Below are 69,478 nucleotides of genomic sequence, written 5' to 3'. Positions count from 1 at the left end.
ACGGGGTATGGATCTGGGAGGGGGGGGGGCAGAGTCAGTCCCGATTGGGTGCAAGGAGAACTCAGCCATGATGGTTTCTCTCCACCATCAAGGCTTTTCTGGAGAATTTCAAGATGACCTTATGGATCGGACTGATGGAGCAGAGAAGTGAAAGGACGTGGCGCTGGGTGGATGGAACACCATTAACTGAAAGGTGCTGCGCTCCTTCTGGAATGAAATTCATGTTCCCAACAAATGAATTCTAGCTGGTCTTATACAATTAAAAATGTATTCTTTTTTTTTTTTTTTTTTACTCTTTTAGCTACTGGAGCCTGGGTGAGCCCAACAATTACGAGGGCAGACAAGAACAATGTGTAGAACAAATTGACAGAGAGGACAAGAAAGGATGGAACGATTTAGTCTGTGAATTCAGCAATTTCTATATGTGCGAAAAGAGGATATTTCCATAAAACATAAATGATCAGTATAAGTGGGTCTGCGTGTTCTCATGAACCCGTTTTTATCGGCAGTTTATGCCTTCTGACGGATCCATTAGAACCCTTCTTGTCCTGGTGTCTTTGTCCCACATGTCATTCATCACAGGTGATTTCTCTCTGTCTCCTTTGAGGGTTTTATTACATATATTGTTTTCTTGTTTTCCCACCGGCCCATCAACTGCCTTGAAACCAGAAATGATAAATATGGTGGTGATGGATTACTTTTTTCTTGTGAGCCGTGCCCTTTATACTGCACTGCAATATTGTGTTCCTGGTACAATCTGTAATCTTTCAATAGTTAAAGCAAATAAACACAGTGAACCAGCGTTTACACTGATTTCAGTCAACAGCATTGGAACCGCACAGAACTATCCATTTGTTGTTTCTGGGGTTCGCTGGAACCCCAAATGCTCAGGACCCCTCAGGAATTGCAGATATCTTCACGTCCTGTTCGGCTTCACGTCCTATTCTCCCGATGTTGCTATTTTTCGCGCCCGCCACAGCTGTCGCTCCAGCCCTCTTCTGCCTCTTGTCCACCCCCCTTTGGCCTTTGACCTCAGACAGTCCAGTCCAAACAGGGTGCAGATGTTCCTGAACTGTGCCAGCCACTTGGATGTGGCATCGAACAAACTGCTGTTATGTGCTGGATTGTGTCAGGGGCCTCTTTGCTCCTTGAGATCCTGGCGTGGAGCTGGTTGTCCAGGCTTCTGACACTCTTGTGCTCTCTGTCCCCGTGGTGCAATGATCAGGGCCTCTGGGATGTCTGCCGGTCCAGCCTTTTTCAGCCATTGCTTCCCATGCACGGCGAGGAGCTTTCTTTACTTTCCACCAGTGGACTCTACACCTCTTTTGGCCAGCTTATGATACCTGCAGAAGATAATTCTGTTAGGATGGGGAGGTTAGATTTGTTTTTATTCCCCTGCCCTGTCTTTTTTGTCTTTTCCCTCATCTGTGCAGGCTGGGGGTGGCAGGCAGGTTTCTCCGACCCCTCTGGAGTTCCTCACCTGCTGCTTGTCAGCTCATCAGGAGCGGCTGTATTTATCTCCAGCTCGTCCTCTCATGCGCTGCCAGTTCGTCTCTTAAACGCTGAGTGGTAATTGGGGTACCGGCTAGTGTGCTCGTTCTTATTGAGAGAAGCAAACGTTTGGATTCCCTGTTTCCATTTGTTTTTGCTTCCAGCCTCAGCTGCCACGCTCAGCCTCGTTTCCTGGATCCAGCCTGCTCTCGTTTGGGCTACATCTGCAAGTTTTGCTTGTATTTTGAATAAACCTTTTTGGAAAAGGACTTTTCTGGTTGTGGGCTGCATTGTGGGTTCAGTGTCCCGTCCAGCTTCTGCCTTAACAAACTCATCTTTATTTTCTGTTGCTATTCAACTTTTCTAGGCATTTTACATGAACCTTAGTGTCAGTCATTTACTTTAGCGGGCTTGGGAGTGCATCAAGGTCAGTGGTCTTAACCACTGAGGTTCTCAATAAGAAGGTCAAGAACCTTTGACTTGATCATTGAACCCGCATGTTTCCTCAATTATTAGTCCTGAACTGTTGCTTCATTGAGAACATGATGACCAAAAAAGCCTTCAGTTCACATCAATTCAGTAAGTTTCAGATCACATTTTTTATCTGGAGGGGTTAACTGTGTTAAATTGCAAAGGTAACATTGTTACAAACTGCTTCCAGAACTTCCAGAAGGTTCACCAGGTGCTGTATGATTGAGAGACAGTAGAAGCAGAAATAAGGAAAAAGTCAGCACCAAATTCTCTCGGCGGTTTAATAAATCAACCGCGGAAGGGGGGCAATTATTCTTCAAGCATTACAATAGTATAACATCAAAAGATAATTGGATATGTTCACCTTCCTAATTGCCAGTCAAAACCTCTTTCTTGACATCATAATATGCGTTAAACTGGAGCTGCTGTGATCCTCAAACTAGGTCGTAGCTACCTGGCGTAGATATGGAGAGATTTAAAAATAAAAGGGCCAAAGAAGAGCCCAGCCGCTCTGCTGTGTGAAAATGCACACATCAGTTTTTTTTGCAGAGCTTTGCAGGTTTTGTTGGATTTTACTTATTAAGCATTAGTGCAAAAACAAAACTTAAATAAGGAAGGAGGGGAGGAGAGAGATGCTCCAGCTAGATCATAAGGGAGGATACAAACGGAAAACTTCACTTTCAACAAGACCGTCATCTCATCCATACGTTTGAATATGGCGATGGTTTTCTATGTTAAGGATGAAAAAATTTCCACAACAAAGGAAGACTCCTGTGACTCTCTGATCAAATTTGGTGCAGACAGTAAAGTCATCAATGTAGCAGGTAATGACATTATTATTATTATTTACAGAACCTGAGCGAGGAGTAATTTTGAGGGATGGCGTTTTGGTATGAATGTGGTTATTCACTGCTTTACCTTCAGGTGATGGAAAAGTAAAGAAATCTTCTTCCAGATGTGCTGTGTTGTTTTTCTGCCTGCTCTTCCTCCTCCTCCTCCTCCTTTTTATTGGACTTTTGATTCGGTTTTGAAACTCTGAGTTCTATCTGTGAGTATGGGCATTTAAACCAGCCACAGAATCTTGAAGCCGATTCTAATCCTCACTGTTGATGTTTTTAAACAGTTAACAGCGGCAAAGCTAACAGAGAAGTGGAGATGACCCTGTTACAGACCAGCTACAACATGACTAAAGAGAGAGACCAGATACAGACCAGTTATACACATGCCATCGCAGAGAAATACCAGTTAAGGGATAACCTGACGAAGCAGACGGGGAAGTTACAGACTAGTTACAACAATTTGATGAAGGAAAAGGAGCAGCTGCAGACCAGTTACAACAACCTCATTACAGAGAGAGACCAGTTACAAAGAGGAACAACAAACTGACTAAAGACAATGACCACCTGCAGACCAGTTACAACCACCTTAACACCAGCCAGAACTGGTTAGAAAACCTGACTAAACAAAGAGACCAGTTGCAGACTGGTTACAACAATGTCACCAAAGAACTGGACCAACTGCAATCAAGTTACATAAGGCTGGTTAAAGAAAAGGATCAAATACAGACCAGTTATGATAACCTGGTTAAAGAAAAGGATCAAATACAGACCAGTTATGATAACCTGGTTAAAGAAAAGGATCAAATACAGACCAGTTATGATAACCTGGCTGAAGAAAAGGATCAAATACAGACCGGTCACAACAGCCTGAAGCAGGAGAGAGACCAGTTACAGACCAGTCACAATGACCTCATCAGGGAAAGACACCAGTTAGAAGGTAACCTGACGAGACAGATCTACCAGTTACAGACCGGTCACAATGACCTCATCAGGGAAAGACACCAGTTAGAAGGTAACCTGACGAGACAGATCTACCAGTTACAGACTAGTTATGATAAACTGGTTAAGGAAAATGATCAAATACAGACCAGTTATGATAACCTGGCTGAAGAAAAGGATCAAATACAGACCGGTCACAAGAGCCTGAAGCAGGAGAGAGACCAGTTACAGACCAGTCACAATGACCTCATCAGGGAAAGACACCAGTTAGAAGGTAACCTGACGAGACAGATCTACCAGTTACAGACCGGTCACAATGACCTCATCAGGGAAAGACACCAGTTAGAAGGTAACCTGACGAGACAGATCTACCAGTTACAGACCAGTTATGATAAACTGGTTAAAGAAAAGGATCAAATACAGACCAGTAATGATAACCTGGTTAAAGAAAAGGATCAAATACAGACTAATTACATTCAACGTACCCAAGAGAAGGACCAGCTGCAACAGCGAGTGAAAGAGCTGAGCACAGCCGCACAGGAAGTCCAGAAAAAGCTTCAGGGTAAATGAGTTCTGATGGATTTTACCTTCATCGCATGATTTCCTCTAAAATACGCTGCAGAAGTGCATTTTAAATAGTTTAAATAATTTGTTTGTTGTTGGTTTTTTTTTTAGATTCAATTGCCAGTTTGGAAAGATGACTGAGGAGAGAGCTAACCTGAAGAGATCTCTGAATAATCCTGGTATGATTCTGGTGCCTTGATCATTCTGGAAAACAAGGGTCATCGACCCAGTCCGACAAGGCTTCGAATCCAGCCAGGTTTTCCCTCCTGCCCAGTTTTTACCGAGGGCACTGGAACCTCAGGTCAAAGCAGGTGTCTACCTGGGTGGACAGAAACCTGGCTGGATGAGAGCCCTTGTAGAACTGGGCCGAAGACCCCTGATGCGGAAGAAACAGTTTATGCATTTGCGTTTCGTTTTTTCTGTTTCCTGCCCCGCTGGAAAAGGATGGGTGTATTTCAGCGGAAGTCTCTACCAAGTTTCCTCCACCAAGAAAACCTGGGATCAGAGCAGAAGCGACTGTCGTCAGAAAGGTGCAGACCTGCTGATCATCAACAGCGAAGAAGAGCAGGTATCACAGTTCACAAGAGCAGGACCAAATATTCACCAGAGAGTTTAATTTAATCACCTTTTTGATGGTTTGTGTTGGAAACAAGGCTTTTGCCAACCGGTTCCAGAAGTACATGTGGATCGGCTTGACCGACGTGACCAACGAGGGGTCGTGGAAATGGGTGGACGGGACGGCGATGTCTACAAGGTTACTGTCTTTGATAAGAGGACTAACTTTGGTTGTTTTCTGACACAAGTCTTCTTTTTCTCCAGTTACTGGAGTTCAAAGGAGCCGAACGGCGGGAGGAAGGCGAAACTGTGTTGATATAAAGAACTTCAATGCAGAAAAGAGCTGGAACGATGAATCCTGCTCCCTTTCCCTCTTGTGGATCTGTGAAAAGAAGCTTTTTCAGTGACCGACATGTAAACAAATCAGCAATTAAATCTTTTGGTCGCCTCTGAAACCATGGTAACGGTATTGGTGATGCATTGATAATCAGCTAAAAGACCTTGAAAAACAGGACATTCTGCTTCTGAAATATTTGGTTTGTGAAAGTGTATTTTCACTGTGTGTCGGTGCATTTTGAAGCAGGAAAACTGGTGCCTGTGATGCACGAATGAACCAGTCGCATCAGCAGCTTTGGGTCTGTTTATTTACTCACTGGTAGTTACTAAAATGGCAGCAGCTTTGTGTCAATGATGTGATCTATTATGCTTGTTATTACAACTCTGGGCCAGTTTGGCAATGAACAAAATAAATAATATTGTGCTTCATAAGCTTTTAATAACTGATCAACACGTCTCTGCTCTCCCCTCTTTAGTCGACATTATTCAATTTAAAGTGGTAAAAGCCAGTTGAGCTCAGTTTTTTTCTTCCAGCATTTTATGTTTATACAACATCACGTTTAGTGATAGCAGAAGTGACAGTTCCTCTTATTTAAAACCAGACAAGTGTTAAAGATGAATGCTGTGTAAGTGTTTCAAGACATCTGCAGCAGGACCATCAGAACAGATGGACATGATTGATGACTTTGACCTCTATGCGAACGTAGAGAGACCAGCAGGTCACCCAGACAGGATGGAGCGTTGTCGTCAGTGTTGTGGACATGTGTACAAGGATTCCAATCAGGAGGTAAAGACCCCACAAGCCTCGTTTTCAGGTAACCAACACAGAGAAAGATGTGTTGTTGATGATTGTCGCAGTTAAAATACAAGAATTGCTAAAAGAGAAACTAGTTCTGAGTCTTAACATCATGTTTGTAAAACAAAAGGACAGAAATCTTGGAAAATTTGGCTTCAGGATGAAATTTAATCCCAGGAAATATTCTAATCGTTGTGTTGGCTTGTGCAGATAAAGGTTAAAACACATCCTAGATATAGCAGAAGAGACACCTAAATGAATGAAAGCACGAAAACGTTAATGACATTTGGACTGATGCAGAAAATGAAACTTTTTATAATGTATTTTTTGCATTTCAGTTGCTGAAAATGATCAACGTTCGGACAAAAGGCCGCGCCGAGCTGCTGCACTTCTGGCCCTGATCTGCCTTCTCTTGGTGGTTGGCCTCACAACTATGGGTTTCCTGTGTAAATTATTATACTTTCTCCACAAACGTCTGGTTGTTTACTTCGCCAACGATTATCTTTTCATTTTGATGTCAGCGATGGCAGCAAATGGAGTAATGTTTCATCGGGAATGTGTCACAGATACAAAGCACAGCTCAGAAAAGCAACTGGCTCGACTGGTCACCATCTACACCAACATGACGAGTCAGCTACTGACCCAAAACAGGGAGGTCCAACAGCGCTTCAACAACCTCAGCAAAGACACCGACGAATTACAAAAAATGTTACGAGGTAACTGAAGAAAGGTCATTTTTCAGAGATTCTGATAAGTGCCAAAGACTCAAAAAAAAAACAACCTGAAAACTTCTCCATATGTGTACTTTGCTAATTAATCTCTACACCCTCAATTTTCAACGATGAAGGTTTATTCTGAAGTTTCTCCTCCACAGAGTTCTCATTTCTCACAGATGAGACTCTGACTTATTGAAACATATTTATATGATTTTTCCATGTGTGTTTCCTGCCCCGCTGGAAAAGAATGGGTGTATTTCAATGGAAGTCTCTACCAAGTTTCCTCCACCAAGAAAACCTGGAATCAGAGCAGAAGCGACTGTCGTCAGAAAGGTGCAGACCTGCTGATCATCAACAGCAAAGAAGAGCAGGTATCACAGTTCACAAGAGCAGGACCAAATATTCACCAGAGAGTTTAATTTAATCACCTTTTTGATGGTTTGTGTTGGAAACAAGGCTTTTGCCAACCGGTTCCAGAAGTAACATGTGGATCGGCTTGACCGACGTGACCAACGAGGGGTCGTGGAAATGGGTGGACGGGACGGCGATGTCTACAAGGTTACTGTCTTTGATAAGAGGACTAACTTTGGTTGTTTTTCTGACACAAGTCTTCTTTTTCTCCAGTTACTGGAGTTCAAAGGAGCCGAACGGCGGGAAAGGCGAAAACTGTGGTGATATAAAGAACTTCAATGCAGAAAAGAGCTGGACGATGAATCCTGCTCTCTTTCCCTCTTGTGGATCTGTGAAAAGAAGCTTTATCAGTGACCGACATGTAATCAAATCAGCAATTAAATCTTTTGTCGCCTCTGAAACCATGGTAACGGTGTTGGTGATGCATTGATAATCAGCTAAAGACCTTGAAAACAGGACATTCTGCTTTCTGGTTTATATATAATATTTGGTTTGTGAAAGTGTATTTTCACTGTGTGTCGGTGCATTTTGAAGCAGGAAAACTGGTGCCTGTGATGCACGAATGAACCAGTCGCATCAGCAGCTTTGGGTCTGTTTATTTACTCACTGGTAGTTACTAAAATAGCAGCAGCTTTGTGTCAATGACGTGATCTATTACGCTTGTTATTACAGCTCTGGACCAGTTGGCAATGAACAAATAAAAAATAGTGTGCTTCATAAGCTTTTAATAACTGATCAAAACGTCTCTGCTCTCCCTCTTTAGTCGACATTATTCAATTTAAAGTGGTAAAAGACAGCAGTTGAATTCAGGTTTTTTTTTTTAGCATCACAAGTGCCAGAACACGTTCAGAGCATATGTGAACTTCTCCGTGACCCCGAAAACAGGAAACAAGTGGTTAAGAAAATAGATTGCAACGATAGATATGAAGGTATGAAAATATAACTAGCAGAAGTGACGGTTCCTCTTATTTACAGCCACACGCCCGTGAAAAATGCATTTTGTGTAAGTGTTTCAGGACATCTGCAGCTGGACGGATACAAGAAAATACAAATTTCTCCAGCTTCTCATGTTCTTTCTTCCTGAGGTTGCTATCACTTGGGATAGCTTGGAAAGCCAATTGTGCGGGTGAGCATCAGATGCGGCATATATCAAGGAGATGTCCTGTGCCCCCCTGCTGTTCTGCATCGGCTTAAACCCCCTCAGCCAGATCATCACAAAGAGTGGCTTTGGGTTCTGAAGTGGAACAACCATCAGCCACCTCCTCTACATGGATGACACCAAGCTGTGTGCCAAGAACGAACGTGACATTGACCCTGATTCACCTCACTGGGATCTATAGCAAAGACATCGGGATGTCATTAGGACTAGATAAATGTGGACATCTAGAAGAGGAAAGTTGATCACAACTGATGGGATTAAACTACCTGAAGGGAACGTCACAGATGTGCAGGAAAGCTATAAATACCTGGGGATCCCCCAGGTAACTGGTAACCATGAGGAGGAAGTTAGGAGGTCAGCCACAGCTAAATACCTGCAGAGGTTAAGACAGGTGCTGAAAAGTCAGCTGAATGGTAAGCACAAGATCCAGGCCATTAACACTTACGCCCTGCCATTAACACTTACGCCCTGCTGGCATAACACCCTGGCCACTGGAAGAGATACAAGCCACTGACATCAAAACAAGGAAGCTCCTTACCATGCATGGAGGGTTTCATCCTAAGTCCAGTGTCCTGAGGCTGTACACAAAGAGAAAGGAAGGGGGCTGAGGACTAGTAAGTGTCCGAACTACTGTCCAGGAGGAAACAACAAGCCTCCGAGAGTACATCAAGAAGATGGCCCCCACTGACCCACTGCTGAGTGAATGCCTCAGGCAACAAAAGCCCACCAAGGAGGAGGAACCCGAGGGGCTATCATGGAAGGATAAGCCAATGAATGTACCACCGACAAATTGAGGAAGTGGCTGATATTGAGGAAAACCTACCAGTGCCTAGAAAAGGCCGGACTGAAAGACAGCACAGAGGCACTACTCATGGCTGCACAAGAACAGGCCCTGAGCACCAGAGCAAGAGAGGCCAGGGTCTACCATACCAGACAAGACCCCAGGTGTAGGCTGTGTGGAGACGCCCCTGAGACAGTCCAGCACATCACAGCAGGGTGCAAGATGCTAGCAGGCAAGGCATACATGGAGCGGCATAACCAGGTGGCTGGCCTAGTGTACAGCAGGAGTCAGCAACACAGTGCCCGTGGGCACCAAGTCGCCCGCAATGACCACATGAGTCGCCCGCAAGCCTGTTCTAAAAATAGCAAAACTCACAAGTGAGGTGTGTCTAAGAATTTTTAAAAAAATCACACCTGCATTTACATAGATTTTAAAATGACAATGTCTTAAAATAAATAAAAATATAAATAAAGTGACGTGAACTCTGACGTAGTTCAAAGGTCAGTATTGTGCGCATGAAAGAACCTTTGCTCTTGTGGAGAATAAACTAGCGGGCAGTGAAGATGGTGAGTGGAGGGCAATTTTCTACCCCAAAAACATGGCAAAAAGAAGACAGTAATTTATCATTTTCAAAGTGAATGGGAGGAAGAGTAATTTTTTACTACTGTGAAAGGAAGGTGTGTATGTTGCGTCTGTGGGGCGACTGTGATGACAGTGAAGCAGCACAATGTGGAGAGACGCTTCACTACGCGTCATGAAAGCTACAATGCTAATTGCTAACTACCCACCGGGGAAGCATTCTACAGTCAAGAGAAGGCCCAGGAGCTAAAAAATGTTGTTTATAAAATGTAACAGATTTTGAGCAGGAATTGCAGTAGATTTGTTCAGTTAAGATTTATTCAATATGAAGGTTAATTTTTTTTTAAATGTTGCATAACTTTTAAAAACATGGGTTCAACATAGTTTATGAATTGTTAAAATGGTTTAGTTTCTTATGGTTGAAAGGGTTCTGGTGAAAACTCGACATTTTTTTTTCTGATCAATGTGGAAGTGATCATCTGAACAATTGCTGAGATTAATAATAATAGCGTTGAATATTGATCTTTTCTGTTACCCATTCTAAGTTATTGATACACACGATCCATTTATTTTAGAGGAGTGTGTCAAGCGGTAGCTCTTGGTTTCAAAAAGGTTGGTGACCCCTGGTGTACTGGAGCATCTGCACTGAGTATGGACTGGAGATCCCGGGGTCCAGGTGTGAGACACCCCCGAAAGTGCTGGAGGACAAGCAGGCCAAGATCCTGTCTAAGTTGTATTTGTATGCAGATCTGTCCTGAGACGTACCGGTATATGAATCATCAGGTTTTAAAAAACATCCATTGCATTGTATTACTTCACGCTAGCCCGAATATAAGACGACCCTGATTATAAGACGACCCCCTCTTTTTCAAGACTCAAGTTTGAAAAACGACTTTTTGAACACCAAATTAATTTTTATACAGAAATAATTACAGTACATCTGAAACAAATGATTATATCTTCGACCCACTTTTCTCCAGATTGTCGCTACATTTCTATATTTTCTGTTATCTCTTCTCTTATTTTCTCTCGCTATTTTTTATTTTTCTTCTTCGTGCTACCGCTATTTTTAGTTTTCTTCTTCGTGACAGGGGTTCGCTTTGGCCTGAGACGTTAAGTTCAGCATTCGTTTTAAAGATATCTGGCGCCATCTAGCGTTGTGAATGGGTATAATGTCTAGACCGCGAATGTAAGACGACCCCCACTTTTTCAGTCTTATTTCAACGCAAAAAACACCGTCTTATATTCGGGCCAATACGGGTAACCACCGCAGGTTTTCAATAGCAAAGTGAAAGTCTTTTTTTGTGTGATTTGATGCTGCAACCCTTCTCCCACTCGAGAAATCAGTGTTTTTGATGAGGTCACACAAGATGTGGTTGTCTAGACCGGCGTTTCAATTATGTCAAATAAAAACTACATTGTTGCAAAGGGCTACAGTGATTTATATTTTTCACTTCTGCTTCATGAGAAACAGTTCACCACTAACAAATACTTCACCTCACACATTGTTACGCTGTAACATTTAAAATGAAAATATCTGTAAAAAAAAATGGAAATGGAATCATGAAACAATTGGATGCTTGTTTCAGGACTATGATACAACACTGATACATTTGGCGATTTTTCAGATTCAAAAGAACTTTGATCTTCCAATGATCAAAAGCCACTGGGCACGCATCCTAAAACATCCTACAATGCTATTTAATCTCGTATTAATACTGCCTATGTGTACGCGAACTTTATCGGAATCCACGATTTTACCTCGCAGACAGTACCACCAAGTAACCAGCAGGGGAGGCAAACAAACAAAAGAGAGATTCACGCAGCAAAGAAGAAGTGTTGCATCCAATCAGACAAGACGTCCATTTTAAACCAGAGTTAGCAGCGCTGATGGGAATTTCCCATCTTTTTGGTGAGCCGTATTTTTGGACTCTTCCCTGTCTCACCGTTCGCCCCATTACCAGTATATTGACTGCATGTTTGCAGTTATATTACCTCGAAATGCGTTGATTATTGAACTGGAGTCGTGTTGTATATTATGTGGAATGTTAGCTAATTCTTAAAAAGGCAATTAGTTCTGCATAGAGCTAGCCTCGGGTACAACGCTTCAAAGGCTCGGCTGGTTGACGATCTTGCCGGATCGCCACAGGCGGAGAGTTCCTGGTCAGTCAGTGAAAACCACAACACCGTCACCGACCCGGAGCTATTCATGAACACTTGGGAGCTTTTGGCTTCATGAGGTCTGTCTGTCGTGGATTTTGAGCACACGGCCGTCGCATTTTCCCAACTGTTTCATGGGAACCCAGGAGGGGGAGAGAGGTAAGTTGGGATTCGGTGGTCCGGTGCATTCAAGGCTAACGACACGTATGGTTAATTGACGCTAACGTTAGCTTCCTGCTTTCGGCTACTTCCCCGTTGTCATTTATGGTCAAAGTTTGGACTTGTCTATTTAACCGTTAACATCTAAAACACGATTAAGTCATCAGTCTCCAGTTTTTGTCATTTAGAGACGTACTTTCTTCCTAAATTAGCACCATGCCTGAGTATTTTCATACTACCGATGAAAGTTTCGGGGAAAAAGCTGGAGGGGATTTATGGCATTTAAACTAGTCTGTACCATTGCCTGTAGTTTGTAGTAACATTAAGCCATTACTACCATGTAGTTTACGACCAAAACTTGCTGTTAATTATTGACGCCGTTCTTTGGTTCCACTGTTTATGGTCGCTGTTCGGTTGAGAGGAAAAATGACTCCCGCAGTGACCGGAAGGACTCCCTTGACTTTTTTGTTTTCTGCAGACTGGATCGATTGTGGCAAATAATCTGCTCCGCCAGTGTCACACAAACCCCAGGGTGAGGAAGCTGACGGACTGTGATGCCAGATGTGTTCATTGCTCTTTACGAGAACATTCTGGGGGAAAAGGTTCCAGGTAAACAGCCTGAAGAGCTTGTTTTAGTCACGTGATGCAGTAATATGTTAGAGTATTTTTGTCATAACAAGCATTTGTGAGGCTTTTCCTGCTTAATCCCGGATACATTGGGATTATATACCATGTGTGTATTCTTGACCAGTTTCTCAACTCCCATCCACACCACCAAGGGTCAAAGGTTAATGATATGGGGTTCTGGAGTTGACAGAACTTGTGGTGTTGCTGTAGTTAGCAATGGCAGGCATGAGCTGTTTAATATGAACGGCGTTGTGATTGCAAGCAATTAGAGCTGAAGTGTTTAAATGTGTGCCATGTGTTTGGATCAGTGGTTTCTTGAATGGTTTTATGTGTTCTGTTTATCCGTAGTGGTGTGTTTGTTTGTGCTTAGATTATATCGCAGCGGCAGGAAGTCAGGAGGATGATATCCATAACGTTCAGTCAGTGATTGATTCACTGTCCCTGGATTACCTTCAGATCAGCCTCTCGCACATTACAGGTACCGTGATCTACTTAAGAAATAAGGACTTTACTTGGCATACATGTGTTTCTGAGTGAAAAGTGAATATTTTGTCTTCTATTTTGTTTGAGTGGTAAATATAACAGATGTCTGCATGGTTACAGGTGAAAATGTCATCCGGGGGGATAAGGATTCAATCAAGAACCTCCTGGAAATCTTTGATGGCCTCCTCGAATATCTTAAAGAGGAAATGATCGAAGAGTCACAGAATGGTGGGAGCCATCACTCTCCCTTCCTGTTTTTTTCTGTTTTTTTTTGTTACAATTTCTGATTATTCTATGAAGGTTTCTGCCAACTGCTGCTTCCATAATATTGAGAAAGGATTTTTAACAACAAGATACGATCAGAGATGACCGATTATTCTGCTCGTTGTGGGTTAGCAGTGGTGAAAGGGCAAATTTCACAACTTTAAACATTCAGTGTATTTCCTCTTTACTATCTTTGTTGAGGTTAGATGTTCTCTCTCCTTTTTTTGGGCCTTTCCACTGAACAGTCAGCACTTTTGGCAGAACTGAGAATGTCTTTGTTTGAATGAGGCCCTCTGTCAGCCTACTGCCATGCTCCAATTAGTAGTTGATAATTGTTGGTCCGATGTTGTTTCTATGAGCTTTTAAAACTTGCTTTTTTGATTGTAAGGCGTGTTTGTTCTTGGCTCTGCCATTGATTGGAGCTGCAATGATGATTTGTTGATGTGTTCTTTTAGCTGCTCTTCACATCTTTATCTTTTCAGATGGAATCGCAGCACTGAGGAACAGTACCGTCACAGAGGAGCCCGAACAATCCTCGTCTTCCATCGGAGAGTAAGAACTTCACCTTTTCAGCAGTGTATTTTATGTCCTAGAACACTAAAGAGGTCCTTGCTAATATAGGAATTGCGTTATAAATGATAATGATTGAATTACATTACAGTATCACTTCTTTTTCGTCTATGTGTCAGCTGTTTGACGGCTTGTGTGACGCCTTTTAGACGCCCTGCATTTGGCATTTCCTTAAGTGCACTTTCGGATGGTACATCCTGTTGAAGCAACGCCCAGCGTGGCTCAGTTAGCAGTGTAAATATTAGGATGTTAAACAATGTCGCCCGGCAGATCCATGTGTTTGGTGACTACTGCGGGAATCCACTAAATGCTATGTTGATCACACCATTTCTGTTTAAACTGCCCAAATTTCAGCTTAAAAAAGATGAAGGTTTTAAGATTCGTGCTCTAAAGGCCACCTGTTTAGATGTAAATTGAAGGTGGGTGGAGATGTCACAGTCAGGATATCCTTGGGGAGTGCGTTCCAGAAACGGGGGGTCCTATGGGTGGGACATACGGGCAGGAGGAGTAGTAACCACGAGTGAGGCAGAGCATCGCCTGTGCGTACCAGAGGGTGTGCAGTTATCTGGGATTTCTGTGGCTTTAGGGGGAGCACAGAGGTGGAAGTATTTGGTCCACAAGTATTTTAAAGAAGTTCTTATGAATTTAATATCTTGTTATCGATCAGGTCTCTTGTACACGCCAGTAAACTCTCCCTCCATTCATCCGATGCTGAGGAGCAGAGATCGGATGGTGAATTCTTGGGTTTGGCGGTCTCGGCACGCACATTTACAGCCAAACAGGAAGGTAAAGCAGTAAACACGGCACAGCGTTAGTTTCAAACAATTTGAAAGCAGTTTTTTCTCCTCTAAAACAATAGATTTATGACCTGTAATGCGGTAATAGGGGTGGGGGGGGGAGTATTTTACTAGAGTTGAACTGTGCGTCAATGCAGCGTGCAGTACCATATCATCCCGCTAGGCGGAGCCCGAGGGACTATCAGTCAGGCGCCGTCTCACCGAGTAAGACAGACCTGCAGCATCATATGCTCACGACACCACCTGCTGGCCCCATATTATGTAAAACTTGCAGCTGCTTTTTACATGCAACACGCTGCATTTGTGTCAGTCTGAACTGTTGGGAGTGACTATATTGGAAAAAATATGACCACATAGTTTAACATCATTACATGTGGTGTCGCAGACAAAGTGTGATTGTTTTGGGGGATGCAACCTATGCGTGTGAACAGCTATTTTGATTTTGAACATTCTATTTTGATATTTTATTCATATCACTTGGTCGCCGTTATTTTATTTAGAATTCTGTATATTGCTGTTGCGAGACTACCTCATCGATGACATCACGCGCCTGGTGTTTGTTAAGATACAGTCAGCAACGATGCTGGTGATGCCAGAATAAGGACTCCCAGCACAGCAGCGGACGTGAAGATGACTGGTGAGATACAGTTCAAAACACTTTAAAGTTAGGCTGAAACTTCTGATGAAACCAACAGCGTTTTCTCGTGTAGGATTAATTTCATTCTTTTACTTTCTTCTTCCGCTGGTGTTTTCTTTCTTGTTGCTGTTGCGCGGTGCACATTGAGACACATGTTCCGTAAAAATGTCACCACTTTGCTTATTTTTTGCTCGAACTCAGGTAGAAGCAACCTCCATCGGGTGATTGGCGTGAGCTTTGGGCTCCTGTGTGTGCTCCAAGCTGCTCTCAACATCTGCCTGCGCCTCATCATTTGTGAGTCTTTCTAGTTTTTTTGTTTTTTTTCCACCCCAAGTTTATTATCTTGACAAAAAATCTTATGCTTGTTTTTTGCTGTTACAAAGCACGAAAATTTTCTTAGGAAGAAAATCTTGATGATTTCCTATTAAAACCATAAATTCTGAAGATCTAAACAATGTTTCCAGCTCAGCCGGAGCCATTGTCCGTTGAATATAATTATAATTCCTCTGCAAAGTCTAATAAAAGTATTTGTGCTTTTTCAGACAGTGAAGCACCAAATGGGACAGCTGAAGAGAGAAATAAGTTTGATAAACTTGGTAAGTTTTAAAGTCAGAGAAGCCTCAGACGTCCAGAATCGGTGTGGCCACCGGTTCTGACCGCTCAGGTCTGATCGCCATTTCCATTCCATCGACTCAGCCGACGCTTGATTGTTTCTAAGTGTTAAGCACAAATATGGTGTGAGGGTGTCTCATGACAGGAACTTTCAAATGCCCGATGACCATTGCGCAACACTCATAGTTGAGTAAAGGCCAGTTTCATGAAGAGAGACGGGAAGGCTGGCAGGAGAGAAAATAAGGCTGACAAATAAACACCAGAAAGCACTTGGTTATCCGCTCTAGCAAGGATACAGGACTGGCCTTTACAAATGAGGGACGGGGGCGCAGAATATGGGTGGGTGGTGGGGGGTGGGTGGTGGGGGGGCAAACAGAGTGATTTCATCAGGACGTTTCATCTTGTTCGCTTAGCTTCCTCTCTCTGAACTGTCGCTCTGCTTCTCTGACCTGTTCCCTGTTTCCTCTCCCTATATTTGTGGACGTTCATCACGACAGATCCCTATTTCCATCAAGGATGGTTCCATTTCCAAAAAAGCTTGTATTACATATCCTCTGTGAAGAACACGTGGCACCTCAGCAGAGAGTACTGCCTGCAGGAGGGGGCAGATCTGGCCATCATCAACAGCAGAGCGGAACAGGTGGGTGACGGGGTATGGATCTGGGAGGGGGGGGGGCAGAGTCAGTCCCGATTGGGTGCAAGGAGAACTCAGCCATGATGGTTCTCTCCACCATCAAGGCTTTTCTGGAGAATTTCAAGATGACCTTATGGATCGGACTGATGGAGCAGAGAAGTGAAAGGACGTGGCGCTGGGTGGATGGAACACCATTAACTGAAGGTGCTGCGCTCCTTCTGGAATGAAATTCATGTTCCCAACAAATGAATTCTAGCTGGTCTTATACAATTAAAAATGTATTCTTTTTTTTTTTTTTTTTTTACTCTTTTAGCTACTGGAGCCTGGGTGAGCCCAACAATTACGAGGGCAGACAAGAACAATGTGTAGAACAAATTGACAGAGAGGACAAGAAAGGATGGAACGATTTAGTCTGTGAATTCAGCAATTTCTATATGTGCGAAAAGAGGATATTTCCATAAAACATAATGATCAGTATAAGTGGGTCTGCGTGTTCTCATGAACCCGTTTTTATCGGGCAGTTTATGCCTTCTGACGGATCCATAGAACCCTTCTTGTCCTGGTGTCTTTGTCCCACATGTCATTCATCACAGGTGATTTCTCTCTGTCTTCCTTTGAGGGTTTTATTACATATATTGTTTTCTTGTTTTCCCACCGGCCCATCAACTGCCTTGAAACCAGAAATGATAAATATGGTGGGTGATGGATTACTTTTTCTTGTGAGCCGTGCCCTTTATACTGCACTTGCAATATTGTGTTCCTGGTACAATCTGTAATCTTTCAATAGTTAAAGCAAATAAACAACAGTGAACCAGCGTTTACACTGATTTCAGTCAACAGCATTGGAACCGCACAGAACTATCCATTTGTTGTTTCTGGGGTTCGCTGTGAACCCCAAATGCTCAGGACCCCTCAGGAATTGCAGATATCTTCACGTCCTGTTCGGCTTCACGTCCTATTCCTCCCGATGTTGCTATTTTTCGCGCCCGCCACAGCTGTCGCTCCAGCCCTCTTCTGCCTCTTGTCCACCCCCCTTTGGCCTTGACCTCAGACAGTCCAGTCCCAAACAGGGTGCAGATGTTCCTGAACTGTGCCAGCCACTTGGATGTGGCATCGAACAAACTGCTGTTATGTGCTGGATTGTGTCAGGGGCCTCTTTGCTCCTTGAGATCCTGGCGTGGAGCTGGTTGTCCAGGCTTCTGACACTCTTGTGCTCTCTGTCCCCGTGGTGCAATGATCAGGGCCTCTGGGATGTCTGCCGGTCCAGCCTTTTTCAGCCATTGCTTCCCATGCACGGCGAGGAGCTTTCTTTACTTTCCACCAGTGGACTCTACACCTCTTTTGGCCAGCTATGATACCTGCAGAAGATAATTCTGTTAGGATGGGGAGGTTAGATTTGTTTTTATTCCCCCTGCCCTGTCCTTTTTTGTCTTTTCCCCTCATCTGTGCAGGCTGGGGGTGGCAGGCAGGTTTCTCCGACCCCTCTGGAGTTCCTCACCTGCTGCTTGTCAGCTCATCAGGAGCGGCTGTATTTATCTCCAGCTCGTCCTCTCATGCGCTGCCAGTTCGTCTCTTAAACGCTGAGTGGTAATGGGGTACCGGCTAGTGTGCTCGTTCTTATTGAGAGAAGCAACGTTTGGATTCCCTGTTTCCATTTGTTTTTGCTTCCAGCCTCAGCTGCCACGCTCAGCCTCGTTTCCTGGATCCAGCCTGCTCTCGTTTGGGCTACATCTGCAAGTTTTGCTTGTATTTTGAATAAACCTTTTTGGGAAAAGGACTTTTCTGGTTGTGGGCTGCATTGTGGGTTCAGTGTCCCGTCCAGCTTCTGCCTTAACAAACTCATCTTTATTTTCTGTTGCTATTCAACTTTTCTAGGCATTTTACATGAACCTTAGTGTCAGTCATTTACTTTAGCGGGCTTTGGGAGTGCATCAAGGTCAGTGGTCTTAACCACTGAGGTTCTCAATAAGAAGGTCAAGAACCTTTGACTTGATCATTGAACCCGCATGTTTCCTCAATTATTAGTCCTGAACTGTTGCTTCATTGAGAACATGATGACCAAAAAAGCCTTCAGTTCACATCAATTCAGTAAGTTTCAGATCACATTTTTTATCTGGAGGGGTTAACTGTGTTAAATTGCAAAGGTAACATTGTTACAAACTGCTTCCAGAACTACCAGAAGGTTCACCAGGTGCTGTATGATTGAGAGACGGTAGAAGCAGAAATAAGGAAAAAGTCAGCACCAAATTCTCTCGGCGGTTTAATAAATCACCGCGGAAGGGGGGCAATTATTCTTCAAGCATTACAATAGTATAACATCAAAAGATAATTGGATATGTTCACCTTCCTAATTGCCAGTCAAAACCTCTTTCTTGACATCATAATATGCGTTAAACTGGAGCTGCTGTGATCCTCAAACTAGGTCGTAGCTACCTGGCGTAGATATGGAGAGATTTAAAAATAAAAGGGCCAAAGAAGAGCCCAGCCGCTCTGCTGTGTGAAAATGCACACATCAGTTTTTTTTTGCAGAGCTTTGCAGGTTTTGTTGGATTTTACTTATTAAGCATTAGTGCAAAAACAAAACTTAAATAAGGAAGGAGGGGAGGAGAGAGATGCTCCAGCTAGATCATAAGGGAGGATACAAACGGAAACTTCACTTTCAACAAGACCGTCATCTCATCCATACGTTTGAAATATGGCGATGGTTTTCTATGTTAAGGATGAAAAAATTTCCACAACAAGGAAGACTCCTGTGACTCTCTGATCAAATTTGGTGCAGACAGTAAGTCATCAATGTAGCAGGTAATGACATTATTATTATTATTTACAGAACCTGAGCGAGGAGTAATTTTGAGGGATGGCGTTTTTGGTATGAATGTGGTTATTCACTGCTTTACCTTCAGGTGATGGAAAAGTAAAGAAATCTTCTTCCAGATGTGCTGTGTTGTTTTTCTGCCTTGCTCTTCCTCCTCCTCCTCCTCCTTTTTATTGGACTTTTGATTCGGTTTGAAACTCTGAGTTCTATCTGTTGAGTATGGGCATTTAAAACCAGCCACAGAATCTTGAAGCCGATTCTAATCCTCACTGTTGATGTTTTAAACAGTTAACAGCGGCAAAGCTAACAGAGAGTGGAGATGACCCTGTTACAGACCAGCTACAACATGACTAAAGAGAGAGACCAGATACAGACCAGTTATACACATGCCATCGCAGAGAAATACCAGTTAAGGGATAACCTGACGAAGCAGACGGGGAAGTTACAGACTAGTTACAACAATTTGATGAAGGAAAGGAGCAGCTGCAGACCAGTTACAACAACCTCATTACAGAGAGAGACCAGTTACAAAAGAGGAACAACAAACTGACTAAAGACAATGACCACCTGCAGACCAGTTACAACCACCTTAACACCAGCCAGAACTGGTTAGAAAACCTGACTAAACAAAGAGACCAGTTGCAGACTGGTTACAACAATGTCACCAAAGAACTGGGACCAACTGCAATCAAGTTACATAAGGCTGGTTTAAAGAAAAGGATCAAATACAGACCAGTTATGATAACCTGGTTAAAGAAAAGGATCCAATACAGACCAGTTATGATAACCTGGTTAAAGAAAAGGATCAAATACAGACCAGTTATGATAACCTGGCTGAAGAAAAGGATCAAATACAGACCGGTCACAACAGCCTGAAGCAGGAGAGAGACCAGTTACAGACCAGTCACAATGACCTCATCAGGGAAAGACACCAGTTAGAAGGTAACCTGACGAGACAGATCTACCAGTTACAGACCGGTCACAATGACCTCATCAGGGAAAGACACCAGTTTAGAAGGTAACCTGACGAGACAGAATCTACCAGTTACAGACTAGTTATGATAAACTGGTTAAGGAAAATGATCAAATAAGACCAGTTATGATAACCTGGCTGAAGAAAAGGATCAAATACAGACCGGTCACAAGAGCCTGAAGCAGGAGAGAGACCAGTTACAGACCAGTCACAATGACCTCATCAGGGAAAGACACCAGTTAGAAGGTAACCTGACGAGACAGATCTACCAGTTACAGACCGGTCACCAATGACCTCATCAGGGAAAGACACCAGTTAGAAGGTAACCTGACGAGACAGATCTACCAGTTACAGACCAGTTATGATAAACTGGTTAAGAAAAGGATCAAATACAGACCAGTAATGATAACCTGGTTAAAGAAAAGGATCAAATACAGACTAATTACATTCAACGTACCCAAGAGAAGGACCAGCTGCAACAGCGAGTGAAAGAGCTGAGCACAGCCGCACAGGAAGTCCAGAAAAAGCTTCAGGGTAAATGAGTTCTGATGGATTTTACCTTCATCGCATGATTTCCTCTAAAATACGCTGCAGAAGTGCATTTTAAATAGTTTAAATAATTTGTTTGTTGTTGGTTTTTTTTAGATTCATTGCCAGTTTGGAAAGATTGACTGAGGAGAGAGCTAACCTGAAGAGATCTCCTGAATAATCCTGGTATGATTCTGTGTGCCTTGATCATTCTGGAAAACAAGGTCATCGACCCAGTCCGACAAGGCTTCGAATCCAGCCAGGTTTTCCCTCCTGCCCAGTTTTTACCGAGGGCACTGGAACCTCAGGTCAAAGCAGGTGTCCTACCTGGGTTGACAGAAAACCTGGCTGGATGAGAGCCCTTGTAGAACTGGGCCGAAGACCCCTGATGCGGAAGAACAGTTTATGCATTTGCGTTTCGTTTTTTTCTGTTTCCTGCCCCGCTGGAAAAGGATGGGTGTATTTCAGCGGAAGTCTCACCAAGTTTCCTCCACCAAGAAAACCTGGGATCAGAGCAGAAGCGACTGTCGTCAGAAAGGTGCAGACCTGCTGATCATCAACAGCGAAGAAGAGCAGTATCACAGTTCACAAGAGCAGGACCAAATATTCACCAGAGAGTTTAATTTAATCACCTTTTTGATGGTTTGTGTTGGAAACAGGCTTTTGCCAACCGGTTCCAGAAGTACATGTGGATCGGCTTGACCGACGTGACCAACGAGGGGTCGTGGAAATGGGTGGACGGGACGGCGATGTCTACAAGGTTACTGTCTTTGATAAGAGGACTAACTTTGGTTGTTTTCTGACACAAGTCTTCTTTTTCTCCAGTTACTGGAGTTCAAAGGAGCCGAACGGCGGGAAAGACGAAAACTGTGTTGATATAAAGAACTTCAATGCAGAAAAGAGCTGGAACGATGAATCCTGCTCCCTTTCCCTCTTGTGGATCTGTGAAAAGAAGCTTTTTCAGTGACCGACATGTAAACAAATCAGCAATTAAATCTTTTGTCGCCTCTGAAACCATGGTAACGTTATTGGTGATGCATTGATATAATCAGCTAAAAGACCTTGAAAACAGGACATTCTGCTTCTGAAATATTTGGTTGTGAAAGTGTATTTTCACTGTGTGTCGCGTTGCATTTTGAAGCAGGAAAACTGGTGCCTGTGATGCACGAATGAACCAGTCGCATCAGCAGCTTTGGGTCTGTTTATTTACTCACTGGTAGTTACTAAAATGGCAGCAGCTTTGTGTCAATGATGTGATCTATTATGCTTTGTTATTACAACTCTGGGCCAGTTTGCAATGAACAAAATAAATAATATTGTGCTTCATAAGCTTTTAATAAACTGATCAACACGTCTCTGCTCTCCCTCTTTAGTCGACATTATTCAATTTAAAGTGTAAAAGCCAGTTGAGCTCAGTTTTTTTCTCTTCCAGCATTTCTATGTTTATACAACCCTCACGTTTAGTGATAGCTAGCATAGTGACAGTTCCTCTTATTTAAACAGACAAGTGTTAAAGATGCATGCTGTGTAAGTGTTTCAAGACATCTGCAGCAGGACATCAGAACAATGGACTTGCGCAGTATCATGGACGTTGATGATGTTGTGAATCTTCTCCTGGTGGTAGCCGAGATGTGTTGATGAGGAAGGAATCTTCGCAGACACCGACTTGGTTATCAAAGATGTTTATTGGAGAGAACAGTCAGGTATCAATCGGACGCTGCAGCTTGCCCGAGGGAGGTTTCGCAGTCCCGTTGGTGAAGAACTCCGAGGTGTCTGCATCGACACCTCCTTCTTATACGGTCAAGTAAACACATTCTTTTCTGATGACCTCACGATATACAGTATGGCCAACCCAATGGTATAGCGTTCAGTTATTACCAAAAAAGGGAATAGTGAAGCCCTGATCTGCCTTCTCTTGGTGGTTGGCCTCACAACTATGGGTTTCCTGTGTAAATTACTATATTTTCTCCACAAACGTCTGGTTGTTCACTTCGCCAACGATTATCTTGTCATTTTGATGTCAGTGATGGCAGCAAATGGAGCAATGTTTAATGGGGAATGTGTCACAGATACAAAGCACAGCTCAGAAAAGCAACTGGCTCGACTGGTCACCATTTACAACATGGATCCTGGGCTTTCCTTGGCTCCGCAATCACAACCCGCATGTCGACTGGACCACAGCCACTATTCCCAGCTGGAGCGGCTTCTGCCACCAGGTCTGCCTTCGGGATACATCAATGCCGCGCCAGACTACGCTCCCCAGCACCTGCCTGGACCTGGCCAGAGTCCCTGCTGAGTACCACGACCTCAGGGAGGTGTTCAGTAAGACCCGAGCTACCTCGCTGCCCCCCCACTGCCCTTACGACTGCGGTATTGATCTGAAGCCTGGCACGTCACCTCCTAAGGGGCGCCTCTACTCTCTGTCTGGTCCAGAGCGGGAGGCCATGGAGAGCTACGGTATATTAATGACTCCCTGGCTGCAGGAATCATGCGCCCTTCTTCATCCCCTGCAGGGGCAGGATTCTTCTTTGTGGACAAGAAGGACAAGACCCTGCGCCCTTGCATCGATTATCGGGGTCTCAACGACATCACAGTCAAGAACCGGTACCCCCTACCACTCATTTCCTCTGCCTCTGGAGTCCAACAAGCTGGCTCCCAAGTTCATTGGACCGTTCCCCATCAAAAGAGTCCTCAATCCGGTGGCAGTCAGGCTCAAGCTTCCCCGGTCCATGAGGGTTCACCCAACCTTCCATGTGTCCAAGGTCAAGCCTGTCCGAGAGAGCCCTCTGATGCCTGCTGCTCCTCCACCGCCTCCTCCTCGCTTCATTGATGGGGGACTCACCTATGCTGTGCGCCGCATCATCCGCTCCCGTGTTCGTGGCAGGGGCCTTCAGTATCTCGTTGACTGGGAGGGGCATGGCCCAGAAGAGAGATCTTGGGCTCCTGCTCGTCACATTTTGGACCGACAGCTCCTCCGTGACTTTCATCGGCAGAATCCAGATCAGCCCTCTCACAGCATGGTGGGGGGCTTTCCTTGCCGAGGGGTGCGTGCTGTCGGCCCTACTGCTGCTGCTCCAGCTCCTGAGCCAGAGGAGGATTCCCAGTCGCAGACAGGAGATCTGCAGGTGACCTTGTCCTCCTCTCAGGAATTCTAACCCGCCTTCCAGTTTCCCCCTCCTCCCACCCTGGCTCATGGGACTTTTTGGGGACGTCGGGATCCCTTGAGGGGGGAGGTTCTGTCACACCCTGCTCCAGCCCATGGACTCAGTTCTTTTCCACTCCCCTGCTCACACCACACCCTCTGATCACACACCTGCTCCCAGTCACTGATCACACACCTGCTCACAGTCACTGATCACACACCTGCCCTCACTCACTGATCACACACCTGCCCTCACTCATCAATCAGCTCACCTACCAGTATATATTCTCCAGCCTCACACTCACTCAGTGCCAGATTGTCTCTGCTATGCATGACCTTCCAGCGTTTACCTGCCTGTCTTCGCGGAATCGACCCTGCCTGTTTACGACCTGCCTGTTCTGCCTGCCACCCCGGTAAATTAACTCTGTCTTCTGTTTTGACCAAGAGCTCAGCCAGTACATGTGGACTCGTTTGACCGGACGTTGACCAACGACCGGGGTCGTTGGAAATGGTGCCCGTGGACGGGCCCCGGCGAGTGTCTACAAGGTTACTGTCTTTGATAAGAGGACATACTTTGGTTGTTTTCTGACACAAGTCTTCTTTTCTCCAGTTACTGGAGTTCAAAGGAGGCCCGAACGGCGGGAAAGGCGAAAACTGTGGTGATATAAAGAACTTCAATGCAGAAAAGAGCTGGAACGATGAATCCTGCTCTCTTTCCCTCTTGTGGATCTGTGAAAAGAGCTTTATCAGTGACCGACATGTAATCAAAATCAGCATTAAATCTTTTGTCGCCTCTGAAAACATGGTAACGGTGTTGGTGATGCATTGATAATCAGCTAAAGACCTGAAAACAGGACTTCTGCTTCTGGTTTATATATACTATTTGGTTTGTGAAAGTTGTATTTTCACTGTGTGTCGTGCATTTGAAGCAGGAAAACTGGTGCCTGTGATGCACGAATGAACCAGTCGCATCAGCAGCTTTGGGTCTGTTTTTTACTCACTGGTAGTTACTAAAATAGCAGCAGCTTTGTGTCAATGACGTGATCTATTACGCTTGTTATTACAGCTCTGGACCAGTTTGGCAATGAACAACAGTTTTAGCATCACAAGTGCCAGAACACGTTCAGAGCATATGTGAACTTTCTCCGTGACCCCGAAAACAGGAAACAAGTGGTTAAGAAAATAGATTGCAACGATAGATATGAAGGTATGAAAATATAACTAGCAGAAGTGACGGTTCCTCTTATTTACAGCCACATGCCTGTGAAAAATGCATTTTGTGTAAGTGTTTCAGGACATCTGCAGCTGGACGGATACAAGAAAATACAAATTTCTCCAGCTTCTCATGTTCTTTCTTCCTGAGGTTGCTATCACTTGGGATAGCTTGGAAAGCCAATTGTGCGGGTGAGCATCAGATGCGGCATATATCAAGGAGATGTCCTGTGCCCCCCTGCTGTTCTGCATCGGCTAAACCCCCTCAGCCAGATCATCACAAAGAGTGGCTTTGGGTTCTGAAGTGGAACAACCATCAGCCACCTCCTCTACATGGATGACACCAAGCTGTGTGCCAAGAACGAACGTGACATTGACCCTGATTCACCTCACTGGGATCTATAGCAAAGACATCGGATGTCATTAGGACTAGATAAATGTGGACATCTAGAAGAGGAAAGTTGATCACAACTGATGGGATTAAACTACCTGAAGGGAACGTCACAGATGTGCAGGAAAGCTATAAATACCTGGGGATCCCCCAGGTAACTGGTAACCATGAGGAGGAAGTTAGGAGGTTAGCCACAGCTAAATACCTGCAGAGGTTAAGACAGGTGCTGAAAAGTCAGCTGAATGGTAAGCACAAGATCCAGGCCATTAACACTTACGCCCTGCCATTAACACTTACGCCCTGCTGGCATAACACCCTGGCCACTGGAAGAGATACAAGCCACTGACATCAAAACAAGGAAGCTCCTTACCATGCATGGAGGGTTTCATCCTAAGTCCAGTGTCCTGAGGCTGTACACAAAGAGAAAGGAAGGGGGCTGAGGACTAGTAAGTGTCCGAACTACTGTCCAGGAGGAAACAACAAGCCTCCGAGAGTACATCAAGAAGATGGCCCCCACTGACCCACTGCTGAGTGAATGCCTCAGCAACAAAAAGCCCACCAAGGAGGAGGAACCCGAGGGGCTATCATGGAAGGATAAGCCAATGAATGTACCACCGACAAATTGAGGAAGTGGCTGATATTGAGAAAACCTACCAGTGCCTAGAAAAGGCCGACTGAAAGACAGCACAGAGGCACTACTCATGGCTGCACAAGAACAGGCCCTGAGCACCAGAGCAAGAGAGGCCAGGGTCTACCATACCAGACAAGACCCCAGGTGTAGGCTGTGTGGAGACGCCCCTGAGACAGTCCAGCACATCACAGCAGGGTGCAAGATGCTAGCAGGCAAGGCATACATGGAGCGGCATAACCAGGTGGCTGGCCTAGTGTACAGCAGGAGTCAGCAACACAGTGCCCGTGGGCACCAAGTCGCCCGCAATGACCACATGAGTCGCCCGCAAGCCTGTTCTAAAAATAGCAAAACTCACAAGTGAGGGTGTCTAAGAATTTTTAAAAAAAATCACACCTGCATTTACATAGATTTTAAAATGACAATGTCTTAAAAATAAATAAAAATATAAATAAAGTGACGTGAACTCTGACCTAGTTCAAAGGTCAGTATTGTGCGCATGAAAGAACCTTTGCTCTTGTGGAGAATAAACTAGCGGGCAGTGAAGATGGTGAGTGGAGGGCAATTTTCTACCCCAAAAACATGGCAAAAAGAAGACAGTAAATTTATCATTTTCAAAGTGAATGGGAGGAAGAGTAATTTTTTACTACTGTGAAAGGAAGGTGTGTATGTTGCGTCTGTGGGGCGACTGTGATGACAGTGAAGCAGCACAATGTGGAGAGACGCTTCACTACGCGTCATGAAAGCTACAACGCTAATGCTAACTGCCCACCGGGAAGCATTCTACAGTCAGAGAAGGCCCAGGAGCTAAAAAATGTGTTTATAAAATGTAACAGATTTTGAGCAGAATTGCAGTAGATTTGTTCAGTTAAGATTTATTCAATATGAAGTTAATTTTTTTTTTAAATGTTGCATAACTTTTAAAAACATGGTTCAACATAGTTTATGAATTGTTAAAATGGTTTAGTTTCTTATGGTTGAAAGGGTCTGGTGAAAACTCGACATTTTTTTTCTGATCAAATGTGGAAGTGATCATCTGAACAATTGCTGAGATTAATAATAATAGCGTTGAATATTGATCTTTTCTGTTACCCATTCTAAGTTATTGATACACACGATCCATTTATTTTAGAGGAGTGTGTCAAGCGGTAGCTCTTGGTTTCAAAAAGGTTGGTGACCCCTGGTGTACTGGAGCATCTGCACTGAGTATGGACTGGAGATCCCGGGGTCCAGGTGTGAGACACCCCCGAAAGTGCTGGAGGACAAGCAGGCCAAGATCCTGTCTAAGTTGTATTTGTATGCAGATCTGTCCTGAGACGTACCGGTATATGAATCATCAGGTTTTAAAAAAAATCCATTGCATTGTATTACTTCACGCTAGCCCGAATATAAGACGACCCTGATTATAAGACGACCCCCTCTTTTTCAAGACTCAAGTTTGAAAAACGACTTTTTGAACACCAAATTTAATTTTTATACAGAAAATAATTACAGTACATCTGAAACAAATGATTATATCTTCGACCCACTTTTCTCCAGATTGTCGCTACATTTCTATATTTTCTGTTATCTCTTCTCTTATTTTCTTCTCGCTATTTTTATTTTTCTTCTTCGTGCTACCGCTATTTTTAGTTTTCTTCTTCGTGACAGGGGTTCGCTTTGGCCTGAGACGTTAAGTTCAGCATTCGTTTAAAGATATCTGGCGCCATCTAGCGTTGTGAATGGGTATAATGTCTAGACCGCGAATGTAAGACGACCCCCACTTTTTCAGTCTTATTTCAACGCAAAAAACACCGTCTTATATTCGGGCCAATACGGGTAACCACCGCAGGTTTTCAATAGCAAAGTGAAAGTCTTTTTTGTGTGATTTGATGCTGCAACCCTTCTCCCACTCGAGAAATCAGTTGTTTTTGATGAGTCACACAAGATGTGGTTGTCTAGACCGGCGTTTCAATTATGTCAAATAAAACTACATTGTTGCAAAGGGCTACAGTGATTTATATTTTCACTTCTGCTTCATGAGAAACAGTTCACCACTAACAAATACTTCACCTCACACATTGTTACGCTGTAACATTTAAAATGAAAATATCTGTAAAAAAAAAAATGGAAATGGAATCATGAAACAATTGGATGCTTGTTTCAGGACTATGATACAACACTGATACATTTGGCGATTTTTTCAGATTCAAAAGAACTTTGATCTTCCCATGATCAAAAGCCACTGGGCCACGCATCCTAAAACATCCTACAATGCTATTTAATCTCGTATTAATACTGCGTAATGTGTACGCGAACTTTATCGGGATCCACGATTTTACCTCGCAGACAGTACCACCAAGTAACCAGCAGTGGAGGCAAACAAACAAAGAGAGATTCACGCAGCAAAGAAGAAGTGTTGCATCCAATCAGACAAGACGTCCATTTTACTAAACCAGAGTTAGCAGCGCTGATGGGAATTTCCCATCTTTTGGTGAGCCGTATTTTTGGACTCTTCCCTGTCTCACCGTTCGCCCCCATTACCAGTATATTGACTGCATGTTTGCAGTTATATTACCTCGAAATGCGTTGATTGATTGAACTGGAGTCGTGTTGTAGATATGTGGAATGTTAGCTAATTCTTAAAAAGGCAATTAGTTCTGGCATAGAGCTAGCCTCGGGTAACAACGCTTCAAAGGCTCGGCTGGTTGACGATCTTGCCGGATCGCCACAGGCGGAGAGTTCTGGTCAGTCAGGTGAAAACCACAACACCGTCACCGACCCGGAGCTATTCATGAACACTTGGGAGCTTTGGCTTCATGAGGTCTGTCCCTGTCGTGGATTTTGAGCACACGGCCGTCGCATTTTCCCAACTGTTTCATGGGAAACCCAGGAGGGGAGAGGAGGTAAGTTGGGATTTCGGTGGTCCGGTGCATTCAAGGGCTAACGGACACGTAGGGTTAATTGACGCTAACGTTAGCTTCCTGCTTTCGGCTACTTCCCCGTTGTCATTTAGGGTCAAAGTTGGACTTGTCTTATTTAACCGTTACATCTAAAAACACGATTAAGTCATCAGTCTCCAGTTTTTGTCATTTAGAGACGTACTTTCTTCCTAAATTAGCACCATGCCTGAGTATTTTCATACTACCGATGAAAGTTCGGGGAAAAAGCTGGAGGGGGATTTATGGCATTTAAACTAGTCTGTACCATTGCCTGTAGTTTGTAGTAACATTAAGCCATTACTACCATGTAGTTTACGACCAAAACTTGCTGTTAATTATTGACGCCGTTCTTTTGGTTCCACTGTTTATGGTCGCTGTTCGGTGAGAGGAAAAATGACTCCCGCAGTGACCGGAAGGACTCCCTTGACTTTTTTGTTTTCTGCAGACTGGATCGATGTGGCAAATATCTGCTCCGCCAGTGTCACACAAACCCCAGGGTGAGGAAGATGACGGACTGTGATGCAGATGTGTTCATTGCTCTTTACGAGAACATTCTGGGGGAAAAGGTTCCAGGTAAACAGCCTGAAGAGCTTGTTTTAGTCACGTGATGCAGTAATATGTAGAGTATTTTTGTCATAACAAGCATTTGTGAGGCTTTCCTGCTTAAATCCCGGATACATTGGGATTATATACCATGTGTGTATTCTTGACCAGTTTCTCAACTCCCATCCACACCACCAAGGGTCAAAGGTTAATGATATGGGGTTCTGGAGTTGACAGAACTTGTGGTGTTGCTGTAGTTAGCAATGCAGGCATGAGCTGTTTAATATGAACGGCGTTGTGATTGCAAGCAATTAGAGCTGAAGTGTTTAAATGTGTGCCATGTGTTTTGGATCAGTGGTTTCTTGAATGGTTTTATGTGTTCTGTTTATCCGTAGTGGTGTGTTTGTTTGTGCTTAGATTATATCGCAGCGGCAGGAAGTCAGGAGGATGATATCCATAACGTTCAGTCAGTGATTGATTCACTGTCCCTGGATTACCTTCAGATCAGCCTCTCGCACATTACAGGTACCGTGATCTACTTAAGAAATAAGGACTTTACTTGGCATACATGTGTTTCTGAGTGAAAAGTGAATATTTTGTCTTCTATTTTTGTTGAGTGGTAAATATAACAGATGTCTGCATGGTTACAGGTGAAAATGTCATCCGGGGGGATAAGGATTCAATCAAGAAACCTCCTGGAAATCTTTGATGGCCTCCTCGAATATCTTAAAGAGGAAATGATCGAAGAGTCACAGAATGGTGGGGAGCCATCACTCTCCTTCCTGTTTTTTCTGTTTTTTTTGTTACAATTTCTGATTATTCTATGAAGGTTTCTGCCAACTGCTGCTTCCATAATATTGAGAAAGGATTTTTAACAACAAGATACGATCAGAGATGACCGATTATTCTGCTCGTTGTGGGTTAGCAGTGGTGAAAGGGCAAATTCACAACTTTAAACATTCAGTGTATTTCCTCTTTACTATCTTTGTTGAGGTTAGATGTTCTCTCTCCTTTTTTTGGGCCTTTCCACTGAACAGTCAGCACTTTTGGCAGAACTGAGAATGTCTTTGTTTGAATGAGGCCCTCTGTCAGCCTACTGCCATGCTCCAATTAGTAGTTGATAATTGTTGGTCCGATGTGTTTCTATGAGCTTTTAAAACTTGCTTTTTGATTGTAAGGCGTGGTTTGTTTCTTGGCTCTGCCATTGATTGGAGCTGCAATGATGATTTGTTGATGTGTTCTTTTAGCTGCTCTTCACATCTTTATCTTTTCAGATGGAATCGCAGCACTGAGGAACAGTACCGTCACAGAGGAGCCCGAACAATTCCTCGTCTTCCATCGGAGAGTAAGAACTTCACCTTTTCAGCAGTGTATTTTATGTCCTAGAACACTAAAGAGGTCCTTGCTAATATAGGAATTGCGTTATAAAATGATAATGATTGAATTACATTACAGTATCACTTCTTTTTCGTCTATGTGTCAGCTGTTTGACGGCTTGTGTGACGCCTTTTAGACGCCCTGCATTTGGCATTTTCCTTAAGTGCACTTTCGGATGGTACATCCTGTTGAAGCAACGCCCAGCGTGGCTCAGTTAGCAGTGTAAATATTAGGATGTTAAACAATGTCGCCCGGCAGATCCATGTGTTTGGTGACTACTGCGGAATCCACTAAATGCTATGTTGATCACACCATTTCTGTTTAAACGGCCCAAATTGTCAGCTTAAAAAAGATGAAGGTTTAAGATTCGTGCTCTAAAGGCCACCTGTTTAGATGTAAATTGAAGGTGGGTGGAGATGTCACAGTCAGGATATCCTTGGGGAGTGCGTTCCAGAAACGGGGTCCTATGGTGGACATACGGGCAGGAGGAGTAACCACGAGTGAGGCAGAGCATCGCCTGTGCGTACCAGAGGGTGTGCAGTTTATCTGGGATTTTCTGTGGCTTTAGGGGGAGCACAGAGGTGGAAGTATTTGGTCCACAAGTATTTTAAAGAAGTTCTTATGAATTTAATATCTGTTATCGATCAGGGTCTCTTGTACACGCCAGTAAAAAACTCTCCCTCCATTCATCGATGCTGAGGAGCAGAGATCGGATGGTGAATTCTTGGGTTTGGCGGTCTCGGCACGCACATTTACAGCCAAACAGGAAGGTAAAGCAGTAAAACACGGCACAGCGTTAGTTTCAAACAATTTGAAAGCAGTTTTTCTCCTCTAAAACAATAGATTTATGACCTGTAATGCTGTAATAGGGGTGGGGGGGGAGTATTTTACTAGAGTTGAACTGTGCGTCAATGCAGCGTGCAGTACCATATCATCCCGCTAGGCGGAGCCCGAGGACTATCAGTCAGGCGCGTCTCACCGAGTAAGACAGACCTGCAGCATCATATGCTCACGACCCCACCTGCTGGCCATATTATGTAAAACTTGCAGCTGCTTTTTACATGCAACACGCTGCATTTTGTGTCAGTCTGAACTGTTGGGAGTGACTATATTGGAAAAAAATATGACCACATAGTTTTAACATCATTACATGTGGTGTCGCAGACAAAGTGTGATTGTTTTGGGGATGCAACCTATGCGTGTGAACAGCTATTTGATTTTGAAACATTCTATTTTGATATTTTATTCATATCACTTGGTCGCCGTTATTTTATTTAGAATTCTGTATATTGCTGTTGCGAGACTACCTCATCGATGACATCACAGCGCCCTGGTGTTAAGATACAGTCAGCAACCGATGCTGGTGATGCCAGAATAAGGACTCCCAGCACAGCAGCGGACGTGAAGATGACTGGTGAGATACAGTTCAAAACACTTTTAAAGTTAGTGACTGAAACTTCTGATGAACCAACAGCGTTTTCTCGTGTAGGATTAATTTCATTCTTTACTTTCTTCTTCCGCGGTGTTTTTCTTCTTGTTGCTGTTGCGCGGTGCACATTGAGACACATGTTCCGTAAAAATGTCACCACTTTGCTTATTTTTTTGCTCGAACTCAGGTAGAAACCTCCATCGGGTGATTGGCGTGAGCTTTGGGCTCCTGTGTGTGCTCCAAGCTGCTCTCAACATCTGCCTGCCGCCTCATCATTTGTGAGTCTTTCTAGTTTTTTGTTTTTTTTCCACCCCAAGTTTATTATCTTGACAAAAAATCTTATGCTTGTTTTTTGCTGTTACAAAGCACGAAAATTTTCTTAGGAAGAAAATCTTGATGATTTCCTATTAAAAACCATAAATTCTGAAGATCTAAACAATGTTTCCAGCTCAGCCGGAGCCATTGTCCGTTGAATATAATTATAATTCCTCTGCAAAGTCTAATAAAAGTATTTGTGCTTTTTCAGACAGTGAAGCACCAAATGGGACAGCTGAAGAGAGAAATAAGTTTGATAAACTTGGTAAGTTTAAAGTCAGAGAAGCCTCAGACGTCCAGAATCGGTGTGGCCACCGGTCTGGACCGCTCAGGTCTGATCGCCATTTCCATTCCATCGACTCAGCCGACGCTTGATTGTTTCTAAGTGTTAAGCACAAATATGGTGTGAGGGTGTCTCATGACAGGAACTTTCAAATGCCCGATGACCATTTGCGCAAACACTCATAGTTGAGTAAAGGGCCAGTTTTCATGAAGAGAGACGGGAAGGCTGGCAGGAGAGAAAATAAGGCTGACAAATTAAACACCAGAAAGCACTTGGTATCCGCTCTAGCAAGGATACAGGACTGGCCTTTACAAATGAGGGACGGGGGCGTAGAATATGGGGTGGGTGGTGGGTGGTGGGTGGTGGGGGGGCAAACAGAGTGATTTCATCAGGACGTTTCATCTTGTTCGCTTAGCTTCCTCTCTCTGAACTGTCGCTCTGCTTCTCTGACCTGTCCCTGTTTCCTCTCCCTATATTTTTGTGACGTTCATCACGACAGATCCCTATTTCCAACAAGGATGGTTCCATTCCAAAAAAGCTTGTATTACATATCCTCTGTGAAGAACACGTGGCACCCTCAGCAGAGAGTACTGCCTGCAGGAGGGGGCAGATCTGGCCATCATCAACAGCAGAGCGGAACAGGTGGGTGACGGGTATGGATCTGGGAGGGGGGGGGGCAGAGTCAGTCCCGATTGGGTGCAAGTGAGAACTCAGCCATGATGGTTTTCTCTCCACCATCAAGGCTTTTCTGGAGAATTTCAAGATGACCTTATGGATCGGACTGATGGAGCAGAGAAGTGAAAGGACGTGGCGCTGGGTGGATGGAACACCATTAACTGAAAGGTGCTGCGCTCCTTCTGGAATGAAATTCATGTTCCCAACAAATGAATTCTAGCTGGTCTTATACAATTAAAAATGTATTCTGTTTTTTTTTTTTTTACTCTTTTAGCTACTGGAGCCTGGGTGAGCCCAACAATTACGAGGGCAGACAAGAACAATGTGTAGAACAAATTGACAGAGAGGACAAGAAAGGATGGAACGATTTAGTCTGTGAATTCAGCAATTTCTATATGTGCGAAAAGAGGATATTTCCATAAAACATAAATGATCAGTATAAGTGGGTCTGCGTGTTCTCATGAACCCGTTTTTATCGGCAGTTTATGCCTTCTGACGGATCCATTAGAACCCTTCTTGTCCTGGTGTCTTTGTCCCACATGTCATTCATCACAGGTGATTTCTCTCTGTCTCCTTTGAGGGTTTTATTACATATATTGTTTTTCTTGTTTTCCCACCGGCCCATCAACTGCCTTGAAACCAGAAATGATAAATATGGTGGTGATGGATTACTTTTTCTTGTGAGCCGTGCCCTTTATACTGGCACTGCAATATTGTGTTCCTGGTACAATCTGTAATCTTTCAATAGTTAAAGCAAATAAACACAGTGAACCAGCGTTTACACTGATTTCAGTCAACAGCATTGAACCGCACAGAACTATCCATTTGTTGTTTCTTGGGGTTCGCTGGAACCCCAAATGCTCAGGACCCCTCAGGAATTGCAGATATCTTCACGTCCTGTTCGGCTTCACGTCCTATTCTCCCGATGTTGCTATTTTTTTCGCGCCCGCCACAGCTGTCGCTCCAGCCCTCTTCTGCCTCTTGTCCACCCCCCTTTGGCCTTTGACCTCAGACAGTCCAGTCCAAACAGGGTGCAGATGTTCCTGAACTGTGGCCAGCCACTTGGATGTGGCATCGAACAAACTGCTGTATGTGCTGGATTGTGTCAGGGGCCTCTTTGCTCCTTGAGATCCTGGCGTGGAGCTGGTTGTCCAGGCTTCTGACACTCTTGTGCTCTCTGTCCCCGTGGTGCAATGATCAGGGGCCTCTGGGATGTCTGCCGGTCCAGCCTTTTTCAAGCCATTGCTTCCCATGCACGGCGAGGAGCTTTCTTTACTTTCCACAGTGGACTCTACACCTCTTTTGGCCAGCTTATATACCTGCAGAAGATAATTCTGTTAGGATGGGGAGGTTAGATTTGTTTTTATTCCCCTGCCCTGTCTTTTTTGTCTTTTCCCTCATCTGTGCAGGCTGGGGGTGGCAGGCAGGTTTCTCCGACCCCTCTGGAGTTCCTCACCTGCTGCTTGTCAGCTCATCAGGAGCGGCTGTATTTATCTCCAGCTCGTCCTCTCATGCGCTGCCAGTTCGTCTCTTAAACGCTGAGTGGTAATTGGGTACCGGCTAGTGTGCTCGTTCTTATGAGAGAAGCAAACGTTTGGATTCCTTTTTCATTTGTTTTGCTTCCAGCCTCAGCTGCCACGCTCAGCTCGTTTCCTGGATCCAGCCTGCTCTCGTTTGGGCTAAATCTGCAAGTTTTTGCTTGTATTTTGAATAAACCTTTTGGAAAAAGGACTTTCTGGTTGTGGGACTGCATTGTGGGTTCAGTGTCCCGTCCAGCTTCTGCCTTAACAAACTCATCTTTATTTCTGTTCGCTATTCACTTTCCTAGGCATTTTACATGAACCTTAGTGTCAGTCATTTACTTTAGACGGGCTTTGGGAGTGCATCAAGGTCAGTGGTCTTAACCATGAGGTTCTCAATAAGAAGGTCAAGAACCTTTGACTGATCATTGAACCCGCATGTTTCCTCAATTATTTAGTCCTGAACTGTTGCTTCATTGAGAACATGATGACCAAAAAAGCCTTCAGTTCACATCAATTCAGTAAGTTTCAGATCACATTTTTTATCTGGAGGGGTTAACTGTGTTAAATTGCAAAGGTAACATTGTTACAAACTGCTTCCAGAACTTCCAGAAGGTTCACCAGGTGCTGTATGATTGAGAGACAGTAGAAGCAGAAATAAGGAAAAAGTCAGCACCAAATTCTCTCGGCGGTTTAATAAATCAACCGCGGAAGGGGGGCAATTATTCTTCAAGCATTACAATAGTATAACATCAAAAGATAATTGGATATGTTCACCTTCCTAATTGCCAGTCAAAACCTCTTTCTTGACATCATAATATGCGTTAAACTGGAGCTGCTGTGATCCTCAAACTAGGTCGTAGCTACCTGGCGTAGATATGGAGAGATTTAAAAATAAAAGGGCCAAAGAAGAGCCCAGCCGCTCTGCTGTGAAAATGCACACATCAGTTTTTTTTGCAGAGCTTTGCAGGTTTTGTTGGATTTTACTTATTAAGCATTAGTGCAAAAACAAAACTTAAATAAGGAAGGAGGGGAGGAGAGAGATGCTCCAGCTAGATCATAAGGGAGGAACAAACGGAAAACTTCACTTTCAACAAGACCGTCATCTCATCCATACGTTTGAAATATGGCGATGGTTTTCTATGTTAAGGATGAAAAAATTTCCACAACAAAGGAAGACTCCTGTGACTCTCTGATCAAATTTGGTGCAGACAGTAAAGTCATCAATGTAGCAGGTAATGACATTATTATTATTATTTACAGAACCTGAGCGAGGAGTAATTTTGAGGGATGGCGTTTTGGTATGAATGTGGTTATTCACTGCTTTACCTTCAGGTGATGGAAAAGTAAAGAAATCTTCTTCCAGATGTGCTGTGTTGTTTTTCTGCCTGCTCTTCCTCCTCCTCCTCCTCCTTTTTATTGGACTTTTGATTCGGTTTGAAACTCTGAGTTCTATCTGTGAGTATGGGCATTTAAACCAGCCACAGAATCTTGAAGCCGATTCTAATCCTCACTGTTGATGTTTTAAACAGTTAACAGCGGCAAAGCTAACAGAGAAGTGGAGATGACCCTGTTACAGACCAGCTACAACATGACTAAAGAGAGAGACCAGATACAGACCAGTTATACACATGCCATCGCAGAGAAATACCAGTTAAGGGATAACCTGACGAAGCAGACGGGGAAGTTACAGACTAGTTACAACAATTTGATGAAGGAAAAGGAGCAGCTGCAGACCAGTTACAACAACCTCATTACAGAGAGAGACCAGTTACAAAAGAGGAACAACAAACTGACTAAAGACAATGACCACCTGCAGACCAGTTACAACCACCTTAACACCAGCCAGAACTGGTTAGAAAACCTGACTAAACAAAGAGACCAGTTGCAGACTGGTTACAACAATGTCACCAAAGAACTGGACCAACTGCAATCAAGTTACATAAGGCTGGTTAAAGAAAAGGATCAAATACAGACCAGTTATGATAACCTGGTTAAAGAAAAGGATCAAATACAGACCAGTTATGATAACCTGGTTAAAGAAAAGGATCAAATACAGACCAGTTATGATAACCTGGCTGAAGAAAAGGATCAAATACAGACCGGTCACAACAGCCTGAAGCAGGAGAGAGACCAGTTACAGACCAGTCACAATGACCTCATCAGGGAAAGACACCAGTTAGAAGGTAACCTGACGAGACAGATCTACCAGTTACAGACCGGTCACAATGACCTCATCAGGGAAAGACACCAGTTAGAAGGTAACCTGACGAGACAGATCTACCAGTTACAGACTAGTTATGATAAACTGGTTAAGGAAAATGATCAAATACAGACCAGTTATGATAACCTGGCTGAAGAAAAGGATCAAATACAGACCGGTCACAAGAGCCTGAAGCAGGAGAGAGACCAGTTACAGACCAGTCACAATGACCTCATCAGGGAAAGACACCAGTTAGAAGGTAACCTGACGAGACAGATCTACCAGTTACAGACCGGTCACAATGACCTCATCAGGGAAAGACACCAGTTAGAAGGTAACCTGACGAGACAGATCTACCAGTTACAGACCAGTTATGATAAACTGGTTAAAGAAAAGGATCAAATACAGACCAGTAATGATAACCTGGTTAAAGAAAAGGATCAAATACAGACTAATTACATTCAACGTACCCAAGAGAAGGACCAGCTGCAACAGCGAGTGAAAGAGCTGAGCACAGCCGCACAGGAAGTCCAGAAAAAGCTTCAGGGTAAATGAGTTCTGATGGATTTTACCTTCATCGCATGATTTCCTCTAAAATACGCTGCAGAAGTGCATTTTAAATAGTTTAAATAATTTGTTTGTTGTTGGTTTTTTTTTAGATTCAATTGCCAGTTTGGAAAGATTGACTGAGGAGAGAGCTAACCTGAAGAGATCTCTGAATAATCCTGGTATGATTCTGGTGCCTTGATCATTCTGGAAAACAAGGGTCATCGACCCAGTCCGACAAGGCTTCGAATCCAGCCAGGTTTTCCCTCCTGCCCAGTTTTTACCGAGGGCACTGGAACCTCAGGTCAAAGCAGGTGTCTACCTGGGTGGACAGAAAACCTGGCTGGATGAGAGCCCTTGTAGAACTGGGCCGAAGACCCCTGATGCGGAAGAACAGTTTATGCATTTGCGTTTCGTTTTTCTGTTTCCTGCCCCGCTGGAAAAGGATGGGTGTATTTCAGCGGAAGTCTCTACCAAGTTTCCTCCACCAAGAAAACCTGGGATCAGAGCAGAAGCGACTGTCGTCAGAAAGGTGCAGACCTGCTGATCATCAACAGCGAAGAAGAGCAGGTATCACAGTTCACAAGAGCAGGACCAAATATTCACCAGAGAGTTTAATTTAATCACCTTTTTGATGGTTTGTGTTGGAAACAAGGCTTTTGCCAACCGGTTCCAGAAGTACATGTGGATCGGCTTGACCGACGTGACCAACGAGGGGTCGTGGAAATGGGTGGACGGGACGGCGATGTCTACAAGGTTACTGTCTTTGATAAGAGGACTAACTTTGGTTGTTTTCTGACACAAGTCTTCTTTTTCTCCAGTTACTGGAGTTCAAAGGAGCCGAACGGCGGGAAAGGAAAACTGTGTTGATATAAAGAACTTCAATGCAGAAAAGAGCTGGAACGATGAATCCTGCTCCCTTTCCCTCTTGTGGATCTGTGAAAAGAAGCTTTTTCAGTGACCGACATGTAAACAAATCAGCAATTAAATCTTTTGTCGCCTCTGAAACCATGGTAACGGTATTGGTGATGCATTGATAATCAGCTAAAAGACCTTGAAAACAGGACATTCTGCTTCTGAAATATTTGGTTTGTGAAAGTGTATTTTCACTGTGTGTCGGTGCATTTTGAAGCAGGAAAACTGGTGCCTGTGATGCACGAATGAACCAGTCGCATCAGCAGCTTTGGGTCTGTTTATTTACTCACTGGTAGTTACTAAAATGGCAGCAGCTTTGTCAATGATGTGATCTATTATGCTTGTTATTACAACTCTGGGCCAGTTTGGCAATGAACAAAATAAATAATATTGCTTCATAAGCTTTTAATAACTGATCAACACGTCTCTGCTCTCCCTCTTTAGTCGACATTATTCAATTTAAAGTGGTAAAAGCCAGTTGAGCTCAGTTTTTTTCTTCCAGCATTTTATGTTTATACAACATCACGTTTAGTGATAGCAGAAGTGACAGTTCCTCTTATTTAAAACCAGACAAGTGTTAAAGATGAATGCTGTGTAAGTGTTTCAAGACATCTGCAGCAGGACCATCAGAACAGATGGACATGATTGATGACTTTGACCTCTATGCGAACGTAGAGAGACCAGCAGGTCACCCAGACAGGATGGAGCGTTGTCGTCAGTGTTGTGGACATGTGTACAAGGATTCCAATCAGGAGGTAAAGACCCCACAAGCCTCGTTTTCAGGTAACCAACACAGAGAAAGATGTGTTGTGATGATTGTCGCAGTTAAAATACAAGAATTGCTAAAAGAGAAACTAGTTCTGAGTCTTAACATCATGTTTGTAAAACAAAAGGACAGAAATCTTGGAAAATTTGGCTTCAGGATGAAATTTAATCCCAGGAAATATTCTAATCGTTGTGTTGGCTTGTGCAGATAAAGGTTAAAACACATCCTAGATATAGCAGAAGAGACACCTAAATGAATGAAAGCACGAAAACGTTAATGACATTTGGACTGATGCAGAAAATGAAACTTTTTATAATGTATTTTTTGCATTTCAGTTGCTGAAAATGATCAACGTTCGGACAAAAGGCCGCGCCGAGCTGCTGCACTTCTGGCCCTGATCTGCCTTCTCTTGGTGGTTGGCCTCACAACTATGGGTTTCCTGTGTAAATTATTATACTTTCTCCACAAACGTCTGGTTGTTTACTTCGCCAACGATTATCTTTTCATTTTGATGTCAGCGATGGCAGCAAATGGAGTAATGTTTCATCGGGAATGTGTCACAGATACAAAGCACAGCTCAGAAAAGCAACTGGCTCGACTGGTCACCATCTACACCAACATGACGAGTCAGCTACTGACCCAAAACAGGGAGGTCCAACAGCGCTTCAACAACCTCAGCAAAGACACCGACGAATTACAAAAAATGTTACGAGGTAACTGAAGAAAGGTCATTTTTCAGAGATTCTGATAAGTGCCAAAGACTCAAAAAAAAAACAACCTGAAAACTTCTCCATATGTGTACTTTGCTAATTTAATCTCTACACCCTCAAATTTTCAACGATGAAGGTTTATTCTGAAGTTTCTCCTCCACAGAGTTCTCATTTCTCACAGATGAGACTCTGACTTATTGAAACAATTTATATGATTTTTCCATGTGTGTTTCCTGCCCCGCTGGAAAAGAATGGGTGTATTTCAGCGGAAGTCTCTACCAAGTTTCCTCCACCAAGAAAACCTGGAATCAGAGCAGAAGCGACTGTCGTCAGAAAGGTGCAGACCTGCTGATCATCAACAGCAAAGAAGAGCAGGTATCACAGTTCACAAGAGCAGGACCAAATATTCACCAGAGAGTTTAATTTAATCACCTTTTTGATGGTTTGTGTTGGAAACAAGGCTTTTGCCAACCGGTTCCAGAAGTACATGTGGATCGGCTTGACCGACGTGACCAACGAGGGGTCGTGGAAATGGGTGGACGGGACGGCGATGTCTACAAGGTTACTGTCTTTGATAAGAGGACTAACTTTGGTTGTTTTCTGACACAAGTCTTCTTTTTCTCCAGTTACTGGAGTTCAAAGGAGCCGAACGGCGGGAAAGGCGAAAACTGTGGTGATATAAAGAACTTCAATGCAGAAAAGAGCTGGAACGATGAATCCTGCTCTCTTTCCCTCTTGTGGATCTGTGAAAAGAAGCTTTATCAGTGACCGACATGTAATCAAATCAGCAATTAAATCTTTTGTCGCCTCTGAAACCATGGTAACGGTGTTGGTGATGCATTGATAATCAGCTAAAAGACCTTGAAAACAGGACATTCTGCTTCTGGTTTATATAATATTTGGTTTGTGAAAGTGTATTTTCACTGTGTGTCGGTGCATTTTGAAGCAGGAAAACTGGTGCCTGTGATGCACGAATGAACCAGTCGCATCAGCAGCTTTGGGTCTGTTTATTTACTCACTGGTAGTTACTAAAATAGCAGCAGCTTTGTGTCAATGACGTGATCTATTACGCTTGTTATTACAGCTCTGGACCAGTTTGGCAATGAACAAAAAAAAATAGTGTGCTTCATAAGCTTTTAATAACTGATCAACACGTCTCTGCTCTCCCTCTTTAGTCGACATTATTCAATTTAAAGTGGTAAAAGACAGCAGTTGAATTCAGGTTTTTTTTTTAGCATCACAAGTGCCAGAACACGTTCAGAGCATATGTGAACTTTCTCCGTGACCCCGAAAACAGGAAACAAGTGGTTAAGAAAATAGATTGCAACGATAGATATGAAGGTATGAAAATATAACTAGCAGAAGTGACGGTTCCTCTTATTTACAGCCACACGCCTGTGAAAAATGCATTTTGTGTAAGTGTTTCAGGACATCTGCAGCTGGACGGATACAAGAAAATACAAATTTCTCCAGCTTCTCATGTTCTTTCTTCCTGAGGTTGCTATCACTTGGGATAGCTTGGAAAGCCAATTGTGCGGGTGAGCATCAGATGCGGCATATATCAAGGAGATGTCCTGTGCCCCCCTGCTGTTCTGCATCGGCTTAAACCCCCTCAGCCAGATCATCACAAAGAGTGGCTTTGGGTTCTGAAGTGGAACAACCATCAGCCACCTCCTCTACATGGATGACACCAAGCTGTGTGCCAAGAACGAACGTGACATTGACCCTGATTCACCTCACTGGGATCTATAGCAAAGACATCGGGATGTCATTAGGACTAGATAAATGTGGACATCTAGAAGAGGAAAGTTGATCACAACTGATGGGATTAAACTACCTGAAGGGAACGTCACAGATGTGCAGGAAAGCTATAAATACCTGGGGATCCCCCAGGTAACTGGTAACCATGAGGAGGAAGTTAGGAGGTTAGCCACAGCTAAATACCTGCAGAGGTTAAGACAGGTGCTGAAAAGTCAGCTGAATGGTAAGCACAAGATCCAGGCCATTAACACTTACGCCCTGCCATTAACACTTACGCCCTGCTGGCATAACACCCTGGCCACTGGAAGAGATACAAGCCACTGACATCAAAACAAGGAAGCTCCTTACCATGCATGGAGGGTTTCATCCTAAGTCCAGTGTCCTGAGGCTGTACACAAAGAGAAGGAAGGGGGCTGAGGACTAGTAAGTGTCCGAACTACTGTCCAGGAGGAAACAACAAGCCTCCGAGAGTACATCAAGAAGATGGCCCCCACTGACCCACTGCTGAGTGAATGCCTCAGGCAACAAAAGCCCACCAAGGAGGAGGAACCCGAGGGGCTATCATGGAAGGATAAGCCAATGAATGTACCACCGACAAATTGAGGAAGTGGCTGATATTGAGAAAACCTACCAGTGCCTAGAAAAGGCCGGACTGAAAGACAGCACAGAGGCACTACTCATGGCTGCACAAGAACAGGCCCTGAGCACCAGAGCAAGAGAGGCCAGGGTCTACCATACCAGACAAGACCCCAGGTGTAGGCTGTGTGGAGACGCCCCTGAGACAGTCCAGCACATCACAGCAGGGTGCAAGATGCTAGCAGGCAAGGCATACATGGAGCGGCATAACCAGGTGGCTGGCCTAGTGTACAGCAGGAGTCAGCAACACAGTGCCCGTGGGCACCAAGTCGCCCGCAATGACCACATGAGTCGCCCGCAAGCCTGTTCTAAAAATAGCAAAACTCACAAGTGAGGTGTGTCTAAGAATTTTTTTAAAATCACACCTGCATTTACATAGATTTTAAAATGACAATGTCTTAAAAATAAATAAAAATAAAATAAAGTGACGTGAACTCTGACGTAGTTCAAAGGTCAGTATTGTGCGCATGAAAGAACCTTTGCTCTTGTGGAGAATAAACTAGCGGGCAGTGAAGATGGTGAGTGGAGGGCAATTTTCTACCCCAAAAACATGGCAAAAAGAAGACAGTAAATTTATCATTTTCAAAGTGAATGGGAGGAAGAGTAATTTTTTACTACTGTGAAAGGAAGGTGTGTATGTTGCGTCTGTGGGGCGACTGTGATGACAGTGAAGCACAATGTGGAGAGACGCTTCACTACGCGTCATGAAACTACAATGCTAATGCTAACTACCCACCGGGAAGCATTCTACAGTCAGAGAAGGCCCAGGAGCTAAAAAATGTGTTTATAAAATGTAACAGATTTTGAGCAGAATTGCAGTAGATTTGTTCAGTTAAGATTTATTCAATATGAAGGTTAATTTTTTTTTTAAATGTTGCATAACTTTTAAAAACATGGTTCAACATAGTTTATGAATTGTTAAAATGGTTTAGTTTCTTATGGTTGAAAGGGTCTGGTGAAAACTCGACATTTTTTTTCTGATCAAATGTGGAAGTGATCATCTGAACAATTGCTGAGATTAATAATAATAGCGTTGAATATTGATCTTTTCTGTTACCCATTCTAAGTTATTGATACACACGATCCATTTATTTTAGAGGAGTGTGTCAAGCGGTAGCTCTTGGTTTCAAAAAGGTTGGTGACCCCTGGTGTACTGGAGCATCTGCACTGAGTATGGACTGGAGATCCCGGGGTCCAGGTGTGAGACACCCCCGAAAGTGCTGGAGGACAAGCAGGCCAAGATCCTGTCTAAGTTGTATTTGTATGCAGATCTGTCCTGAGACGTACCGGTATATGAATCATCAGGTTTTAAAAAAACATCCATTGCATTGTATTACTTCACGCTAGCCCGAATATAAGACGACCCTGATTATAAGACGACCCCCCTTTTTCAAGACTCAAGTTTGAAAAACGACTTTTTGAACACCAAATTTAATTTTTATACAGAAAATAATTACAGTACATCTGAAACAAATGATTATATCTTCGACCCACTTTTCTCCAGATTGTCGCTACATTTCTATATTTTCTGTTATCTCTTCTCTTATTTTCTTCTCGCTATTTTTTATTTTTCTTCTTCGTGCTACCGCTATTTTTAGTTTTCTTCTTCGTGACAGGGGTTCGCTTTGGCCTGAGACGTTAAGTTCAGCATTCGTTTTAAAGATATCTGGCGCCATCTAGCGTTGTGAATGGGTATAATGTCTAGACCGCGAATGTAAGACGACCCCCACTTTTTCAGTCTTATTTCAACGCAAAAAACACCGTCTTATATTCGGGCCAATACGGGTAACCACCGCAGGTTTTCAATAGCAAAGTGAAAGTCTTTTTTTGTGTGATTTGATGCTGCAACCCTTCTCCCACTCGAGAAATCAGTTGTTTTTGATGAGTCACACAAGATGTGGTTGTCTAGACCGGCGTTTCAATTATGTCAAATAAAACTACATTGTTGCAAAGGGCTACAGTGATTTATATTTTCACTTCTGCTTCATGAGAAACAGTTCACCACTAACAAATACTTCACCTCACACATTGTTACGCTGTAACATTTAAAATGAAAATATCTGTAAAAAAAAAATGGAAATGGAATCATGAAACAATTGGATGCTTGTTTCAGGACTATGATACAACACTGATACATTTGGCGATTTTTCAGATTCAAAAGAACTTTGATCTTCCAATGATCAAAAGCCACTGGGCACGCATCCTAAAACATCCTACAATGCTATTTAATCTCGTATTAATACTGCGTAATGTGTACGCGAACTTTATCGGGATCCACGATTTTACCTCGCAGACAGTACCACCAAGTAACCAGCAGGGGAGGCAAACAAACAAAAAGAGAGATTCACAGCAAAGAAGAAGTGTTGCATCCAATCAGACAAGACGTCCATTTTAAACCAGAGTTAGCAGCGCTGATGGGAATTTCCCATCTTTTTGGTGAGCCGTATTTTTGGACTCTTCCCTGTCTCACCGTTCGCCCCATTACCAGTATATTGACTGCATGTTTGCAGTTATATTACCTCGAAATGCGTTGATTATTGAACTGGAGTCGTGTTGTATATTATGTGGAATGTTAGCTAATTCTTAAAAAGGCAATTAGTTCTGGCATAGAGCTAGCCTCGGGTACAACGCTTCAAAGGCTCGGCTGGTTGACGATCTTGCCGGATCGCCACAGGCGGAGAGTTCCTGGTCAGTCAGTGAAAACCACAACACCGTCACCGACCCGGAGCTATTCATGAACACTTGGGAGCTTTTGGCTTCATGAGGTCTGTCTGTCGTGGATTTTGAGCACACGGCCGTCGCATTTTCCCAACTGTTTCATGGGAACCCAGAGAGAGGGGAGAGAGAGGTAAGTTGGGATTCGGTGGTCCGGTGCATTCAAGGCTAACGACACGTATGGTTAATTGACGCTAACGTTAGCTTCCTGCTTTCGGCTACTTCCCCGTTGTCATTTATGGTCAAAGTTTGGACTTGTCTTATTTAACCGTTAACATCTAAAACACGATTAAGTCATCAGTCTCCAGTTTTTGTCATTTAGAGACGTACTTTCTTCCTAAATTAGCACCATGCCTGAGTATTTTCATACTACCGATGAAAGTTTCGGGGAAAAAGCTGGAGGGGATTTATGGCATTTAAACTAGTCTGTACCATTGCCTGTAGTTTGTAGTAACATTAAGCCATTACTACCATGTAGTTTACGACCAAAACTTGCTGTTAATTATTGACGCCGTTCTTTTGGTTCCACTGTTTACGGTCGCTGTTCGGTGAGAGGAAAAATGACTCCCGCAGTGACCGGAAGGACTCCCTTGACTTTTTTGTTTTCTGCAGACTGGATCGATGTGGCAAATAATCTGCTCCGCCAGTGTCACACAAACCCCAGGGTGAGGAAGCTGACGGACTGTGATGCAGATGTGTTCATTGCTCTTTACGAGAACATTCTGGGGGAAAAGGTTCCAGGTAAACAGCCTGAAGAGCTTGTTTTAGTCACGTGATGCAGTAATATGTAGAGTATTTTTGTCATAACAAGCATTTGTGATTTTCCTGCTTAATCCCGGATACATTGGGATTATATACCATGTGTGTATTCTTGACCAGTTTCTCAACTCCCATCCACACCACCAAGGGTCAAAGGTTAATGATATGGGGTTCTGGAGTTGACAGAACTTGTGGTGTTGCTGTAGTTAGCAATGCAGGCATGAGCTGTTTAATATGAACGGCGTTGTGATTGCAAGCAATTAGAGCTGAAGTGTTTAAATGTGTGCCATGTGTTTGGATCAGTGGTTTCTTGAATGGTTTTATGTGTTCTGTTATCCGTAGTGGTGTGTTTGTTTGTGCTTAGATTATATCGCAGCGGCAGGAAGTCAGGAGGATGATATCCATAACGTTCAGTCAGTGATTGATTCACTGTCCCTGGATTACCTTCAGATCAGCCTCTCGCACATTACAGGTACCGTGATCTACTTAAGAAATAAGGACTTTACTTGGCATACATGTGTTTCTGAGTGAAAAGTGAATATTTTGTCTTCTATTTTTGTTGAGTGGTAAATATAACAGATGTCTGCATGGTTACAGGTGAAAATGTCATCCGGGGGGATAAGGATTCAATCAAGAACCTCCTGGAAATCTTTGATGGCCTCCTCGAATATCTTAAAGAGGAAATGATCGAAGAGTCACAGAATGGTGGGAGCCATCACTCTCCCTTCCTGTTTTTTTCTGTTTTTTTTGTTACAATTTCTGATTATTCTATGAAGGTTTCTGCCAACTGCTGCTTCCATAATATTGAGAAAGGATTTTTAACAACAAGATACGATCAGAGATGACCGATTATTCTGCTCGTTGTGGGTTAGCAGTGGTGAAAGGGCAAATTTCACAACTTTAAACATTCAGTGTATTTCCTCTTTACTATCTTTGTTGAGGTTAGATGTTCTCTCTCCTTTTTTGGGCCTTTCCACTGAACAGTCAGCACTTTTGGCAGAACTGAGAATGTCTTTGTTTGAATGAGGCCCTCTGTCAGCCTACTGCCATGCTCCAATTAGTAGTTGATAATTGTTGGTCCGATGTGTTTCTATGAGCTTTTAAAACTTGCTTTTTGATTGTAAGGCGTGTTTGTTCTTGGCTCTGCCATTGATTGGAGCTGCAATGATGATTTGTTGATGTGTTCTTTTAGCTGCTCTTCACATCTTTATCTTTTCAGATGGAATCGCAGCACTGAGGAACAGTACCGTCACAGAGGAGCCCGAACAATCCTCGTCTTCCATCGGAGAGTAAGAACTTCACCTTTTCAGCAGTGTATTTTATGTCCTAGAACACTAAAGAGGTCCTTGCTAATATAGGAATTGCGTTATAAAATGATAATGATTGAATTACATTACAGTATCACTTCTTTTTCGTCTATGTGTCTATGTGTCAGCTGTTTGACGGCTTGTGTGACGCCTTTTAGACGCCCTGCATTTGGCATTTTCCTTAAGTGCACTTTCGGATGGTACATCCTGTTGAAGCAACGCCCAGCGTGGCTCAGTTAGCAGTGTAAATATTAGGATGTTAAACAATGTCGCCCGGCAGATCCATGTGTTTGGTGACTACTGCGGGAATCCACTAAATGCTATGTTGATCACACCATTTCTGTTTAAACGGCCCAAATTTCAGCATAAAAAGATGAAGGTTTAAGATTCGTGCTCTAAAGGCCACCTGTTTAGATGAATTGAAGGTGGGTGGAGGTGTCACAGTCAGGATATCCTTGGGGAGTGCGTTCCAGAAACGGGGTCCCATGGTGGACATACGGGCAGGAGGAGTAACCACGAGTGAGGCAGAGCATCGCCTGTGCGTACCAGAGGGTGTGCAGTTATCTGGGATTTCTGTGGCTTTAGGGGGAGCACAGGGGTGGAAGTATTTGGTCCACAAGTATTTTAAAGAAGTTCTTATGAATTTAATATCTTGTTATCGATCAGGTCTCTTGTACACGCCAGTAGTAACTCTCCCTCCATTCATCCGATGCTGAGGAGCAGAGATCGGATGGTGAACTCTTGGGTTTGGGGGTCTCGGCACGCACATTTACAGCCAAACAGGAAGGTAAACAGTGAACACGGCACAGCGTTAGTTTCAAACAATTTGTGTCAGTCTGGACTGTTGGGAGTGACTATATTGGAAAAATATGACCACATAGTTTAACATCATTACATGTGGTGTCGCAAACAAAGTGTGATTGTTTTGGGGATGCAACCTATGCGTGTGAACAGCTATTTTGATTTTGAACATTCTATTTTGATATTTTATTCATATCACTTGGTCGCCGTTATTTTATTTAGAATTCTGTGTATTGCTGTTGCGAGACTACGTCATCGATGACATCACGCGTGGTGTTAAGATACAGTCAGCAACGATGCTGGTGATGCCAGAATAAGGACTCCCAGCACAGCAGCGGACGTGAAGATGACTGGTGAGACACAGTTCAAAACACTTTTAAAGTTAGGCTGAAACTTCTGATGAACCAACAGCGTTTTCTCGTGTAGGATTAATTTCATTCTTTTACTTTCCTCTTCAGCGGTGTTTTCTTTCTTGTTGCTGTTGCGCGGTGCACATTGAGACACATGTTCTGTAAAATGTCACCACTTTGCTTATTTTTTGCTCGAACTCAGTAGAAACCTCCATCGGGTGATTGGCGTGAGCTTTGGGCTCCTGTGTGTGCTCCAAGCTGCTCTCAACATCTGCCTGCGCCTCATCATTTGTGAGTCCTTCTAGTTTTTTGTTTTTTTCCACCCCAAGTTTACTATCTAGACAAAAAATGTTATGCTTGTTTTTTGCTGTTAGTTTTTTGCTTTTCTTAGGAAGAGAATCTTGATGATTTCCTGTTAAAATCATAAATTCTGAAGATCTAAACAATGTTTCCAGCTCAGCCGGAGCCATTGTCCGTTGAATATAATTATAATTCCTCTGCAAAGTCTAATAAAAGTATTTGTGCTTTTTCAGACAGTGAAGCACCAAATGGGACAGCTGAAGAGAGAAATACGTTTGATAAACTTGGTAAGTTTAAAGTCAGAGAAGCCTCAGACGTCCAGAATCGGTGTGGCCACTGGTCTGACCGCTCAGGTCTGATCGCCATTTCCATTCCATCGACTCAGCCGATGCTTGATTCTTTCTAAGTGTTAAACACAAATATGGTGTGAGGGTGTCTCATGACAGGAACTTTCAAATGCCCGATGACCATTGCGCAACACTCATAGTTGTGTAAAGGGCCAGTTTCATGAAGAGAGACGGGAAGGCTGGCAGGAGAGAAAATAAGGCTGGCAAAAACACCAGAAAGCACTTGGTTATCCGCTCTAGCAAGGATACAGGACTGGCCTTTACAAATGAGAGATGGGGGCGCAGAATATGGATGGGTGGTGGGTGGTGGGGGGGCAAACAGAGTGATTTCATCAGGAAGTTTCATCTTGTTCGCTTAGCTTCCTCTCTCTGAACTGTCGCTCTGCTTCTCTGACCTGTCCCTGTTTCCTCTCCCTATATTTTGTGACGTTCATCACGACAGATCCCTATTTCCAACAAGGATGGTTCCATTTCCAAAAAAGCTTGTATTACATATCCTCTGTGAAAAACACGTGGCACCTCAGCAGAGAGTACTGCCTGCAGGAGGGGGCAGATCTGGCCGTCATCAACAGCAGAGCGGAACAGGTGGGTCTGGGAGGGGGGGGCAGAGTCAGTCCCGATTGGGTGCAAGGAGAACTCAGCCATGATGGTTTCTCTCCACCATCAAGGCTTTTCTGGAGAATTTCAAGATGACCTTATGGATCGGACTGATGATGGAGCAGAAGTGAAAGGACGTGGCGCTGGGTGGATGGAACACCATTAACTGAAAGGTGCTGCGCTCCTTCTGGAATGAAATTCATGTTCCTAACAAATGAATTCTAGCTGGTCTTATACAATTGAAAATGTATTCTTTTTTTTTTTTTTTTACTCTTTTAGCTTCTGGAGCCTGGGTGAGCCCAACAATTACGAGGGCAAACAAGAACAATGTGTAGAACAAGTTGAAAGACAGAACAAAGGATGGAACGATTAGTCTGTGAATTTAGAAATTTCTATATGTGCGAAAAGAGGATATTTCCATAGAACATAAATGAACACTATAAGTGGGTCTGCGTGTTCTCATAAACCCGTTTTATCGGCAGTTTATGCCTTCTGACGGATCCATTAGAACCCTTCTTGTCCTGGTGTCTTTGTCCCACATGTCATTCATCACAGGTGATTTCTCTCTGTCTCCTTTGAGGGTTTTATTACATATATTGTTTTCTTGTTTTCCCACCGGCCCATCAACTCCCTTGAAACCAGAAATGATAAATATTGGTGTGATGGATTACTTTTTTCTTGTGAGCCGTGCCCTTTATACTGCACTGCAATATTGTGTTCCTGGTACAATCTGTAATCTTTCAATAGTTAAAGCAAATAAACACATTGAACCAGCGTTTACACTGATTTCAGTCAACAGCATTGGAACCGCACAGAACTATCCATTTGTTGTTCCTGGGGTTCGCTGGAACCCCAAATGCTCAGAACCCCTCAGGAATTGCAGATATCTTCACGTCCTGTTCGGCTTCACGTCCTATTCCAGACTATTTCCTCAGGAGACTCAGGTCCTTCAGTGTTTGCAGCAGGATGCTCCAGATGTTCTACCAGTCTGTTATGGCTAGCACCATCTTCTTTGCTGCAGTGTGCTGGGGTGCAGGCATTAAAGCAAAGGATGCCAACAGACTCAACAAACTCATCAAAAAGGCAGGGTCTGTTGTTGGCTGTAGACTTGATAACTTGGACGAGGTGGTGAGGGACAGGATGGTGTTAAAACTGCGGACAATCATGGACAGTCCCTCCCACCCCCTCCATAACACAGTGGACAAACTGAGGAGCAGCTTCAGCAACAGACTCCTGCAGCCTCGCTGCTCCAAGGAACGGTACAGGAAGTCATTCCTGCCGTCCGCCATTAAACTGTACAATTCACTCAAACCAACTCAACAATAATTGTGTAATGTTTATGTGTTGTAATTTTATTTCTAATTATTCTATATTTATGTATATATGCTTATAATATGTATATATTATATTATGTATATATATATATGCTTATAATATATGCTGTATATATGCTTATAACATTCTAATCTATCTGTATTATTTTTTTTTCTGTCTCTTTACTCTGCATTCGCTGCTACTATAATTCAATTTCCCCACGGGGATGAATAAAGTCCATCTTAATCTTAATCTTAATTCTCCCGATGCTGCTATTTTTCGCGACCACCACAGCTGTCGCTCCAGCCCTCCGCTTTTAGAAAGGCAAGAATCTGTTGAAAACAGTTTTTCTCCTCTAAAACAATAGATTTATGACCTGTAATGCTGTAATAGGGGTGGGGGAGGGGGGAGTATTTTACTCGAGTTGAACTGTGCGTCAATGCAGCGTGCAGTACCATATCATCCCGCTAGGCGGAGCCCGAGGACTATCAGTCAGGCGCGTCTCACCGAGTAAGACAGACCTGCAGCATCATATGCTCACGACACCACCTGCTGGCCACATTATGTAAAACCTGCAGCTGCGTTTTACATGCAAACACGCTGCATTTTGTGTCAGTCTGGACTGTTGGGAGTGACTATATTGGAAAATATGACCACATAGTTTAACATCATTACATGTGGTGTCGCAGACAAAGTGTGATTGTTTTGGGGATGCAACCTATGCGTGTGAACAGCTATTTTGACAAATTCCGTGATATGATAGCTTTCATATCACTTGGTCGCCGTTATTTTATTTAGAATTCTGTAAATTGCTGTTGCGAGACTACGTCATCGATAACATCACGCGCCTGGTGTTAAGATACAGTCAGCAACGATGCTGGTGATGCCAGAATAAGGACTCCCAGCACAGCAGCGGACGTGAAGATGACTGGTGAGACACACTTTTAAAGTTAGGCTGAAACTTCTGATGAACCAACAGCGTTTTCTCGTGTAGGATTAATTTCATTTTTTACTTTCTTCTTCCGCGGTGTTTTTTCTTGTTGCTGTTGCGCGGTGCACATTGAGACACATGTTCTGTAAAAATGTCACCACTTTGCTTATTTTTGCTCGAACTCAGGTAGAAACCTCCATCGGGTGATTGGCGTGAGCTTTGGGCTCCTGTGTGCTCCAAGCTGCTCTCAACATCTGCCTGCGCCTCATCATTTGTGAGTCCTTCTAGTTTTTTTGTTTTTTTCCACCCCAAGTTTACTATCTTGACAAAAAAATGTTATGCTTGTTTTTTGCTGTTACAAACCAAGAAACATTTCTTAGGAAGAAAATCTTGATGATTTCCTATTAAAACCTAAATTTTGAAGATCTAAACAATGTTTCCAGCTCAGCCGGAGCCATTGTCCGTTGAATATAATTATAATTCCTCTGCAAAGTCTAATAAAAGTATTTGTGCTTTTTCAGACAGTGAAGCACCAAATGGGACAGCTGAAGAGAGTAATACGTTTGATAACTTGGTAAGTTTAAAGTCAGAGAAGCCTCAGACGTCCAGAATCGGTGTGGCCACCGGTCTGGCCGCTCAGGTCTGATCGCCATTTCCATTCCATCGACTCAGCCGACGCTTGATTGTTTCTAAGTATTAAGCACAAATATGGTGTGAGGGTGTCTTAATATCAGTCATGACAGGAACTTTCAAATGCCCGATGACCATTGCGCAACACTCATAGTTGAGTAAAGGGCCAGTTTCATGAAGAGAGACGGGGGCGCAGAATATAGATGGGTGGTGGGTGGTGGGGGGCAAATGGAGTGATTTCATCAAGAAGTTTCATCTTGTTCGCTGTCGCTCTGCTTCTCTGACCTGTCCCTGTTTCCTCTCCCTATATTTTGTGACGTTCATCACGACAGATCCCTATTTCCAACGAGGATGGTTCCATTTCCAAAAAAGCTTGTATTACATATCCTCTGTGAAAAACACGTGGCACCTCAGCAGAGAGTACTGCCTGCAGGAGGGGCAGATCTGGCCATCATCAACAGCAGAGCAGAACAGGTGGGTGACGGGGTATGGATCTGGGGGGGGGGGGGGGCAGAGTCAGTCCCGATTGGGTGCAAGGTTTCTCTCCACCATCAAGGCTTTTCTGGAGAATTTCAAGATGAACTTATGGATAGGATTGGTGGAGCAGGAAAGTGAAAGGACGTGGCGCTGGGTGGATGGAACACCATTAACTGAAAGGTGCTGCGCTCCTTCTGGAATGAAATTCATGTTCCCAACAAATGAATTCTAGCTGGTCTTATACAATTAAAAATGTATTTTTTTTTTTTTTTTACTCTTTTACTGGAGCCTGGGTGAGCCCAACAATCACAAGGGCAATCAAGAAGATTGTGCAGAACACCTTGACAGAGACGGCAAGAAAGGATGGAACGATTTAGTCTGTGAATTGAGAAATTTCTATATGTGCGAAAAGAGGATATTTCCATAAAACATAAATGATCAGTATAAGTGGGTCTGCGTGTTCTCATGAACCCGTTTTTATCGGCAGTTTATGCCTTCTGACGGATCCATTAGAACCCTTCTTGTCCTGGTGTCTTTGTCCCACATGTCATTCATCACAGGTGATTTCTCTCTGTCTCCTTTGAGGGTTTATTACATATATTGTTTTCTTGTTTTCCCACCGGCCCATCAACTGCCTTGAAACCAGAAATGATAAATATGGTGGTGATGGATTACTTTTTTCTTGTGAGCCGTGCCCTTTATACTGCACTGCAATATTGTGTTCCTGGTACAATCTGTAATCTTTCAATAGTTAAAGCAAATAAACACATTGAACCAGCGTTTACACTGATTTCAGTCAACAGCAGTGGAACCGCACAGAACTATCCATTTGTTGTTCCTGGGGTTCGCTGGAACCCCAAATGCTCAGGACCCCCCCTTTGGCCTTTGACCTCAGACAGTCCAGTCCAAACAGGGTGCAGATGTTCCTGAACTGTGCCAGCCACTTGGATGTGGCATCGAACAAACTGCTGTTATGTGCTGGATTGTGTCAGGGGCCTCTTTGCTCCTTGAGATCCTGGCGTGGAGCTGGTTGTCCAGGCTTCTGACGCTCTTGTGCTCTCTGTCCCCGTGGTGTGCAACGATCAGGGCCTCTGGGATGTCTGCCGGTCCAGCCTTTTTCAGCCATTGCTTCCCATGCACGGCGAGGAGCTTTCTTTACTTTCCACCAGTGGACTCTACACCTCTTTGGCCAGCTCATGATACCTGCAGAAGATAATTCTGTTAGGATGGGGAGGTTAGATTTGTTTTTATTCCCCTGCCCTGTCTTTTTTTGTCTTTTCCCTCATCTGTGCAGGCTGGGGGTGGCAGGCAGGTTTCTCCGACCCCTCTGGAGTTCCTCACCTGCTGCTTGTCAGCTCATCAGGAGCGGCTGTATTTATCTCCAGCTCGTCCTCTCATGCGCTGCCAGTTCTCTTAAACGCTGAGTGGTAATTGGGTACCGGCTAGTGTGCTCGAAAGCAAACGTTTGGATACCCTGTTTCCATTTGTTTTTGCTTCCAGCCTCAGCTGCCACGCTCAGCCTCGTTTCCTGGATCCAGCCTGCTCTCGTTTGGGCTACATCTGCAAGTTTTGCTTGTATTTTGAATAAACCTTTTTGGAAAATGACTTTTCTGGTTGTGGGCTGCATTGTGGGTTCAGTGTCCCGTCCAGCTTCTGCCTTAACAAACTCATCTTTATTTTCTGTTGCTATTTAACTTTTCTAGGCATTTTACATGAAACTTAGTGTCAGTCATTTACTTTAGCGGGCTTTGGGAGTGCATCAAGGTCAGTGGTCTTAACCACTGAGGTTCTCAATAAGAAGGTCAAGAACCTTTGACTTGATCATTGAACCCGCATGTTTCCTCAATTATTAGTCCTGAACTGTTGCTTCATTGAGAACATGATGACCAAAAAAGCCTTCAGTTCACATCAATTCAGTAAGTTTCAGATCACATTTTTATCTGGAGGGGTTAACTGTGTTAAATTGCAAAGGTAACATTGTTACAAACTGCTTCCAGAACTTCCAGAAGGTTCACCAGGTGCTGTATGATTGAGAGACAGTAGAAGCAGAAATAAGGAAAAGTCAGCACCAAATTCTCTCGGCGGTTTAATAAATCAACCGCGGAAGGGGGGCAATTATTCTTCAAGCATTACAATAGTATAACATCAAAAGATAATTGGATATGTTCACCTTCCTAATTGCCAGTCAAAACCTCTTTCTTGACATCATAATATGCGTTAAACTGGAGCTGCTGTGATCCTCAAACTAGGTCGTAGCTACCTGGCGTAGATATGGAGAGATTTAAAATAAAAGGGCCAAAGAAGAGCCCAGCCGCTCTGCTGTGTGAAAATGCACATCATCATTCTTTTGCAGAGCTTTGCAGGTTTTGTTGGATTTTACTTATTAAGCATTAGTGCAAAAACAAAACTTAAATAAGGAAGGAGGGGAGGAGAGATGCTCCAGCTAGATCATAAGGGAGGAAACAAACGGAAAACTTCACTTTCAACAAGACCGTCATCTCATCCATACGTTTGAAATATGGCGATGGTTTTCTATGTTAAGGATGAAAAAATTTCCACAAAAAGGAAGACTCCTGTGACTCTCTGATCAAATTTGGTGCAGACAGTAAAGTCATCAATGTAGCAGGTAATGACATTATTATTATTTACAGAACCTGAGCGAGGAGTAATTTTGAGGGATGGCGTTTTGGTATGAACGTGGTTATTCACTGCTTTGCCTTCAGGTGATGGAAAAGTAAAGAAATCTTCTTCCAGATGTGCTGTGTTTTTTCTGCCTGCTCTTCCTCCTCCTCCTCCTCCTTTTATTGGACTTTTGATTCGGTTTGAAACTCTGAGTTCTATCTGTGAGTATGGGCATTTAAACCAGCCACAGAATCTTGAAGCCGATTCTAATCCTCACTGTTGATGTTTTAAACAGTTAACAGCGGCGCAAAGCTAACAGAGAAGTGGAGATGACCCTGTTACAGACCAGCTACAACATGACTAAAGAGAGAGACCAGATACAGACCAGTTATACACATGCCATCGCAGAGAAATACCAGTTAAGGGATAACCTGACGAAGCAGACGGGGAAGTTACAGACTAGTTACAACAATTTGATGAAGGAAAAGGAGCAGCTGCAGACCAGTTACAACAACCTCATTACAGAGAGAGACCAGTTACAAAAGAGGAACAACAAACTGACTAAAGACAATGACCACCTGCAGACCAGTTACAACCACCTTAACACCAGCCAGAACTGGTTAGAAAACCTGACTAAACAAAGAGACCAGTTGCAGACTGGTTACAACAATGTCACCAAAGAACTGGACCAACTGCAATCAAGTTACATAAGGCTGGTTAAGAAAAGGATCAAATACAGACCAGTTATGATAACCTGGTTAAAGAAAAGGATCAAATACAGACCAGTTATGATAACCTGGTTAAAGAAAAGGATCAAATACAGACCAGTTATGATAACCTGGCTGAAGAAAAGGATCAAATACAGACCGGTCACAACAGCCTGAAGCAGGAGAGAGACCAGTTACAGACCAGTCACAATGACCTCATCAGGGAAAGACACCAGTTAGAAGGTAACCTGACGAGACAGATCTACCAGTTACAGACCGGTCACAATGACCTCATCAGGGAAAGACACCAGTTAGAAGGTAACCTGACGAGACAGATCTACCAGTTACAGACTAGTTATGATAAACTGGTTAAGGAAAATGATCAAATACAGACCAGTTATGATAACCTGGCTGAAGAAAAGGATCAAATACAGACCGGTCACAAGAGCCTGAAGCAGGAGAGAGACCAGTTACAGACCAGTCACAATGACCTCATCAGGGAAAGACACCAGTTAGAAGGTAACCTGACGAGACAGATCTACCAGTTACAGACCGGTCACAATGACCTCATCAGGGAAAGACACCAGTTAGAAGGTAACCTGACGAGACAGATCTACCAGTTACAGACCAGTTATGATAAACTGGTTAAAGAAAAGGATCAAATACAGACCAGTAATGATAACCTGGTTAAAGAAAAGGATCAAATACAGACTAATTACATTCAACGTACCCAAGAGAAGGACCAGCTGCAACAGCGAGTGAAAGAGCTGAGCACAGCCGCACAGGAAGTCCAGAAAAAGCTTCAGGGTAAATGAGTTCTGATGGATTTTACCTTCATCGCATGATTTCCTCTAAAATACGCTGCAGAAGTGCATTTTAAATAGTTTAAATAATTTTGTTGTTGGTTTTTTTTTAGATTCAATTGCCAGTTTGGAAAGATTGACTGAGGAGAGAGCTAACCTGAAGAGATCTCTGAATAATCCTGGTATGATTCTGGTGCCTTGATCATTCTGGAAAACAAGGGTCATCGACCCAGTCCGACAAGGCTTCGAATCCAGCCAGGTTTTCCCTCCTGCCCAGTTTTTACCGAGGGCACTGGAACCTCAGGTCAAAGCAGGTGTCTACCTGGGTGGACAGAAAACCTGGCTGGATGAGAGCCCTTGTAGAACTGGGCCGAAGACCCCTGATGCGGAGAAGAACAGTTTATGCATTTGCGTTTCGTTTTTTCTGTTTCCTGCCCCGCTGGAAAAGGATGGGTGTATTCAGCGGAAGTCTCTACCAAGTTTCCTCCACCAAGAAAACCTGGGATCAGAGCAGAAGCGACTGTCGTCAGAAAGGTGCAGACCTGCTGATCATCAACAGCAGCGAATCAGAGCAGGTATCACAGTTCACAAGAGCAGGACCAAATATTCACCAGAGAGTTTAATTTAATCACCTTTTTGATGGTTTGTGTTGGAAACAAGGCTTTTGCCAACCGGTTCCAGAAGTACATGTGGATCGGCTTGACCGACGTGACCAACGAGGGGTCGTGGAATGGAAAGGGTGGACGGGACGGCGATGTCTACAAGGTTACTGTCTTTGATAAGAGGACTAACTTTGGTTGTTTTCTGACACAAGTCTTCTTTTTCTCCAGTTACTGGAGTTCAAAGGAGCCGAACGGCGGGAAAGACGAAAACTGTGTTGATATAAAGAACTTCAATGCAGAAAAGAGCTGGAACGATGAATCCTGCTCCCTTTCCCTCTTGTGGATCTGTGAAAAGAAGCTTTTTCAGTGACCGACATGTAAACAAATCAGCAATTAAATCTTTTGTCGCCTCTGAAACCATGGTAACGGTATTGGTGATGCATTGATAATCAGCTAAAAGACCTTGAAAACAGGACATTCTGCTTCTGAAATATTTGGTTTGTGAAAGTGTATTTTCACTGTGTGTCGGTGCATTTTGAAGCAGAAAAACTGGTGCCTGTGATGCACGAATGAACCAGTCGCATCAGCAGCTTTGGGTCTGTTTATTTACTCACTGGTAGTTACTAAAATGGCAGCAGTTTGTGTCAATGATGTGATCTATTATGCTTGTTATTACAACTCTGGGCCAGTTTGGCAATGAACAAAATAAATAATATTGTGCTTCATAAGCTTTTAATAACTGATCAACACGTCTCTGCTCTCCCTCTTTAGTCGACATTATTCAATTTAAAGTGGTAAAAGCCAGTTGAGCTCAGTTTTTTTCTTCCAGCATTTTATGTTTATACAACATCACGTTTAGTTGTACAACTACCGGTAGCAGAAGTGACAGTTCCTCTTATTTAAAACCAGACAAGTGTTAAAGATGAATGCTGTGTAAGTGTTTCAAGACATCTGCAGCAGGACCATCAGAACAGATGGACATGATTGATGACTTTGACCTCTATGCGAACGTAGAGAGACCAGCAGGTCACCCAGACAGGATGGAGCGTTGTCGTCAGTGTTGTGGACATGTGTACAAGGATTCCAATCAGGAGGTAAAGACCCCACAAGCCTCGTTTTCAGGTAACCAACACAGAGAAAGAAGGTGTGTTGTTGATGATTGTCGCAGTTAAAATACAAGAATTGCTAAAAGAGAAACTAGTTCTGAGTCTTAACATCATGTTTGTAAAACAAAAGGACAGAAATCTTGGAAAATTTGGCTTCAGGATGAAATTTAATCCCAGGAAATATTCTAATCGTTGTGTTGGCTTGTGCAGATAAAGGTTAAAACACATCCTAGATATAGCAGAGAGACACCGAAGAGAACCTAAATGAATGAAAGCACGAAAACGTTAATGACATTTGGACTGATGCAGAAAATGAAACTTTTTATAATGTATTTTTTGCATTACAGTTGCTGAAAATGATCAACGTTCGGACAAAAGGCCGCGCCGAGCTGCTGCACTTCTGGCCCTGATCTGCCTTCTCTTGGTGGTTGGCCTCACAACTATGGGTTTCCTGTGTAAATTATTATACTTTCTCCACAAACGTCTGGTTGTTTACTTCGCCAACGATTATCTTTTCATTTTGATGTCAGCGATGGCAGCAAATGGAGTAATGTTTCATCGGGAATGTGTCACAGATACAAAGCACAGCTCAGAAAAGCAACTGGCTCGACTGGTCACCATCTACACCAACATGACGAGTCAGCTACTGACCCAAAACAGGGAGGTCCAACAGCGCTTCAACAACCTCAGCAAAGACACACCGACGAATTACAAAAAATGTTACGAGGTAACTGAAGAAAGGTCATTTTTCAGAGATTCTGATAAGTGCCAAAGACTCAAAAAAAAAACAACCTGAAAACTTCTCCATATGTGTACTTTGCTAATTTAATCTCTACACCCTCAAATTTTCAACGATGAAGGTTTATTCTGAAGTTTCTCCTCCACAGAGTTCTCATTTCTCACAGATGAGACTCTGACTTATTGAAACACATTTATATGATTTTTCCATGTGTGTTTCCTGCCCCGCTGGAAAAGGATGGGTGTATTTCAGCGGAAGTCTCTACCAAGTTTCCTCCACCAAGAAAACCTGGGATCAGAGCAGAAGCGACTGTCGTCAGAAAGGTGCAGACCTGCTGATCATCAACAGCGAAGAAGAGCAGGTATCACAGTTCACAAGAGCAGGACCAAATATTCACCAGAGAGTTTAATTTAATCACCTTTTTGATGGTTTGTGTTGGAAACAAGGCTTTTGCCAACCGGTTCCAGAAGTACATGTGGATCGGCTTGACCGACGTGACCAACGAGGGGTCGTGGAAATGGGTGGACGGGACGGCGATGTCTACAAGGTTACTGTCTTTGATAAGAGGACTAACTTTGGTTGTTTTCTGACACAAGTCTTCTTTTTCTCCAGTTACTGGAGTTCAAAGGAGCCGAACGGCGGGGGGAAAGACGAAAACTGTGTTGATATAAAGAACTTCAATGCAGAAAAGAGCTGGAACGATGAATCCTGCTCCCTTTCCCTCTTGTGGATCTGTGAAAAGAAGCTTTTTCAGTGACCGACATGTAAACAAATCAGCAATTAAATCTTTTGTCGCCTCTGAAACCATGGTAACGGTATTGGTGATGCATTGATAATCAGCTAAAAGACCTTGAAAACAGGACATTCTGCTTCTGAATATTTGGTTTGTGAAAGTGTATTTTCACTGTGTGTCGGTGCATTTTGAAGCAGGAAAACTGGTGCCTGTGATGCACGAATGAACCAGTCGCATCAGCAGCTTTGGGTCTGTTTATTTACTCACTGGTAGTTACTAAAATGGCAGCAGCTTTGTGTCAATGATGTGATCTATTATGCTTGTTATTACAACTCTGGGCCAGTTTGGCAATGAACAAAATAAATAATATTGTGCTTCATAAGCTTTTAATAACTGATCAACACGTCTCTGCTCTCCCTCTTTAGTCGACATTATTCAATTTAAAGTGGTAAAAGCCAGTTGAGCTCAGTTTTTTTCTTCCAGCATTTTATGTTTATACAACATCACGTTTAGTGTAAACTACCGGTAGCAGAAGTGACAGTTCCTCTTATTTAAAACCAGACAAGTGTTAAAGATGAATGCTGTGTAAGTGTTTCAAGACATCTGCAGCAGGACCATCAGAACAGATGGACATGATTGATGACTTTGACCTCTATGCGAACGTAGAGAGACCAGCAGGTCACCCAGACAGGATGGAGCGTTGTCGTCAGTGTTGTGGACATGTGTACAAGGATTCCAATCAGGAGGTAAAGACCCCACAAGCCTCGTTTTCAGGTAACCAACACAGAGAAAGATGTGTTGTTGATGATTGTCGCAGTTAAAATACAAGAATTGCTAAAAGAGAAACTAGTTCTGAGTCTTAACATCATGTTTGTAAAACAAAAGGACAGAAATCTTGGAAAATTTGGCTTCAGGATGAAATTTAATCCCAGGAAATATTCTAATCGTTGTGTTGGCTTGTGCAGATAAAGGTTAAAACACATCCTAGATATAGCAGAAGAGACACCTAGAATAATGAAAGCACAAAAACGTTAATGACATTTGGACTGATGCAGAAAATGAAACTTTTTATAATGTATTTTTTGCATTACAGTTGCTGAAAATGATCAACGTTCGGACAAAAGGCCGCGCCGAGCTGCTGCACTTCTGGCCCTGATCTGCCTTCACTTGGTGGTTGGCCTCACAACTATGGGTTTCCTGTGTAAATTATTATACTTTCTCCACAAACGTCTGGTTGTTTACTTCGCCAACGATTATCTTTTCATTTTGATGTCAGCGATGGCAGCAAATGGAGTAATGTTTCATCGGGAATGTGTCACAGATACAAAGCACAGCTCAGAAAAGCAACTGGCTCGACTGGTCACCATCTACACCAACATGACGAGTCAGCTACTGACCCAAAACAGGGAGGTCCAACAGCGCTTCAACAACCTCAGCAAAGACACCGACGAATTACAAAAAATGTTACGAGGTAACTGAAGAAAGGTCATTTTTCAGAGATTCTGATAAGTGCCAAAGACTCAAAAAAAAAACAACCTGAAAACTTCTCCATATGTGTACTTTGCTAATTTAATCTCTACACCCTCAAATTTTCAACGATGAAGGTTTATTCTGAAGTTTCTCCTCCACAGAGTTCTCATTTCTCACAGATGAGACTCTGACTTATTGAAACACATTTATATGATTTTTCCATGTGTGTTTCCTGCCCCGCTGGAAAAGGATGGGTGTATTTCAGCGGAAGTCTCTACCAAGTTTCCTCCACCAAGAAAACCTGGAATCAGAGCAGAAGTGACTGTTTTCAGAAAGGTGCAGACCTGCTGATCATCAACAGCAAAGAAGAGCAGGTATCACAGTTCACAAGAGCAGGACCAAATATTCACCAGAGAGTTTAATTTAATCACCTTTTTGATGGTTTGTGTTGGAAACAAGGCTTTTGCCAACCGGTTCCAGAAGTACATGTGGATCGGCTTGACCGACGTGACCAACGAGGGGTCGTGGAAATGGGTGGACGGGACGGCGATGTCTACAAGGTTACTGTCTTTGATAAGAGGACTAACTTTGGTTGTTTTCTGACACAAGTCTTCTTTTTCTCCAGTTACTGGAGTTCAAAGGAGCCGAACGGGGGAAAGGCGAAAACTGTGGTGATATAAAGAACTTCAATGCAGAAAAGAGCTGGAACGATGAATCCTGCTCTCTTTCCCTCTTGTGGATCTGTGAAAAGAAGCTTTATCAGTGACCGACATGTAATCAAATCAGCAATTAAATCTTTTGTCGCCTCTGAAACCATGGTAACGGTGTTGGTGATGCATTGATAATCAGCTAAAAGACCTTGAAAACAGGACATTCTGCTTCTGGTTTATATATAATATTTGGTTTGTGAAAGTGTATTTTCACTGTGTGTCGGTGCATTTTGAAGCAGGAAAACTGGTGCCTGTGATGCACGAATGAACCAGTCGCATCAGCAGCTTTGGGTCTGTTTATTTACTCACTGGTAGTTACTAAAATAGCAGCAGCTTTGTGTCAATGACGTGATCTATTACGCTTGTTATTACAGCTCTGGACCAGTTTGGCAATGAACAAAATAAAAAATAGTGTGCTTCATAAGCTTTTAATAACTGATCAACACGTCTCTGCTCTCCCTCTTTAGTCGACATTATTCAATTTAAAGTGGTAAAAGACAGCAGTTGAATTCAGGTTTTTTTTTTAGCATCACAAGTGCCAGAACACGTTCAGAGCATATGTGAACTTTCTCCGTGACCCCGAAAACAGGAAACAAGTGGTTAAGAAAATAGATTGCAACGATAGATATGAAGGTATGAAAATATAACTAGCAGAAGTGACGGTTCCTCTTATTTACAGCCACACGCCTGTGAAAAATGCATTTTGTGTAAGTGTTTCAGGACATCTGCAGCTGGACGGATACAAGAAAATACAAATTTCTCCAGCTTCTCATGTTCTTTCTTCCTGAGGTTGCTATCACTTGGGATAGCTTGGAAAGCCAATTGTGCGGGTGAGCATCAGATGCGGCATATATCAAGGAGATGTCCTGTGCCCCCCTGCTGTTCTGCATCGGCTTAAACCCCCTCAGCCAGATCATCACAAAGAGTGGCTTTGGGTTCTGAAGTGGAACAACCATCAGCCACCTCCTCTACATGGATGACACCAAGCTGTGTGCCAAGAACGAACGTGACATTGACCCTGATTCACCTCACTGGGATCTATAGCAAAGACATCGGGATGTCATTAGGACTAGATAAATGTGGACATCTAGAAGAGGAAAGTTGATCACAACTGATGGGATTAAACTACCTGAAGGGAACGTCACAGATGTGCAGGAAAGCTATAAATACCTGGGGATCCCCCAGGTAACTGGTAACCATGAGGAGGAAGTTAGGAGGTTAGCCACAGCTAAATACCTGCAGAGGTTAAGACAGGTGCTGAAAAGTCAGCTGAATGGTAAGCACAAGATCCAGGCCATTAACACTTACGCCCTGCCATTAACACTTACGCCCTGCTGGCATAACACCCTGGCCACTGGAAGAGATACAAGCCACTGACATCAAAACAAGGAAGCTCCTTACCATGCATGGAGGGTTTCATCCTAAGTCCAGTGTCCTGAGGCTGTACACAAAGAGAAAGGAAGGGGGCTGAGGACTAGTAAGTGTCCGAACTACTGTCCAGGAGGAAACAACAAGCCTCCGAGAGTACATCAAGAAGATGGCCCCCACTGACCCACTGCTGAGTGAATGCCTCAGGCAACAAAAGCCCACCAAGGAGGAGGAACCCGAGGGGCTATCATGGAAGGATAAGCCCATGAATGTACCACCGACAAATTGAGGAAGTGGCTGATATTGAGAAAACCTACCAGTGCCTAGAAAAGGCCGGACTGAAAGACAGCACAGAGGCACTACTCATGGCTGCACAAGAACAGGCCCTGAGCACCAGAGCAAGAGAGGCCAGGGTCTACCATACCAGACAAGACCCCAGGTGTAGGCTGTGTGGAGACGCCCCTGAGACAGTCCAGCACATCACAGCAGGGTGCAAGATGCTAGCAGGCAAGGCATACATGGAGCGGCATAACCAGGTGGCTGGCCTAGTACAGCAGGAGTCAGCAACACAGTGCCCGTGGGCACCAAGTCGCCCGCAATGACCACATGAGTCGCCCGCAAGCCTGTTCTAAAAATAGCAAAACTCACAAGTGAGGTGTGTCTAAGAATTTTTTTAAAAATCACACCTGCATTTACATAGATTTTAAAATGACAATGTCTTAAAAATAAATAAAAATATAAATAAAGTGACGTGAACTCTGACCTAGTTCAAAGGTCAGTATTGTGCGCATGAAAGAACCTTTGCTCTTGTGGAGAATAAACTAGCGGGCAGTGAAGACCCCAAAAACATGGCAAAAAGAAGACAGTAAATTTATCATTTTCAAAGTGAATGGGAGGAAGAGTAATTTTTTACTACTGTGAAAGGAAGGTGTGTATGTTGCGTCTGTTGGGCGACTGTGATGACAGTGAAGCAGCACAATGTGGAGAGACGCTTCACTACGCGTCATGAAAGCTACAACGCTAATGCTAACTGCCCACCGGGAAGCATTCTACAGTCAGAGAAGGCCCAGGAGCTAAAAAATGTGTTTATAAAATGTAACAGATTTTGAGCAGAATTGCAGTAGATTTGTTCAGTTAAGATTTATTCAATATGAAGTTAATTTTTTTTTTAAATGTTGCATAACTTTTAAAAACATGGTTCAACATAGTTTATGAATTGTTAAAATGGTTTAGTTTCTTATGGTTGAAAGGGTCTGGTGAAAACTCGACATTTTTTTCTGATCAAATGTGGAAGTGATCATCTGAACAATTGCTGAGATTAATAATAATAGCGTTGAATATTGATCTTTTCTGTTACCCATTCTAATTTATTGATACACACGATCCATTTATTTTAGAGGAGTGTGTCAAGCGGTAGCTCTTGGTTTCAAAAAGGTTGGTGACCCCTGGTGTACTGGAGCATCTGCACTGAGTATGGACTGGAGATCCCGGGGTCCAGGTGTGAGACACCCCCGAAAGTGCTGGAGGACAAGCAGGCCAAGATCCTGTCTAAGTTGTATTTGTATGCAGATCTGTCCTGAGACGTACCGGTATATGAATCATCAGGTTTTAAAAAAACATCCATTGCATTGTATTACTTCACGCTAGCCCGAATATAAGACGACCCTGATTATAAGACGACCCCCTCTTTTTCAAGACTCAAGTTTGAAAAACGACTTTTTGAACACCAAATTTAATTTTTATACAGAAAATAATTACAGTACATCTGAAACAAATGATTATATCTTCGACCCACTTTTCTCCAGATTGTCGCTACATTTCTATATTTTCTGTTATCTCTTCTCTTATTTCTTCTCGCTATTTTTTATTTTTCTTCTTCGTGCTACCGCTATTTTTAGTTTTCTTCTTCGTGACAGGGGTTCGCTTTGGCCTGAGACGTTAAGTTCAGCATTCGCTTTAAAGATATCTGGCGCCATCTAGCGTTGTGAATGGGTATAATGTCTAGACCGCGAATGTAAGACGACCCCCACTTTTTCAGTCTTATTTCAACGCAAAAAACACCGTCTTATATTCGGGCCAATACGGGTAACCACCGCAGGTTTTCAATAGCAAAGTGAAAGTCTTTTTTTGTGTGATTTGATGCTGCAACCCTTCTCCCACTCGAGAAATCAGTTGTTTTTGATGAGTCACACAAGATGTGGTTGTCTAGACCGGCGTTTCAATTATGTCAAATAAAACTACATTGTTGCAAAGGGCTACAGTGATTTATATTTTCACTTCTGCTTCATGAGAAACAGTTCACCACTAACAAATACTTCACCTCACACATTGTTACGCTGTAACATTTAAAATGAAAATATCTGTAAAAAAAAAATGGAAATGGAATCATGAAACAATTGGATGCTTGTTTCAGGACTATGATACAACACTGATACATTTGGCGATTTTTCAGATTCAAAAGAACTTTGATCTTCCAATGATCAAAAGCCACTGGGCACGCATCCTAAAACATCCTACAATGCTATTTAATCTCGTATTAATACTGCGTAATGTGTACGCGAACTTTATCGGATCCACGATTTTACCTCGCAGACAGTACCACCAAGTAACCAGCAGGGGAGGCAAACAAACAAAAGAGAGATTCACGCAGCAAAGAAGAAGTGTTGCATCCAATCAGACAAGACGTCCATTTTAAACCAGAGTTAGCAGCGCTGATGGGAATTTCCCATCTTTTTGGTGAGCCGTATTTTTGGACTCTTCCCTGTCTCACCGTTCGCCCCATTACCAGTATATTGACTGCATGTTTGCAGTTATATTACCTCGAAATGCGTTGATTATTGAACTGGAGTCGTGTTGTATATTATGTGGAATGTTAGCTAATTCTTAAAAAGGCAATTAGTTCTGGCATAGAGCTAGCCTCGGGTACAACGCTTCAAAGGCTCGGCTGGTTGACGATCTTGCCGGATCGCCACAGGCGGAGAGTTCCTGGTCAGTCAGTGAAAACCACAACACCGTCACCGACCCGGAGCTATTCATGAACACTTGGGAGCTTTTGGCTTCATGAGGTCTGTCTGTCGTGGATTTTGAGCACACGGCCGTCGCATTTTCCCAACTGTTTCATGGGAACCCAGGAGGGGGAGAGAGGTAAGTTGGGATTCGGTGGTCCGGTGCATTCAAGGCTAACGACACGTATGGTTAATTGACGCTAACGTTAGCTTCCTGCTTTCGGCTACTTCCCCGTTGTCATTTATGGTCAAAGTTTGGACTTGTCTTATTTAACCGTTAACATCTAAAACACGATTAAGTCATCAGTCTCCAGTTTTTGTCATTTAGAGACGTACTTTCTTCCTAAATTAGCACCATGCCTGAGTATTTTCATACTACCGATGAAAGTTTCGGGGAAAAAGCTGGAGGGGATTTATGGCATTTAAACTAGTCTGTACCATTGCCTGTAGTTTGTAGTAACATTAAGCCATTACTACCATGTAGTTTACGACCAAAACTTGCTGTTAATTATTGACGCCGTTCTTTTGGTTCCACTGTTTATGGTCGCTGTTCGGTGAGAGGAAAAATGACTCCCGCAGTGACCGGAAGGACTCCCTTGACTTTTTTGTTTTCTGCAGACTGGATCGATGTGGCAAATAATCTGCTCCGCCAGTGTCACACAAACCCCAGGGTGAGGAAGCTGACGGACTGTGATGCAGATGTGTTCATTGCTCTTTACGAGAACATTCTGGGGGAAAAGGTTCCAGGTAAACAGCCTGAAGAGCTTTTTTAGTCACGTGATGCAGTAATATGTAGAGTATTTTTGTCATAACAAGCATTTGTGAGGCTTTTCCTGCTTAATCCCGGATACATTAGGATTATATACCATGCGTGTATTCTTGCCAGTTTCTCAACTCCCATCCACACCACCAAGGGTCAAAGGTTAATGATATGGGGTTCTGGAGTTGACGAACTTGTGGTGTTGCTGTAGTTAGCAATGCAGCATGAGCTGTTTAATATGAACGGCGTTGTGATTGCAAGCAATTAGAGCTGAAGTGTTTAAATGTGTGCCATTGTTTGGATCAGTGGTTTTTGAATGGTTTTATGTGTTCTGTTTATCCGTAGTGGTGTGTTTGTTTGTGCTTAGATTATATCGCAGCGGCAGGAAGTCAGGAGGATGATATCCATAACGTTCAGTCAGTGATTGATTCACTGTCCCTGGATTACCTTCAGATCAGCCTCTCGCACATTACAGGTACCGTGATCTACTTAAGAAATAAGGACTTTATTTGGCATACATGTGTTTCTGAGTGAAAAGTGAATATTTTGTCTTCTATTTTTGTTGAGTGGTAAATATAACAGATGTCTGCATGGTTACAGGTGAAAATGTCATCCGCGGGGATAAGGATTCAATCAAGAACCTCCTGGAAATCTTTGATGGCCTCCTCGAATATCTTAAAGAGGAAATGATCGAAGAGTCACAGAATGGTGGGAGCCATCACTCTCCCTTCCTGTTTTTTTCTGTTTTTTTTGTTACAATTTCTGATTATTCTATGAAGGTTTCTGCCAACTGCTGCTTCCATAATATTGAGAAAGGATTTTTAACAAAAGATACGATCAGAGATGACCGATTATTCTGCTCGTTGTGGGTTAGCAGTGGTGAAAGGGCAAATTTCACAACTTTAAACATTCAGTGTATTTCCTCTTTACTATCTTTGTTGAGGTTAGATGTTCTTCTCCTTTTTTTGGGCCTTTCCACTGAACAGTCAGCACTTTTGGCAGAACTGAGGATGTCTTTGTGAATGAGGCCCTCTGTCAGCCTACTGCCATGCTCCAATTAGTAGTTGATAATTGTTGGTCCGATGTGTTTCTATGAGCTTTTAAAACTTGCTTTTTGATTGCAAAGCGTGTTTGTTCTTGGAATCTGCCATTGATTGGAACTGCAATGATGATTTGTTGATGTGTTCTTTTAGCTGCTCTTCACATCTTTATCTTTTCAGATGGAATCGCAGCACTGAGGAACAGTACCGTCACAGAGGAGCCCGAACAATCCTCGTCTTCCATCGGAGAGTAAGAACTTCACCTTTTCAGCAGTGTATTTTATGTCCTAGAACACTAAAGAGGTCCTTGCTAATATAGGAATTGCGTTATAAAATGATAATGATTGAATTACATTACAGTATCACTTCTTTTTCGTCTATGTGTCTATGTGTCTTGACGGCTTGTGTGACGCCTT

General features: G+C 43.3%; 5 protein-coding genes, 3 long non-coding RNA genes and 1 pseudogene across 13 annotated transcripts; all 9 read left to right on the top strand.

The window, feature by feature from the left end:
- The window catches only part of LOC115248753 (CD209 antigen-like protein A), a 36,475-nt pseudogene extending 2,037 nt beyond the window's left edge, over positions 1-34,438 (top strand).
- LOC115248743 (CD209 antigen-like protein 2) lies at positions 5,668-21,934 on the top strand. 2 transcript variants are annotated; one of them, XM_029832536.1, is made up of 6 exons: positions 5,668-6,010; positions 6,330-6,437; positions 6,558-6,707; positions 6,954-7,078; positions 21,556-21,656; positions 21,722-21,934. In XM_029832536.1, exons 1-6 carry the CDS (start codon positions 5,815-5,817, stop codon positions 21,861-21,863), a joined length of 822 nt encoding a protein of 273 aa, XP_029688396.1. In that variant the 5' UTR covers positions 5,668-5,814; the 3' UTR covers positions 21,864-21,934. The 2 variants fall into 2 exon arrangements, with proteins under 2 accessions (XP_029688396.1, XP_029688397.1); XM_029832537.1 differs by having other exon boundaries at positions 5,670-5,982.
- Positions 29,656-31,058, top strand: LOC115248748 (uncharacterized). The gene is made up of 4 exons (XR_003887490.1): positions 29,656-29,763; positions 30,151-30,258; positions 30,384-30,492; positions 31,008-31,058. It is a non-coding gene; the product is annotated as an uncharacterized lncRNA (long non-coding RNA).
- A 4,955-nt stretch (positions 34,439-39,393) lies between the features above and the next one.
- Positions 39,394-58,874, top strand: LOC115248742 (CD209 antigen-like protein 2). Of its 3 annotated transcripts, none has more exons than XM_029832535.1 (6): positions 39,394-39,751; positions 40,098-40,205; positions 40,326-40,475; positions 40,723-40,847; positions 40,933-41,033; positions 58,360-58,874. In XM_029832535.1, exons 2-6 carry the CDS (start codon positions 40,193-40,195, stop codon positions 58,499-58,501), a joined length of 531 nt encoding a protein of 176 aa, XP_029688395.1. In that variant the 5' UTR covers positions 39,394-39,751; positions 40,098-40,192; the 3' UTR covers positions 58,502-58,874. The 3 variants fall into 3 exon arrangements, with proteins under 3 accessions (XP_029688395.1, XP_029688393.1, XP_029688394.1); XM_029832533.1 differs by having other exon boundaries at positions 39,394-39,779; XM_029832534.1 differs by lacking the exon at positions 58,360-58,874 and adding an exon at positions 41,099-41,584 and having other exon boundaries at positions 39,394-39,779.
- Positions 48,317-50,825, top strand: LOC115248747 (uncharacterized). The gene is made up of 7 exons (XR_003887488.1): positions 48,317-48,437; positions 48,674-48,804; positions 49,007-49,092; positions 49,335-49,388; positions 49,891-50,033; positions 50,117-50,218; positions 50,325-50,825. It is a non-coding gene; the product is annotated as an uncharacterized lncRNA (long non-coding RNA).
- LOC115248750 (uncharacterized) lies at positions 57,461-58,084 on the top strand. The gene is made up of 3 exons (XR_003887494.1): positions 57,461-57,533; positions 57,643-57,711; positions 57,978-58,084. It is a non-coding gene; the product is annotated as an uncharacterized lncRNA (long non-coding RNA).
- Positions 58,875-59,002: 128 nt separating the features above from the next.
- On the top strand, positions 59,003-60,733 carry LOC105419697 (CD209 antigen-like protein C). Its single transcript, XM_029832542.1, has 6 exons — positions 59,003-59,253; positions 59,585-59,692; positions 59,813-59,964; positions 60,260-60,337; positions 60,423-60,523; positions 60,589-60,733. Exons 1-6 carry the CDS (start codon positions 59,058-59,060, stop codon positions 60,731-60,733), a joined length of 780 nt encoding a protein of 259 aa, XP_029688402.1. The 5' UTR covers positions 59,003-59,057.
- A 493-nt stretch (positions 60,734-61,226) lies between these two features.
- On the top strand, positions 61,227-63,328 carry LOC115248745 (CD209 antigen-like protein A). 2 transcript variants are annotated; one of them, XM_029832539.1, is made up of 6 exons: positions 61,227-61,455; positions 61,803-61,910; positions 62,031-62,180; positions 62,429-62,553; positions 62,639-62,739; positions 62,805-63,328. In XM_029832539.1, exons 2-6 carry the CDS (start codon positions 61,898-61,900, stop codon positions 62,857-62,859), a joined length of 444 nt encoding a protein of 147 aa, XP_029688399.1. In that variant the 5' UTR covers positions 61,227-61,455; positions 61,803-61,897; the 3' UTR covers positions 62,860-63,328. The 2 variants fall into 2 exon arrangements, with proteins under 2 accessions (XP_029688399.1, XP_029688398.1); XM_029832538.1 differs by having other exon boundaries at positions 61,227-61,483.
- Positions 63,329-66,954: 3,626 nt separating this feature from the next.
- Positions 66,955-69,448, top strand: LOC115248754 (centrosomal protein of 95 kDa-like). Of its 2 annotated transcripts, none has more exons than XM_029832541.1 (5): positions 66,955-67,401; positions 67,881-68,009; positions 68,368-68,497; positions 68,623-68,730; positions 69,243-69,448. In XM_029832541.1, the coding sequence occupies exons 2-5, from the start codon at positions 67,956-67,958 to the stop codon at positions 69,314-69,316; spliced, it is 366 nt and encodes a 121-aa protein (XP_029688401.1). In that variant the 5' UTR covers positions 66,955-67,401; positions 67,881-67,955; the 3' UTR covers positions 69,317-69,448. The 2 variants fall into 2 exon arrangements, with proteins under 2 accessions (XP_029688401.1, XP_029688400.1); XM_029832540.1 differs by having other exon boundaries at positions 66,965-67,401; positions 68,390-68,497; positions 69,243-69,442.
- The last annotated feature ends 30 nt before the right edge of the window (positions 69,449-69,478 follow it).

Source organism: Takifugu rubripes, unplaced genomic scaffold (assembly GCF_901000725.2).
Source record: "Takifugu rubripes unplaced genomic scaffold, fTakRub1.2, whole genome shotgun sequence".
NCBI lineage: Eukaryota > Metazoa > Chordata > Actinopteri > Tetraodontiformes > Tetraodontidae > Takifugu > Takifugu rubripes.
Note: the sequence above shows the minus strand (reverse complement) of the source record. Positions and strands in the feature narration are given on the sequence as shown.

Coding starts and splice junctions, on each gene's coding strand:
- LOC115248742 (XM_029832533.1), top strand. CDS start 39,584: ATGCTGTGTAAGTGTTTCAAGACATCTGCAGCAGGACCATCAGAACAG. Junction 40,206..40,325: donor CACAACTATGGGTTTCCTGT/GTAAATTATTAT, acceptor AATGTGTCACAG/ATACAAAGCACAGCTCAGAA. Junction 41,034..58,359: donor GGGACGGCGATGTCTACAAG/GTTACTGTCTTT, acceptor CTTTTTCTCCAG/TTACTGGAGTTCAAAGGAGC.
- LOC115248754 (XM_029832540.1), top strand. CDS start 67,377: ATGGGAACCCAGGAGGGGGAGAGAG. Junction 67,402..67,880: donor AACCCAGGAGGGGGAGAGAG/GTAAGTTGGGAT, acceptor TGTTTTCTGCAG/ACTGGATCGATGTGGCAAAT. Junction 68,498..68,622: donor CAGCCTCTCGCACATTACAG/GTACCGTGATCT, acceptor GCATGGTTACAG/GTGAAAATGTCATCCGCGGG.
- LOC105419697 (XM_029832542.1), top strand. CDS start 59,058: ATGCTGTGTAAGTGTTTCAAGACATCTGCAGCAGGACCATCAGAACAG. Junction 59,254..59,584: donor CCCACAAGCCTCGTTTTCAG/GTAACCAACACA, acceptor TTTGCATTACAG/TTGCTGAAAATGATCAACGT. Junction 60,524..60,588: donor GGGACGGCGATGTCTACAAG/GTTACTGTCTTT, acceptor CTTTTTCTCCAG/TTACTGGAGTTCAAAGGAGC.
- LOC115248743 (XM_029832536.1), top strand. CDS start 5,815: ATGCTGTGTAAGTGTTTCAAGACATCTGCAGCAGGACCATCAGAACAG. Junction 6,011..6,329: donor CCCACAAGCCTCGTTTTCAG/GTAACCAACACA, acceptor TTTGCATTTCAG/TTGCTGAAAATGATCAACGT. Junction 7,079..21,555: donor TCAACAGCAAAGAAGAGCAG/GTATCACAGTTC, acceptor TGTTGGAAACAG/GCTTTTGCCAACCGGTTCCA.
- LOC115248745 (XM_029832538.1), top strand. CDS start 61,288: ATGCTGTGTAAGTGTTTCAAGACATCTGCAGCAGGACCATCAGAACAG. Junction 61,484..61,802: donor CCCACAAGCCTCGTTTTCAG/GTAACCAACACA, acceptor TTTGCATTACAG/TTGCTGAAAATGATCAACGT. Junction 62,181..62,428: donor ATTACAAAAAATGTTACGAG/GTAACTGAAGAA, acceptor CCGCTGGAAAAG/GATGGGTGTATTTCAGCGGA.